The sequence below is a fragment of the Chionomys nivalis genome, chromosome 1 (assembly GCF_950005125.1).
Source record: "Chionomys nivalis chromosome 1, mChiNiv1.1, whole genome shotgun sequence".
Classification (NCBI taxonomy): Eukaryota; Metazoa; Chordata; class Mammalia; order Rodentia; family Cricetidae; genus Chionomys; species Chionomys nivalis.
In genome coordinates, this window is record NC_080086.1 from 107,275,392 (window position 1) to 107,347,480 (window position 72,089).

The following is a 72,089-nucleotide window of genomic DNA, read 5'->3' on the forward strand; positions in this document are numbered from 1 at the left end:
CCTGTGTTCCATGTTGTCTCCGTGGGTTTATCCAGGCTCGATAGTAAAAAGAGGTGAGAGGCCCTGAGGCTGGGCAAGGGACCCTAGGGAGCCCCCTTCCACTCACATCCCCCCCTGATATCCCAGCATGCTTAGAAGATCTGAAAGCCACTGTGCATCTGAAGAGGATGGAGAGTCCCATAATCCAGCTGTGACATTCAACCCCACAGCTGCAGGCAAGGAATGTAGCATCTAACAGCTCCAGGGCAATATGTGTGAAGATATTATATGTGACACACATTTAAGAGCGTGAAGTACAGCATGTAACAGACACATGAAAAAGTTAATAAATCTTTTCCAAAAGACTACTATTGATCAAAAGATAGATAGGTTTGACCATACTGAAAGATAAATACATATTGGCAATAAACATTACAAGCAGAATTAGCATATCAGCAGACTATAAAAAAAAAAAATCCAGGCCGGGCGGTGGTGGTGCACGCCTTTAATCCCAGCACTCGGGAGGCAGAGGCAGGCGAGTGAGTTCGAGGCTAGCCTGGTCTACAAGAGCTAGTTTCAGGACAGGCACCAAAGCTACAGAGAAACCCTGTCTCGAAAAACCAAAAAAAAAAAAAAAAAAATTCAGTAACTAAAGTAGCCTTATAATTTAGTAAGAAAATATATAAACCATAGAAAATTAGACAAATATATGACCTGTTAGGATGCAGAAGGAAAACGAACTAGAGGCTGTGGTACCCACCCTCAGTGTTGAAGATGGCTCAGCTGAGGCTGGCTGAGAGAGGGTTCATTTTCTTTTTTAATTTTAGGAGTTTTTTTAATTTTAGGAGTTTTTTTTTTAAAAAAAAAAAAATATTATCCAGTGCAAGAAAGGATACCAGATATATGCCTGCACACAGATGAGCTCTTCTGGTCCTATCTCTGCAAGAGTGTTCAGTACTCTGCTAGACATGAACTTGGGTACCTTCTGATGTTTAGTGCTTATGTCTGAATGTGACATTTACAAGTGGGCCCTCACCAGTTCAGTCTTCCTTGGGAGGTGATTGCACTAAACCAAAGAAGACAGAAGTATTAAAAAAGAAAACTGCCACAAAAACAGACTGACCAAAACTCTCAAGGGTGTGTGGCCACTTGTCAAAAGCATGCCACTGAAGACCCCAATCTGCCTGAGATCTTCTGAACCAGGTATTATTAGTGTGATAAGCCTAAATATAGGAATTTAAGACTTTTTCTTTTACTTTCTGTGTATGGGCGTTTTACCTTCAGAGATGCATGTGTGCCCTGCCAGTGTAGTGCCCAAAGAGAAGTGGGCATCAGACCCCTCGGCTGTAAGGTGGTCAGAACCAAACCCTAGCCCTCTGTGAGCACAGCTGTTTAGCCACTTCTCCAGTCCCAATATATAAACATTTTTAAGGCCTTAAAAAACTGAAAAGTAGAGAAATATTTTAAATTTCTCCTTCAGTCCACTGATCCTGTGGGGAATTTGACACGGAAATGACACTCTGCAGTCTAGCTAGGACTCCTGAGAGTTTGCTTGGCCGCTCCTTAGGCCCTAACAGAGATTCCATCCTGTGAATGACTTTGAAGTCCACAGAGGCCAGAACTAGCATCCTGTCCTTTGTCTGCTCGGCCGTCATAAGCTATGGCAGGCTTGTTAAGGACTGAAGTCTGCTGTACTTTTAACAAGACAGCCACTAAGCCTGAACGGGGGCAGTTGAGACATGTCTGAGGCATCTGTCTCTTCCCAACGCATCAAGAAGGAATCGGCAACAAGCTCCCCGTGACACCAAGCATGGGGAAACATGTCAAGGATGTTTACGCTGCCCACGTAGCAAATTTCCTTGGGGACAGTTATGACTTTGCACTGTCGTTTGCTTCAGAGTGATGAGGTATTACGAAGACAGCTTATATGTGTCCTTACATTGCTTAAATTTGAGAAAAATAAGTGATAGATCGCTGTCAGAAGCAATAACATCTGGTGATGTATGTGGCAAACCTCTGTGGGTGAGATATGGATTGTGAGGTGAACATATGATCTTCAGTTTTAATTGGACTAATGTGTGAGAATCAAAAGCATCCCCAGGTCGGCTTTCCAAAAGCCATCGATTTAAATTCTTAAACAAAAACCTCACGGCCCTTTCACTCCCTAAGGAAGAGAGAGCTGCTAAGGTTGGTTATATGTGTTATCTGGTAAATTCCTTTTTAAATGATATTTTATTAATTCTTTGAGCAACCTGTTCTTATCATATTTTCCTCCCTCCCCCAGATCACCCTACCCACCTGCCTTCATCTTCTCCCATTTTCTTTCTTTCTCTCTCTCTCTCTCTCTCACTGTCTCTCTCTCTCTGATTCTCTCTCACACACACACTCTAAATTTATCCAGTCAACCGGGGCACTCAACTCTCCTGGGTGTGGGGCCTGCTCCGGCACGCTGTACTACCCCAGGTGTCACACCATTAAAGAGAACTAACGCTATTCTACCCGCAGCTATCAAATGCCAGCAGCATGTCAGCTAGGAGGGGACTTCTTATCTGCCTCTCTTCTCCTGTGTTGGGCTCTTGCTTGGTTTGAGCTGGCACAAGTCTGGTGTGTGTCACAACTGTTGTGAGTTCCTGTGTACATCTGTCCTGTTGTGTCCAGAAAACACTGATTCTTTGAAGTCATCCGCCACTTCTGGCTCTCCAAACCTCTCTCCCCATTCTTCAGCGTAGATTCCTGTCAGGAGGACTATAACACAGAAACCATATTTAGGGCTGGGCACTCCACAGACTCTTCTTCCCTGAACATTGACCAGCTGTATGTCTCCATGTTAATTGTCGTTATTTGATGCATTCTAAAATATTCTGATTTAAAGCGATCTGGGGGAGCACATGAATGTGTGTAGTTCGTGCTTCATTTGAGTGCCTCCTGTGCGTGCTGAGAATAGAAAAATCTAAAACAATGTGATGAAAACCAGAAGTCTGAGCCTTGACGCTGTGTCCTGTACATGTTTTACTAAATAAGTTCAAGTTTATCCTGAAGAAAGAGGTTCTTGTTATCAGACTTCAGCAGCAGAGCCCAGAATATCTGGCTCAGTGTGACCATCTAAGTGGAAAAGACACTGTTTACTCATAATGTAGCTGAGCAAGCAGGAGACTGAGAGGTGAGACCTGAGTTCGAATCTGACACTCTTGGAAAAGCCGGGGTGACATGTACACGTGCAGCCCAGGGCTAGGAGATGGAGCAAAGCAGATGCTGGGAACTCACTGGCCACTTAGGAAGGCAGGCTTCCCATCCTGAGACTCTTCCCAGGCTAAAAGAGTAGAGAATGAGAGATCAGGACACTGGATGTCCTCTTCTAGTCTACACACACACACAACATACACACACTCTCTCTCATACACACATACACAACATACACTCTCTCACACACACACCACATACACACACACACCACATACATGCACACCACATACACACATCACACACACACCACACACTACACACACCACACACACTATACACACACCACACACTACACACACCACACACACCACATACACATACCACACACACACCACATACACACACCACACACACACACCACACACTACACACACCACACACACCACATACGCATACCACACACACACTCACACTTCAAATACCCAAAATGAGCTTTCACTTTTCAATCATCAGTTTTTTCTTTGGTTTAGATTTTATTTACTTTTGTTCTATATACAAATGTACATACATGAATGATTTGCCTGCCTATCTGTCTGTGTATCACATGATTCATGGTGTCTATGGAGACCCCAAGAGGTGTCGGAACCCCTGAAACTGAGATAGTTGGTTGTGAGCTGCCATGTGGGGCTGGGAATCAAACCTGGGTCTTCTGGAAGAGCAACAGGTGCTCTTAACTACTGAGGCATCTCTCTAGTCTATACAAAATTATTTTAATTAAAAAGTAGTGATTACCAAAGGCTAGTGAGAAGGTTTAGAGATGAAAGTCATTTGTCACCAAGCCTGGTGCCTCAAGTTCAATCCCCAGAACACACATGGTACAAGGGAGTAAATGACTCCCTCCAGTTGGAATCTAATACACACACACACACACACACACATACACACACACGTGCCCACCCACATATACACACACAAACACAAACCGTGACATGAGTGAACACAGACACACCAATAAATAAATGTAATTAAAATTTCTCAAATGAGTCTGGTAAAGTGAGCCTGAAATCCATACCTAGTCATTCAATTGAGGAAGCAGGTAGCTGTCTCTCAGTGGCATTGCCCTACAGAGGGTTATGATGTGTCGGCAATGGTCGACCTTTTGGGGACCTCTTCTGCTGGATACTCTGGATGACTTGGTTATCAGGGAATGTGTGACTCTGTTCTAAGCAAAGCATTGCTTCCTGAGTAAGTGGCTGGGGGTTCACAAGGATTCTGTCTGCGGATCCTGGTGTGACTCACATACAAGCACAGCTTCAAGAAGTAGAACAGAAAGACAGTCAGGTTATGTCTGGCTGCTGGGGAGATGTCCTAACGCCACAGTCCCCAGCCTGATCCTAAGTCAAATGCATTTTCCTGAGAGAAACTCTGAAGGAGAAAGGGCAATGTGTTATTTCAATTCAGGAAGCTTTTGATGGATACAGAAAAATGACATCTAACTGGGAAGTTTCTGAATCTCAGAAACTGGGAGAATGCACAGGGAGCCAGTGTGTAAAGCCAACAAAAATCTGTTAAACAGCACCAACCTCCTATGAAGAGGCGACTGAAGATTCTGCAGCCAGAACCCACCGACCCCGGCTTCCCTGGAGCTCTGAACAGAGCCTTTTACATCTGACAACAACAAGGCAACTGTCAGAGGAGTCTACACAGAGGCTTGAGTCTCCCTCGTGCTATTTTCCACAAGGTCAGATGTGTAAGCCTGCTGAGCACAAGTCACCAACCGCCGTGTTTTGTTAGGGCAGCAGGTGTGGGCTATCTTTCGGCAGGACCTCATTGTCCAGCCCCCTTTCCCCATCCACTGTGAAGAGAATCCAGTGTGGATGGTTCCAAACTCCATGGGTCAAATCAGATCCTGTTTTTCACATGAAATGTTTCTGAAGTTGGACAGGCCCCTCTCTATGGTGTGTGTGCCCCTCCAGTGCACACCTGTAGATTCTACCAGGAACATGCTAGGGAGACCTGGAACCCTAGATTTTCCAGTCACTGCACTGTGAGAAATGTTTTCTTTATTTAGACCACCCACTTGATTATATTTTTATCATCTTAATCCAAACTGCTCCAAGGCAGATCCTTGGAGGTCTAGAATTGTCAAGAAAAGCTAAAACTCCATTCAAAGTGTTACATATAAAAATGATTTACAAGATTATATACTTTGTAAAACTCCATTTTAACTATCAAGCATGTACCCAATGCACAGGTATGGACACATGAAAGCCCTTGGCTCTGTCCCTACCTCTGAATTTGTCATGCTTTTCTAATACATTAGCTGGGATCATTTTTCACTAATACAGTAGAGCTAGGTTACATATAAAATATTAAATAATGTCTAGCCTTTTTTCTATGACAAAAAAGTGACACTGGCTATTTTCAAAAGAATTTCTGAGATTTTTTGTAAGAGTAAAGTTAATAAGGATGAGGTTAAAAAAAAACTAACAATCAGGAGTCAGAGGCAGGAGGATTTCTGAGTTTAAAACCAACTTGATCTAAAAAGTGAGTTCAAAGACAGCTAGGGCTACTCAGAGAAACCCTGTATCAAAAAGAAAATAAAAATCAAGTGAGGAGCCAAGGGACTAAGGAATCTGACCCGGCCCGGAGTTACACAAACAGAGAAAGCACTGGTTGGAAAAGATGCCTTGCTTTAGTATCACAGCCCAGCTCCCTGTGTCACACCTAAGTTAGAACACTAAGGCCACAGAACAAGGAAAGAGTGCAGACTGTTGGGACAGGGAAGCATCAAAACACACACAAAGGCAAACCCACCAGAATAACATCAAGTCCGCTCTCAGAAACCCTAGAACCCAGGTGGCCAAAAAACCCTGTGCTTCAAGCCCTGATTTACTCAGATCATTAATTTCAGCAACACTACATCCACGAAGTCATGGAAGAGAATAAACAATTAAGTACTTTTTCACAATGAGCCTGAAATATGATGGACAGTGTGAAGAGTTGAGCGATACAGATCCAAGGCCTCCGGGAATTAGCATCGAGCATCCTTACAGAAACACAAGGCTGGGAAAGAACTTTGTTCTGGTGTGTCTGCGCTTGTTCCAGAGGCACTACCATGGACATGGGATGTTTCCGTTCATTTTCTGTTCGTATAAGAAAAATATCCAAGGCTGGCTAATCTGTAACAGAAAGAAATTAATTTATGATCCCAAGGAGGGACATGTCCCAGGCCCTGTTTCTCAGGGAGGCATCAAGACAGTGTGGGGATCATGATGCTGTGGGAAAGGGGGCAAGGATGCTTCTCAGGACTCTGTCACTTGCTACAAACCCTACTGCATAACATCTTTTTGAACCTTAACTATCCCCCAGTGCTCCATTTTACATGCAAATTTAGAGATTGTTCCCAACAGGTGAGTCCTACAAGGCACATTTGAATAACAGCATGGGGTGGTTAAAATGCAGTGATGTTCCCCCCCAAAAAAAATGTAGGTCGGGGGCCTTTAGGAATATCAATGTTGAAGTCTCTCAACCCTGGATAGACTGACAGCCATCTGCTCTGATACCCTCTCCAAGAACTCAGGGCCTGAAGTTCTGCTCACAGGAGCTTACTTGAGTCATTTGTCCATGGGCATCTCACAGAGCGGGGTCAAAACAGACCTTAACGTCCTATACTCACCTCACCACTCTGGGAAGAACACAAACTCCAGTGTAAAAACCAATGACAGAGGAGGAATAGGACGGAAGATGTCACAGACAGGCTTCATTGATTTATCACGAACAGGCAAACTGAGGTGCCATGGAATCAAAGCCCGAATCAGCGTGCAAAGTGTGTCTGTACCATCTGTCTCTCCTAGGGAGACCTAACAGAGCACCTCCAAGACAGGCTTGTGATTCCCAGAAGTGGTTCTGTTCAGCAAGGAAGGCCGTTTTGACATTCTGAGGACAGGACATGAAATCAAATCCCTCAGACTCACTCTGTTTGCGAGTGACTATGCCATTATGAGTTTTCAAAGGCGGTTCGCTCAAGCCTTTTATGTAACCCACTTCAGGGCACTCAGACGTTTCATGGAATGCTTTCCAGTCTGTCTGGCGCATCACTTAACCAAATGGAGGGCAGACTCAAGTCTTCTTGTGACAAAAGTACACCCCTCCCAAATAAAAACATTTTCCAAGACCCAAAAGCGCCTGTGACTGCATCTGGCCAGTTTTTACAAACTATGGAAAGTAGACTCCACTTTATCAGTTTGGTACCAGCAGAAGGATTCTTTATCAGTAAACCTGATATCAAAGCATCGCAAATAAAGAAGTCCTGAGGATTGAGTCCTTCAAATAATAGTTCTCATTAAAAATTTAAATGAAAATATTTGATCAAAATTACTCTCACCATCATGGCATTTAAAAGGATTCTAGGTCTGGGGAGATGGCTCCATTGGGTAAGTGCCTTTCACACAAGCGTAAAGACCTGAGTTCAGATTTTCAACACCCAGGAAGAAAATCCCAGACATTGTGGCAAATACCTGTAACCCTAGCCCTGGTGAACAAAGACCGGAGGGTCCCCGCAGCTCACTGGCCAGCTAGTCTTGTTGAACAATGAGCTCTGGCCTCAGTGAGAGCCTCTGACTCTAAAAAATAAGATGGGAAGCAATTAAGGAACTCTCCCTCTCTCTCTCTCTCTCTCTCTCTCTCTCTCTCTCTCTCTCTCTCTCTCTCGACAAACGAGGACAAATACTTAGTTCTATCCTCAGCAATCAACTTTCCTTCCATCAAACATAGCATTCAAAAGCCTTCCCGCCTGTAGCAGAAATCTGGAGGTCCTGGAACTCGGAAGAGTCCTTTCCTTCTTGCTTGCTCCGTGTAATGATTAAGCATGTACCTTGCTCTCAGTGGAGAAGCCAGTGGCTACTCCCGAAAGCAGGAAGAAAACAAACTGTCCCTTTAGGACTACCAGCCATCAAGGCTTCCAGCGCACACCCAGTGAGTGTGTGAATAGCCGACAAGAGAGATTACAGTAAAAGGGACATTGAGGGACAAAAGATGCCACACCATAAAAATGAATCAAGACCAAAGATATGGGGAGCCTGATTCAGGTCAGAGAAGCATCTGCCCCCGCCCCCGACAGCAAGTGATTTCATCCTGACCTCCAATAACCTGAGCAAGTTAGTGGCTGTATCCCTTTGTAGCTTTGTTGAACATAACTCTGCTAGCTTTGCAGAACAAACGAAGTCACAGGGACATGGAATATTGAAAATGTTCAAAAGACTCTCAGCCATACTTGAAATGTGGCAGACATGGGCATGTAAACGTCTCCGTATGGTTTCCAGATTCAGCCAGGAAATCCGAATTCAGATTCAGGCTCTTAGTTCCACTCTGGAAATCCAGGCTTGGGAACTTCCTGTAATGTGAAAGCCAGTACTTTACAGAGACAGATGAGGTTTGAGGTCTCAGGTGAACTCAAGGGTTAAGACAATTCTCAGCATCTCACAGGCTCATGTGTCCCCAGATGAGGATAGGCATCGTGCATGAATGAAGCATAAATAGTTGTCTTCCAATATCTGTGGATTATTTTTAAGATTCTACTGGAGAGAAGAAATACATAGTAGGTGATTCAGGATACTATCAATTACTAAAGAAAATAACTATACATTTTTATGTAGAAGGCCTTAGAGAAAGTCACTGAGATGTTCCTGGGCCAGGGAGCTGCATAGGGTGCACCGTGACCGCATAATGACTTAGTATGTTAACACATCTTCGCATCCTAATTTGGCAGCATACAAAGTGTGTCACACCGCTGTATCTAAAGGAAATCCCTCATCTTCCTCACTGACATATTATCGACACTCCTGATCTCTGGAGCTGTCTTCTCCAGATGCCAGCATCTGTGCTCCATCTTCAGCAGTGGTGTTTCCTCTGTCTGGGCAGGGTTTGCTGTTGCCTCTGTCACAACATTTGGTCGATTTGGATGGGGTATGTCATCCTTAATGAGTGACGGGTGCAGACTTCCAGATGTCTCTGAAGACTATCCAGGAAGCCCTTTTAACTTTACGTCTTACATGCCAGTGTACGTAAAACATTTTGTAAGATTAGAAAAAAACAAAAACAGAAACAAAAACCCAGCAGCAGTGGGTGAGAAATCATCTTAATTACATATTTATTTAATGTGATGTGTGTGTGTGTGTATGTGTGTGTGGTGTGTACAGGTCAGAGGATATCCTGCACAAATTCGTTCTTTCCTTCCATCCCATGTTGTCTGGGGACTGAACTCATCCTTAAGCTTGGTAACTCGTTCTTTGCCGCCCAACCATCTCCACAGCCCAAAGAGCCCACTTTTCACAGAAAGCCAAACAGCCTAGATTCACACCTTTCTTCCAACTACAAAGAGGAAAAGGAAGTGCCATCGCTCTGCTCAGGCAGCTTATAGCTTTCCCTCAGTCCAGATGTGGGTAGGAATTCCTCAGTTCGTATTGAGTTCTAAGATGGAGAATGTCCGGGCAAGTCACAGCACTGAGCTGTGAGTTCTGACCCCAGCGCCCTTCCCATTGCTTCAAATCCTTCCCTCTCTGACCCGTCAAGTGAGACCTTTGGGGACCATGGAGGTCATCTACATCTGTAAAGGGTGCTCCTGACCTGTAGGCAGATGTGGGGGACTCTGCTTTATTAGCTCTATGAGGTCGGGGGATGCTGAGCTCCCAGGAGGTGTGTGGTCCATATCAGGGAAACAGTCTGCGAAAGGAGGCAGATTTGCCTCGGGGGCCAAATGCTGAGAGAAGCAGCCATATCTACCTTCCTAGTCAAAGAGTCAAAGATCTGATTTGGGTCTTGGAAGTAAAACTACCCACTTCATGTGCCTAGAGGAAGGGAAGGGCATGGGATGTTCATGATCCAGATACCACAGACCCATCCTTAGAGGGCAGAAAAAACAGACTCATCTCAAATGTTAAAATGCACTTTTCTAGGGTTGAATGCAGCTCTCAGTCTGAGCAGAGACAACAGTGGACAATGGTCAAAGTCATGACTCCCAGCTGGCCAAAGTCCTGAAAATAAGCAAAAGCTGAGGGCTCCGCCCCAGGATGTATACGCCAGCTCCTCCAAGGCCCAAGAAATAGGGAACGGAAAGGAATACAGGAGTCAAAATATGAGGAGGAGTGCATTGGGACACTGAGCCTGGATGTGACGTGGTCATGTGACTGTGAGCACATGGGAGCTGTGACTGCCTAAGAGTAAGGAAGGGGTGTCAGTCAGGGTTGGAGAGGAATAGGAGAGAATGGGGGCGTGGGTGGGAGTGAGAGGAGGGGAAAGAGGCTTGGGGGAGGAGTTGAGCATGATCACTGTGCACTGTAACAAATACGTTTGTGTCAGGGGTAAAACAGGGAATCTGAGAAGCCAGCTTTTCCATAGACTTTCACAGGCCAGAGGAGAGAGGCAAATGCACAGCATGCAATAGGGTTTGTAGACTCTATCGGCAAAATACTGTAGATTTACAACTGAGGGCAACCAGAAAGAGCTCAGATATCCATTAACGAGGAATTAGAAAGGGAAATTTGAGCACATACATGTACTGTTCCCTGAGTCTGATAAGACTGGCAAGGTGATAATTCTATTGACAGGCACAGAGAGTTTCATGGACATAAAAGTAAAAGAAGTTACAGGGAAGCCTTTACTCACTGGCCCCATACACGGAGGTGGTCAGCAGGTTTTCTAGAGATGTGAGCTGGGCTAGTTTGTACCCTTCCCATGTCCTTATCATCTTACTTTTACAGAGAATGTGTACTACAATTTTAAGCCAAAGAAACAAACATAGGAAATAACATTTTTCTACCATATCCTTTGTAGAAATATCAAAAGTAGAATAAACTGGAGAAAGAAGTGACAGAGCCCTCCCATCCTCAATCACTGCTTTCTCCTCTGCGATTTATTTATCTACATATTTATTTACATGTTTTTAAATAAAAAGAAGCAAATGATAAGCCTCCTAGATAATGACTTCGGCGCTTCATCTTACAACTGATCATTAGCGATTTTTAATGTTTTTGCATATTCTCACGAAATGTACTTTTTAATGGCTACACATTGCAAAATATACATAATTCATTTAACCAACTACCTATTACTGAACAATTAGGAGGGGAGCTGTGTTTTAAAACAGCCATTAGAAGTTAATGACCTACACTTGTGTTCCTTCCAAAACGATATACACTCATAAAAGCACACAGGGCCCTGTGCACTCTGCATTCTGCACAATGCCCGGCATGATGAGAGCTCAGACAGAGCCTGGCGGCTCCAGCCAGCCAGGATCAACACAGCGCAGACATAATGGAACACGGGCTTTTAGAGCCGGGGAAAATGTAACACTTCCCCCCTCTCCTGCGCGTTTCAAAGTACATTTAGATCAGCCTAAAAGGTCTCTCAAATTGCTCTATTTACAAAGCTAAAAGATTCCATAGTTACAAACACACAGCACCAGCCTCGAGAGCCAAGGAGACTCGATAGCTGCCTTAGCTTGAGCAGGTTATACAACATCTTTTGCGCCTTGTTCTGTCATTTCTAAATGTGTGGGTGGGGGCCAGGGTGTCATCTTCAGGAAACACAACCCTGAGTCCACAGCGATACTCCCCTACCTTCCTGTTAGTACTTTCCCGACTACCAGTGCTGTTGTTTAAGTACTGTACCCACGATGGTGACCAGGCCCACGCCTGGCTGTTTCTGCAGACCTGTGAGGGTACCTCTGTGGTACTGTATCTGCTGGGTATAAGGCTGTTTGAACACACAACTCTATGAGAAAGGACAAGCCCAGGCGCAGCTGGGGCAGGAACCCACGGGCCAACCCTCTGCTTCTGTATTTCTAATACACAGAGGAGAAAGAGAAGCAGGGAGGCAACAGCCCCTGGAAGAGGAGAATGAGGCACCAGTTGCCCCCGTCTTCCAGGGCCTGCCATGGCGAGCACAACCAGAAGGATGAGGCTCTCACCTAGAGGTGAAGTTCCACAGCCACACCCTTTGGGGCCCCTGGGCCTGCTGGAGCTCACCTGTTGTGATATTCTGTGTATGCTCTTACAAATAAAGCTTACCTGAAGGTCGGAGGGTGGAACTAGCCACTAGCTAACCATACAGGTCTGGAGGTCTGTACAGACAGACAGGAAGTGATATGTCTGGGCAGAGAGAGGAGGTGATAAGATGGGGTGTACACAAGATCTCGGTCCTTTAGGTCTGGGGCCTTGGATAGGTAAGAAGTGACCGGGACTGCTTCTTTGCTTCTCTGATCTTTTAGCTTTTACCTACTCCAGTGTCTGACTCTGGGTTTTTATTGATAAGACTGATTAGACTCACGCTGTCTTAGGTGTGATCTGTGTTGCCCATGAGCTGGGCATACCCTGTAGCTCATACGTTCTCAGAGAGGGCTGGACTCCAGTTTCCCAGGCAGTTAAGGGGACAGACTGGCTTCACATGGCACTAGATGTGTCCGACCTGATGAGTAACAAATGCCTCCCTGCCCCCATACAAACCCTCAGACTTTAGGCTCAGTTACTTCCCAGAAGCTTTACTTTCTTTACTGCTGAACAAGTTCCTGGAACTCTGACTTCCATCTCCAGGAGCAACACAGGTCTAAGAGACCATAGTGGACAAACAGCTCCACACTGCAGGGACTCGGCTTCCTCTTCCCTCTGTTCTACCACAGAGGTAGATGTTCAGATGTTTTCATCTTGTAGGTATCCCAGGAAGCCTCCCCCCTTGGTTATCCCATTTAATAAAATGGGGGAAGCTACAAGATATGAAATGGTAAGCTTATACCACGTAAACCCCTAGACTCCTCTTTTGAATAATTATCTTAGCAATTTCCCATATTGTCACACCGTCTTCAGTTCATAAACACGTATTTCTCTTTCAAGACTAGAATCTTCACAGTGGTCCAGGAAGGACCTAAAACTAATAGAAGCTAAATTTTTATATACAGCGACATCATTTAATAGCTGTTATTTTGAACATCAATTCTCCAATTTACTACACAGAATGTTAAACAGCCCCTGTAATTTGCAATGTTTTGATTTATAAATATGTAAAAAATAATATTTTATTTCTTCTAAGAGGAAAAGGTTCTAAGATCCAGAGGCAATGGACGACCACAAGGAAACGGTCTTTTCCAGACACACAGGGGCACCGTGGTAGTGCCGTGGTTGAGCATAGCTACCTTGCAGACACTACACAGCAGATACACATACAAACTCACAAGACCTGCACAAACCGAAGCCACACAAAAGCCCAACATGGAGAGGGGAGGTGAGCAGGAAGTCCCACCCCTAGCTGAAGAATGTAATTGACAGCCTGCTGTGAGAGGGTGAGTCGTTTTCTTTAAGGGGAAACCCCTTGTAGGTTGACCATGCTCCAGTGGAAGGTCACACAGCCAAGAATTTAGGGACAGCATAAGTTGAATGTAATGAGGAAAAAAAAAGACTCAAAGTTGGATAGGGAATGGGTGAGAAAGGCATGAATCTGGAAGGGGTTGGGAGAAGGGAATATGATAAAATGCATTATATGTATTTGGAATTCTTAAAGAACTACTTTTAAAGTTGATTATGAGATACCACAGTGTCACTAAATGAGCTGCTCCATGCCTGTTATCACAGCATGCTGGAGGCCAAGGCAAGAGGACTGCAAGTATCAGGTCAGCCTGGGCAGTATAGTGAGACCACATTTCAAACAAAGTAAAATAACAAACTAAAATAAACTATCCCAATGTCTCTGGGTTACAAGTCTATCCAGAGGAATTCATTTTACATTCTTAAGAAAGTTGCATGTGACTTGCAATATTATAAAAAGAAGCCTACTGTAGAGACACCCTTTAGAAAATTATTCCATAAAACATGTGTGCAGCATAGATTAAGACACACAGTATGAGCCACCACATTGACCGGGTAAATCACCTGGTGATTCAGAACCATCCAGAAAGAAAACTAGAACTCTGGAACTCATGGGAGGGCTCAGTGGTTAAGAGCACTGACTGCTCTTCCAGAAGACCCAGGTTCAGTGCCTAGCACACATGAGCAGCTTACAACCATCTGTAACTCCAGTTCCAAGAAATACGATACCCTCCTCTGATCTCCATGGGCACCAGGCATGCATGTGTATACATATATACATGCATACAATATACACATGAAATAAAAAACTAAATCTAAAAACATTTTAAAAGCTAGAATCTCAAAAGATACCAAACATCTCTCTCCAACCTCTACAAATATGCATACACACACACACAAACAAATACATGCACACTATGCACCCATACACACAAACACATGCACACACACATATACACAAAAAACACATGCATGCACACAAACACAAACTAGGACCTCAGATATCATTATCAACCTATACACTTTGCTATAAACCTTTACCTGATAAGTTTATACTTAGATGACCACTGTTTTTCTTTAAGCAAATTATTTTACAAATATGTTATCTCATATTTCATCTGGTAACAGAATCATAGTCACACCATATGTTCAGTTTCTGCCCCAGCTGAAGCAGCAAACTGCCCATGTTTTAGATATGCATGTGTGCCCACAGACTGCGTTTTCATTACAGAGACCATTTTTTCAGTGTGTCATACATGCGATATAAAGAACAAATGTAATAAGAGGTACATTGGTGTTTTGTTTTCAAATGTTTATTCTGTCTTTCTCTAAATAATGAAAACATCAATTGAGTCACAGAGCTATAAGCCATAAACGATAGGCACAATCCACCACCCGTTCCCACAGCCACTCAGAGAATTTCAAGGTAGCATTCCCTCCAGGTTTTGGCTGTAGCACAACAGATGCTTCGTGGCGCACAGTTAAACAACCAGCACACTATTGTGGATGGAACTGTAGTGGCCTTCTTTTGGAAGGCATTAACCTGTCATATTTCATACAGCATGGCACTATTTGGATGATTCTATGATGTCCAGTGTCTTATAAGAGTGAATAACCTTCCATTTTCTAAGTTTGTTCAATGCAAAGGTGTGGCGGATGACAGCCCTCACTGACAAGGAAGAGAGCCCTCTACTGTGTGGTAGCTCTTTGAATGAGGTAGAACATTCTCTGCTGGGGCATCTACCTTTGAGTCACTTATGCTCCTGTAAGTGACCCCAGAGGCACTTGGTCCATCCAGCTAGACCCTGGTGGAGGAATCATCTCTTCAGCCAATCGGCAGTATCCTATCTGGGGGAGCAGACATCTGTTCACATCTCCTCAGAAAAAGACTCCTAAACTGAACTCCCTGGGAAGAGGCAAATATTCAAATAAACCATTTGATGGCAATTGGCAAAAGTGACATGGGATCCCATGCTGCTGGCTCTCGGTGAAGCTGCTTCTCGACTTGAGGTAATTTCCCTGGACAAAGTCCCTCCTGAAAGTGTGATCACTGAGTCAGTGGATAAAGGCAGAGAGCAGACTTCAGAAGGCCGGGCAGGAGCAGCATGACATGCACCGTGGGAAGAGGGTGATGTTGGAGGATTCCCCACCAGACAGCATTCGGTAAGGGGAGGATACTGGTAGGTACTGGGGGATACTGGGGGTACTGAGGAGATACTGGTGGGTACTGGGGGATACTGGGGGTACTGAGGAGATACTGGTGGGTACTGGAGGATACTGAGAGTTCTGGGGATACTGATGGGTACTGAGGGGATACTGAGAGTACTGGGGGACACTGGGAGTTCTGTGTGATACTGGGAGTATTGAGGGGATACTAGGGATACTGAGAGTACTTAGTGAATACTGGGAGACCTGGAGGATACTGGGGGTACTGAGGGGATACTGGGGGTACTGAGGGGGATACTGGGGGTACTAAGGGGATACTGTGGGTGTTAGCAGGATACTGGTGTGTGGCTGGGGAGATACTGGGTGTACTTAGGGGGATACTGGGAATACTGGAGGGATATGGGGTGCTAAGGGGATACTGTGGGTGCTAGGGAAAAAAACAAGGTAAGTAATCACCTTCCATTTCATCTCTGCTCCCTACAGCTTCCAAGGATTCATTCACATGAGTTTTCCCTGCTGGTCAAGCAGGGGCAATCAGCCTACCTTGTAGGATGTCAGTAGAGACAAACCAGAGATCAAAAAAACACTTAGGCGTCCTCCCAACACTACCAAGCCCAAAATGGTTTCAGGTATTAACACACAGATGGCCTGGGCCTATGGCACTTGTGAGAACATTTTAGTATGTTCCTGTATCTCTGTTGATTGTGGAACTACCTGAAGGGAAAGGTTTTATTTAGACTTACTGAAACGTGGGTGCTTTTTTTTTTATTTCTATTCTAAATCAAGATGACGTGGGTGTGTGGGTGGGTGGGTATAAAATAAAAATAAAATCCATTAAGAAAGGATACATACAAAAGTATTGTCATGTTTTTGCTTTGTCATGTTATTAAAAAGTGGGAAGTTAATTCAACTCAAAAACCTTTTCACACACTCTATTTTGTGCAGGACAGGAGCAAGGCGCACCAAGTGATCACAACAGCGCTCAGCCACTCTTGACCTCAGACAATCACGATGGTGTGAGAGGAATATGAGAAAGACCTAAGAAAAGGGCTCTGATGTGTGCAAAGGTATTATTAACACTTGGAAATAGCGTCAAACTGAACAGAACAGAGATATTCGAAAGAGAGAGCAAACCAAACCAATGCTCAGATGAGTAATAGTTCTGACCAGTCACAGAAGATCTTGGTTTCTGAAGTCTGTCTGCCTCCTCTTTCCCTGGGTGGACAGTCGTCAACACAGTCGTAGACACAAATCACACTGTGGCAGAAATCTCTGGTGACCATGCAGGACTAAAATGTGTGAGGGTGGCTTTTGTTTAGAGTAAAAGGGTCTGCACTGTTGGGACAGACTAAGTACAGCATGCAGCACAATCAGAGGACCAGGCAAATGCCCAAGGAACCCTTCCAGCAAGCCGTGGACACTGGAGTTAGAAAAGGAAGAGCTCGTGAGAGACATCAGAATGTAATGGCTGAATGCTTATGACACTCTTTGGAGAAATAATGGGTACATGTAAGGTTTATAGTATCATTTCATGATATAATGGAAAGACCAAAGGAGCCAGTACAGTGGGAGTCAATAATTTGGGAACTGTGAAAAATCAGCTGTGTTTTCAGTGTTAACTGAACACTATTGAGAGTTTAAAAGTGTGAAAAATGTAAATTAAAGAAGTGAAAGAGGGAACCAGCAGAAGTTCTTAGTGCCCCGCTTCAGCGTGTCTAGAAGCTTAAGAAGGAACATTGTCGTGATTGCGACTCTCAGAAATCCAATCAGTAGCCTTCACGCTAAAGAAGACACCCTTGCTCCCTTCCAGAATGTTCACTAATGTATATGTCAGGGGAAGGTTCTAGAATGTAGCAGTAGAAAGGTAAAAGGGTGGTTGGGGCTCACTCAGCTGTGTGCTCAATTCTGAGTGTAGGGTGGGGTGCCAAAGGACCTCTTAGTCTGGATGTGGATGAGCACCACACATTCCAGATGAGAAAGGAGTATAACCTAAAAGCCGTGAACATGTTTCCAAAAAGATATTCATAAACAAAAGCATGCTTTGCTGTGCTGCCTTTTGCTCATAAAAGATAAATATGTCGTTCTAATACAATAGTCATGCAGTCAAGGTGGACGGCCGAAGAGAATTCTTGGCAAGTCAGCTGCCACTCCACAGGGAACAGAGGAGCTTTGACATGAAGAGACATGGGTAAAAACACAGGTGTAACTTAGAAGTTCATCTTTTCATTGCTTTCAGTTTTGGTGGAGCAATGTTTAATATTAGGTAAGAATGGATATTTTCTTATCTGTCCTTACTTTTTATAAGTTGTTTAGTTCTTTCAAGAGCTTAGTGGAGAAAGGAGTCATAATTAAAGTTTCCTGAGTGCAGCATGCAATGTAAGTGCTGCAGGAATCACACACACACACAAACACACACACACAAACACATATAGACACACAATGCACATGCACATAAGCAGTATGTGTTGACTAAATTAAATTTGTTGAGAATGGAAAATAAAAAATTCTTTCTACTAAAAGCTTGAGATTCTAACATTCATGGGTTAGGGGATTTAAGACACCATATTCTTGACGTTTTCCTTGTGAACTATGAATCCTGAGTGCTCTCACTGAACAGCTAACTGCATTTCAGGGAGTCTTGCCTCATTTATTGATAGTAGCACATGATAGACTCATCAAAATATCTCTCAGCTCCTGTGCTCTTAGCGGGTCTCTGCACACATCCACAGAGCGTGAGGTGGCACATATTCGAGAACAGATGGCTCAGACACAATTAATAAGGCGCCTTGAGTTATTTGCATATTCATTAGATAATATCAGTTATTCTTCAGCCTGAACAAAGAATTACACAAATGGCATTTGTGTTTCCTCCCATTAACACATTATTAAACGTAAAATGTCTGTGTTAGAAACTAGGCATAAAGTGATCCTTGGCTGCATGGCATACTGGCATTATTCGTGTAAGGTTTTAACATGGTAATAAAAGCATGCTGCCCTTCTGTAATTCATTCCCGCTTTTATCAGCATGCAGAAAGCAAGCCAGAGTTCTTTACATTCTCCTGGCTCCCTACTCTCTTTCTTCCCCTCTATACATGACTGCTAGGAAAGAGGTCACAGGAAGAAGATATTCTTATCTCCACTTTGTGAAAAATAACCAGAGAACTAAAGAAAGAACTGAATGACAATGTCTTCATATGAAAAAGAAGGAAGAGGAGGAGGAGGAGGAAGAGGAGGAGGAGAAGGAGGAGGAGGAGGAGAAGGAGGAGGAGGAGGAGGAGGAGGAGGAGGAGGAGGAGGAGGAGAAGAAGAAGAAGAAGAAGAAGAAGAAGAAGAAGAAGAAGAAGAAGAAGAAGAAGAAGAAGATGATGATGATGATGATTGTGCATTAGGATCCATTTTTAAACACTTTCTGATGACTAGTTTGTTGATAAAACCAGAAGACACAGATTTCATTATTTTTTAAGCAGACAGATAACATTACATGTTTTTATCACACATAACATGATATTTTGAGGCACATGTACATTGTCAAATAGGAAAAACTAGCTAATTTACATTGACTTTTAGCACAACTAAAATCAAATCAGAAGTTAAAATTCAAGCAGATCATACATTCCATGCACAATCTAACTTCTGAATCGTTCATACATGATCATTTTCGTATTATACCTCAGGTTATTCCTTCCCCATTTTACTAGTATAAAGATGACTGGGAAACTGCCAAAATTTGGAAATAAATAATCTATGCATTTATTTAAAATCAAAATAAAGTATAATAATAAAAGCTCAATGAAACAGCTGAAACACTGAAAACTGATATTTCATTGCAGGAAACAAAACAGCCAGGCTCAGAAGGACACGAATAGCATGTCTTCTGCAGTGTGTTGAAGTAGTACAGGTACCATGTGGGAAAGGGGGAGGTCTGATAGAGCACTGTCCTGAAGGAAGGAGTGTTCGTGTAAGACCTCCAACTCCCCTTGTTCGCTGTACTGTCTGTCATGTGTGTTCTATTGTGTGTAGTAGCCTTTTGTTTGCAGTGAATCTGAAATGCAGAGAGTTGGTTCCTCTCTGGAATTGAGTCACTGGGAAATCAATGAAGGAAGAGTTGAAAGCCTATATCTTAGGGACAGAGGAGCCCATGTGACACAGCACTGTCCCACAGCTGCTGGAGTTTTGTGTGTGCTCCTGGTATAGGTATTCTCGTTTGGAGGACATAGATGTTCCTTAAACGGCACCCACAGATATGGAGAAATCACACCGACACCTCTCATACCCGGTGCACGACCAAAGCCAAACCTGGGACCTGGATAGATGTTTCAGACATGACACGGACCCAAGTGGGAATAGCAAAATCTTCCATGCGTAAGGTTCACACTGACAGCAAAGTCTTCTGGTCTTGGTGCAAATGTTGATAGTGTATGCAGTAAATTCCCACTTTAGTTTTCTCTTCCTGGATTTTACATGCTGAAGACTGCTCCCCTACAGCGGCTGCTACTACCAAGCTCAGCCAAACCTGCCTCTTTGATCCAGCACTATACCATAAGTTTGGCTGCCTTGTTTATCTGTATAATAATAAAATTAACCCCACCTCCTTGTTGAGTTATATACAATATCCTTACCTCCCTGTCCAACTTCATATAACAAACATGCTAGGCTCCCCTGTGCCTGTGTCTGTCATTTCTTCATTTCCTCATTGTTCCTAGTTAGGGCTCTGAGACCCAAGCTGTGCAAGAGTGCCACAGAGTGGCACCAGAGCAAAGATCAGGAGAGTGAATGCCAAACTACAGGCAACTTGCATTGATCAGCAAGGTGAGTTCAATGGTTGCCAATTAGGGAGACAAATTGACCATCCCCCATCATCTGCTTGTTTACAGAAGACAACCATCAGGAGTGCTTGCAAGAGATACTTAAGGACCTTCTCCTTAGACTGCACAGTGTTTCTAACAGGTTTTAGAAATGTGTCTTCAGTGGCTCTTCAAATCTGCCTATGCTCGAGAAACAGGGAGATCAACCTCTCCCATCTCATCGTCACCTACCCTGTGATTAGTGCCAAAATCATTACTAAGAAGACTGCGATAAAACGCATACCTCTGCCAGGCATGGTGCTATGCCCACCTGTAATCCCAGCATGCAGGAGGCTGAGGCAAGAGGATCTCACGTTGGAGATCAATGTGGGCTACATATTCACTTCAGGGCTGGCGTTGACCCCATAAGGCAGATCCTGTTTCACCAAAGAAAACAAGTAAGATACTGTGCCTTCTCCTTGAGTATGAACTTTGAAAATATTTTTAAATTACTTGATACAAAAAAGCTTGAGTAGATTCAAAATCTCTCTAAGCATCACTGAGAAAATTCAAGATTGTGTTTGTCAATACAAATCAATTATAGGATTTGGATTGTTGTAAATATTTTCATGTCTTATTAGCTTGTGAAGATAAATATTTACATCAACATGACTGCCACAAGCTGGAGGAGATAATTAAGCATTTGTCAGGAGTCAAGGGTGGCCATTTAAAGCACAAAATCTCATATAAACACCCAAGCTCAAACTTCACACTAAATGTGTACAAAGTATTTTATTTGAACGATCTACAAACAAGCAAGTGAAATGTGGTGGTTTGATTGAGAATGGCTCCCATAGGTATGTCTATTTGAATGTTTGGTCCCTAGTTAGAGGAACTACTTGGGAAGGATTAGGAGATGTGGCCTTGTCAGATGAGGTGTATCACTGGGTTGGACTTTGGGGTTTCAAAGGCTCACACCATGCCCACTTAGTACTATCCACCTGGTGACTGAGGATAAGGATATGAGCTCTTAGCTACTAATTCAGGGCCTGCCTGCTGCCATGCTACCCACCATGATAGTCATGGACTCACCCTCTGAAACTGAAAGCCCTAAATAAGCTCTTACTTCTGTATGTTTCTCTGGTTATAGTATCTCTTCACAGCCATAGAAAAGTAATGAAGGCAAAAATCTAATGCTTAAAACACTGGGGTATTTTTCTATACTTAAATCTAAAGAATTTTTCTGCTTATTCTATCACTGGAAAGAAAAATAGTCTCAAACAGATGACAATGCAGCCAAAAGAATATTTCAGTGAATTAAAAATACTATATAATTTCTCTCAAGATAAATATGCTTTTTCAGCTGCATAGTTTAAATCCATTTTAGTAAATCATATCATGAAATATTCATTCCAATCAGAGCCCATCTTTCTCTTATTTATTTCATAAAGTGTTTATTAATTTTGACCCCCTACTAAAAATAAAATCTCATGCCGGGTCACAGGCCAATTGCACTTTTGGAGGTTTTAATCTTTCTTCTGCCATACACACACAAGAAGATTTTGAACACTGTGTCTCGTGGACTGTGAACTAAGTAATCAATTTGAAAAGTTAATCCTATTCATTATTTCTAAAATCTTATTAACATTGTCCCATACGAATGTACATATGAATGCATGAATATTAGGAAAATAATCATGTGTATGTGGGTCTTTCTTCTCACCATGGAAGCACATTCACACATTGTACAACCAAAAGCCAGGGCATGTTTTTGACAAGCTATCCAAGGCACAAGCTGGTAACCTTAAATCTAGACATTTTAAATAGCTCTGATTTTCAAATTCAGTGTTCAGTGCTTTGTGCTAAGATGTTCGCTTCAATTGGAAAGTGGTAATTATACTTTTATTCACAGAAAATACCCTTATTGGTATAGAGATCAAAATTGCTTTTACCAGATTACAGAGAAAACATAGCCAACTAATTGAAGTGATTAATATTAACTGCACAAAAGATATATTGCATTGGCTATATACTGAGAAAATTCGAGATTGTGTTTGTCAATACAAATCAATTATAGGATTTGGATTGCTGTAAATATTTTCATGTCTTATCAGCTTGATGGGTTTTTTCAATCTGAGATTATATAAAACCAACCCAAATTTCAGTGTTTTGAAAAAGCAATTCCTGGGTCTGGAAAGATAGCTCAGTAGTTATGAGCGCTTGCTCTTCTTCCAGGTGCAGTTCTCAGCACCTACACGGTGACTCATAACGAACTGTCTGTAACTCTAGTTAGTTGACAAAAAAAGTAGCCAGAACACTTGTCCCCTTGTCAACTTGACACAAAACACTTTTAAAGACAACCTTTCTTTTCCGGAGGGGCTCATCTCCAAGATCTCAGATTAGTAAATACCATAAATATAAAATGCATCGCAAACTGAAAAGCCCCACAGTCTTTACTAATTCAAACACTCTAAAAGTTCAATCTCTGTAAAACTCCAAGATCTATTTTAAAAGACAAAATTTCTTTTTAAAAATCAAAGTGTTTCAACTGTGAATTCCTACAAAATAAAAAAAAAGTCTAAATATTTTCTTACTTCAAGAGGGAAGAACCAGGGCACAGACACAATCTGAACAAAGCAAAACCACACTTGAACGGTGTACATAATTAAATGCCCAGCGTCTGGAATTCACTCACCAACTCCTGGGTTCCTCCAAGGGGCTTGGGTCACTTCTCCATCTCTGTCCTCTGCAACCCAGACAGCTCTGGCTGGCTCTACTCTATACCTGCTGCTTTTCTTGATAGTTATCCCAAGATTCTGGCATCTCCCAAATGCTGGGGACCTCTAATGCAACTGGGCTGCACTTTCACCAGTAGGCATTCTTCATGATGCCAAATTCAACTTCTCTGCACGACCCCTTCCATACTGGGCTTTCATCTGCTACTGAGGTTGCCCCTTCACCAACAGCCTCTTCTGGCCTCTCACGGTGCCAAGCCCCAGCTGCTCTCCAAGACTCCTTCATGCCTTCAAAACCAGAACCACCTAGGTGACTCTTCCACTATCAAGTTCAGCTACCAATAGGAAGGGTACATGGCCACTTCTGGAACACAGCTTCTGTGTCTTGATGCAAGGAAATATTTCCCAGAAGATGTCACTTCAATGATGCTGGTCTCTTTATAATCACAGATTATTCTTAACAAAAATTTACTTTAGGGGTTCTGGTCTCTCGTTAATTTTAATCACAGCCAATTCTTCAGAACTGACCAAACAACAGAGGTTCTTTAAACAAATGACCTTACTGAGTCTTGGCTTCCCTCTGAAACTTCACAAGCCAGGCCTCTTCAAGGCTTCTAAAGAGCAGCCCACTGAACTCTCAACACTCAATGGCTCTTCTAGCCAGAAATTCCAAAGTCCTTGCACAGTCCTCCCCGAAGCAACATGATCAGGTCTGTTCCAGCAATACTCCACTATCGAGAGTAAGACCAACACGTCCTAGTTAGGTTTCCATTGGTGTGACAAAACACCATGACCAAAGCAACTTCAGGAGGAAATGGTTTGTTGGCTTACACTTCCACCTCACCGTTTATCATCTGAGGAACTCAAAACAGGAGCTCAAACAGAGTAAGAACCTGAAGGCAGAAGCTGGTGCAGAGGCCATGGAGGGGTGCGGCTTACTGGCTTCCTCTCCATGGCTTGTTCAGTCTGATTTCTTATAAAACAGAGAACCACCAGCCCAGGGATGGCCCCACCCACAATGGATGGCACCTCCCACATCAGTCACTAATTAAGAAGATGTCCTACAGCCCAATCTTATGGAAACATTGTCTAAATTGTGCTTCCCTCCTCGCAGATGACTAGCTGGTGTCAAATTGATGTAAAATTAGCCAACACAGTGTTTATATATTGATATATTTGTAACAGTTTACACACATATTGGTCATCCATTTTTCGATTGATAGTGGTGGGGAAAATGCAACTATATTTAGAGGCCTTTGGATTTAAAAGAACTTTGTATTGGAGCTTGAGAGATGTGTCAGAAGCTAAGAACATATACTGCTCTTCCAGAGAATCCACAACCAGGGGATTCAGTGCCCTCTTCTGGCCTCCTTGAGCACCTGTGCACACAAGTACACATACCCCCCACACACTTACACATAATTGAAAATAAATCTTCATAACAAGAGCTTCGTACCAATTCTACTATATCAATGACGATTATCACTATAGTAACTATAGTAGCAGCTGCATTGTGAAGTTATTTAAATTTATAATGAAATATTTGAGAAGCTAATCTGAAATGTGCCATAGGGCAGTGCTCAATTGCTTTTCATGTTGTTGTAACCAAACATCCAACAAGATTCAACCTGAGAGATAAGTTGAGGGTGTGGCCATCATGACAGGGATGGCGTGGTGGGTGTGAAGTAGTCTGTAAAGACCACCTTCTGTCTCCAACGGGGCTCTTGTTTGCTGCTTCTCCAAGCACAGAGTGGACAGACAGCAAAGATACAAAGGGAGTCCTTGTTTGCCAGCTCAGGATTAATGACCTGTAAATGGGATGAAAACAGCCTCAGACAGAAGGCTTATCCAGGATTGAAAGGAAACAGGTTTGAATTCTCAGAAGAGGAAAACTGTCATAGCCCTGAGAACTGTTCATAGCTCACAAGCTCTTGGGAGGATTTGGGATTTCAGGGGGGTACCAGTTGAGAGCACTCAGGATGCAAACTCCCAGCCTTGGAATGACAAAAAGGGAGACGTTAATGCACAAGTTGGGAGTCGACAAGTTATGCCAATTAACCCAATAATGGAAGTCTTGAGAACCATATGGGCACATGAAACTGGCACACTGTACACCTCATATAGATTCAACCCTTATTTAACAATTACATGATTTCAGAGGATTAAAAAACAATAAAGCCATGGACACTGGAAGATGTGCAGACCTCCAAAGATTTACTGGAAATTAAAACATCATAATTGTTGAAGATCAAAATTCAACACATGAAGAAATAGTCAATTAATTCCAAAGACAGCAAAGAAGAAATGTGTACGAAAGCAAATGTTATCGTAGACCTCTGCTGGTCAGCAGGGAATGCTCGGCCTAGAAGCCAGAGGCTAAGAAACAGACACTGATCCAGCTAAAGAGATGTGGTAAGAATTCAGATGATGGGGGAAGAGGGAGCAAAGTGTGGGTGTAACCGCATGAATTTCTAATCTCCATGAGAGAGACACAACAAGGATAACCCAAAGCGAGTAGACTGAGATGAAAACCGGACGGGAATGTTACCCATACCTGTAATGCTAATTTAGTAAACAGTTAAATGGTTAGAATAGCACAGGCAATAACCAGGATGGTGGTGTCTTCCAGTCCTGGTTCTTCCCCACACCTGCCCACCTACACAGCTGAGACCATGCCCCATCAAAGCCTCTCTGCTGCTGCATGCGGGAGAGCTGAGGGCCCTCTTCTCTGGGTGCTGCACACCCACCCCAGGTGCTGTGGCCTAGGGCAACATCAGGATGCCATCCCCAACTCAGCTCCTCTGTAGTCAGTGCCTTCGGGCTTCTTATCCTCCTGAGCGCTAAGACTTATGGAGCATGAATGCTAAGCAAGACCCTCTCTTTGGAAACTCTGAAATGATTTCACTTAGAAAGCAATGTCTATGGAGGGTGATTGCACTTCAATTCAAGTGTTCACTCCCAACTGAAGCCACAGCGTGAAAAAAAATTGGAGCCTTTTCAATAAAATTGTCTAAAATTATTAACATCTGTTGCTTGCTCAAAAGAAGCAATAATGGATGTTTGTGAGAAAACCCACATATTCTTAGTCACCTGAACCAGATCACACCCACATTGACAGCAGTGTGGACACCTGTCATGGTGGGGTGAGAGGGACATTTGACCTCTGCTTCTCCTCCCATAATTAATCATGAGAAAACCCTTCTTGGTCCCAACAGTGGGCCACTACTCAGGCATAGGACCTTGCGTTCTGCTGATCAGCACATTGCAGTAGTCGTAAGAACAACCAAGTCATCACAGCAGGAGAAATGACCTTGGACCAGGCCTTAAAAACATAAAACTGCTAAGAGCAAGGGCAAACCCTGGAACAGAACATGAGCATTGAAACCACCATAAATGAATAAGACATGGGTTTCAGTTTCACTCTGGCTCCATGGTACCAACCACGTTAGAACGTGAAGAGTAATACAAACTGGGTGTGTGGAATCGATCCCTCTTACTGTGTATGTTCCTATACATTTTAAATTATTCTGACTAAAGATATGACCCAGGTGGGAGCATTTGCCTATCATCCCTAAGGACCTAGATTTAATCCCTAGTGTGTATAATTATGTGTTTTCTAAATATATATTTATGTGTACACAACCATATTTTAATATATTTATATATAATTCTAAACATTCATTAAGATACTTTTTTGGTTTTTTAAGACAGGGTTTCTCTGTGTTACAGTCCTGGCTGTTCTGGAACTTACTCTGTAGACCAGGCCTGCCTCGAACTCACAGAGATCCACCTGCCTCTGCTTCCTGAGTGCTGAGATTAAAGGCGTGCACCACCAGTGCCTGGCTCATTAAGATACTTTTTAATTCAGATTTCTCACAAAAGAAATTTTCAGGAGATGTATCTAGGACTAATTTCAGTATAAATGGTAGCAAATTAATGATAGTAATCTATTTCTTAGCACCATGAGGTAAATGTAAGTACAAGTAAGCCTCATCTCCAAAGGAAAACCTGAAGTCCTAAGATGCCTGGGAATTCAGCAAAATTTTGGATATCGTATATTACTTCTTTAGTGTGTGTGTGTTATTTCTTATCCCCACAAATATTAATTAAACCCTGAAAAACAAAGGGCTGGAGAGATGGCTCAGCATTGCCTGCTCTTCCAAGGTCCTGAGTTCAATTCCCAGCAACCACATGGTGGCTCACAACCATCTGCAATGAGGTCTGGTGCCCTCTTTTGGCCTGCAGGCATACACACAGACAGAATAGTGTATACATAATAAATAAATAAATATTTTTTAAAAAACCTGGAAAAACAAGATATTCACACATCCTTTCAACTTTGCCCCCTCTGTTCAAAACATAATTTAAATATTTCTCTAGGAAATGTAGTTTCTAGCATAAAAGCATAGCAGACAGAATCATGTGTCTCAAAGGTATTTTGATCATATATACGCATTTTTATATTCCTTTGAGAAATTAAATGATGTGTCAAACTTTAATTTGACAATAAATACTGTACTGTCTACTCTGCCAGATTTCTGCTCAGGAAGTAGCCAGATACTCAGGAAGCCTTTGACACCTACCCTGACTCCAGAGTTTGGGTCCCCAAACAGCTTTACTCAAAGCATGTGTCTGAATTGATTGTTCTGTCCTTTGGACAGTAAGGCGTCACACATGTTCCTGCCATTGTCTGAGCATTTCTTCCAAGCAAGAGGCTCTGTGTAAAGCAATGTAAAGATGCTCACAACTGTGTGTGGACCACCTGAATTAATATGTGTATATATACAAGCATGAATACTTACATATGCATGTAGGAGTCAGAGGTCAGCCTCAGAGGTTATTCCGCAGAATGCCATACACCTTGTTCAACTAAGTTTTAAGAGGCTGGAGCAATGGCTTAGTAGCTGAAAGCACTGGTTGCTGTAAGAAGGAGCCAGCAACCATGATAGATGGCTCACAAAACCCATAACTTCAGCCCCAGGAAGTCTGATGCCTTTTTCTGGTCTCCCAAGTACTTGTATACATATCACAAATATAGACACACACATACACACATACACATGCACACACACATACACATATGCACATACACATGCATGCACACATGCAACACATGTACACACATACACACACGCACACACACTTTTTAAAGTTTTACTTATTTTAAGCTCACACATCTTTGGGGACAAAAAAGGGTGGTTTTGTTTTGTTTTGTTTTGTTTAAGATTCTAAAAACCTAAAACAATAATTTCCACACAAGTGAATGGGGAAAATTCAATATTAAAAGTGGAGCCACCCCAGGGGGAAGCCACAGTCACTTACTAAGGGTGGGAATAAGCACATGATGCCTTATCAAACAAAAATGATCACGGGAGTCAGAATTTGAGGTTTCCAAGGTTTCTGTTGCAAAGAAGATGAGGAGGAGGGCCCTCTCTGTCTTCACTGCTAGCAGACAATGGTCCTTACTTGGACTAGGTTTTGTTGGCAGGAGTGGAGCAAGATGGAAAGGAGGGAGTTAGAAATAGGAATCACTGCCTCTGGCTCCTGGACACCGTTAAAACCTTCTTTGTATCTTGAATAATGAATCTGTAACAGGGCTTATGGCATTTGCGAATGGTCTTAGCAAATCCTGTCAAATTAATATCTATTCTCACCATGGAAGAAACATCGCAAAGAAAGTGACTTAAAGACATCAGAAAAAGAGCAGGAGAAACACACCCTTAATCATCTGAACGGAAATTCCAGGTTCTCATAGCGATAGAAAAGCGACAAATATTTCCAATGATTGAGCAGAAAGATGTGTCGAGCTAATATAAAACTATAGAAACTGATATAAAGCCACTCGAAAGGGTTTTAAGTGGTAAGCAAACACTAAATATTTCATCATGGAGCATTAGAACGGCACAAAGACATCCAGTGCTTTTGTGTGTTTGGACCAATGTCGGGGCTGGCTCTCTGTGACTTGATATAGCTCTTCACCTTGTTCTTGAACCGTGCCAAGGAAGGCCGGCTTCCTTTGGGTGGCTACGTGTCCACTGTAACACAAGCAGGTGTGTCACCTAGAATGGGTCCTACTGGTCCCTGTGGGGTGGAATCCCTGTGGGCATGTGAGAATCGGCCTCAGGGGCAGGTGCTTCCAGCCTCTGCCTCCTCGTGTGGAAGTGGATAGGATGCTGTGGTGACCGAGGGACCAGAGAAAAGGTGAAGCCAGCTGCATCCCTCTCTCACCTGTGGAGCTCACACTGCAGCCGTTGGACTAAACCTGTCCCAGGCTCCTTCAGCCATAGCTCAGGATCATTGGAGGCTTGAGGCCTCCCAGCCTCCGTTGTGTGGTGTGGGAGCTGAGCTGCTCTGGTAGGCCTGAAGAATTGCAGACTTTAGCTTACCTGTGCTGCTGGGGGAGCTACAGCTTCAAGGATTCTGAGGTCTGGCCTATTTTTCTAAATTGTGGTCCCAAATCACTTATTTCTTTATACACCTAAAATTATGAATGCTGTGTAAAACAAATGACAGGATACTTAATCTTAGAATTATATGAAATTAGAAAATTCAGCGTCAAATGGTCAAGGTCTTCGGAAGATGCCAACACTAGCTGAAGTTTTTAAACCCTTTAGGGGCTAGAGAGAGAGCTCAGTCACTAAAGTGCTTATTATGAAAGCAGGAGGTCCTAGACTCAGCCCCCAGAACCCACATCAAAAAGCTACATAATGTGGTTCCTACATGTAATCCCAGCTCGCTCAGAGACCATATGGGAGATAGAGGCAGAGACAAGAACCAAATCTATCTGGCTAGCTGTCTGAAATAATTGGTGAGGCCCAGGTCCCAGTAAGAGACCCTGTCTCAAAAACAAGGAGGGTGCCTCCACAAGAATGACCACTGCCCTACACATACATATTCATGTACATAAATATATATACACATATACAGATATACAGATACAAATACATAAGTACACATATACATAAACAATGATATGCATATTTAAAAATGTCCAGTGAAGCCCACTATTTTAGATACCTGATAAAAATAGTGACAAATAAACCAGATAGCTAATAAGTGACCTATTGTTAGTTAGGGTTTCTATCACAATAATAAAACACCAGGAACAAAAGCCACTTGAGGAGGAAAGCATATAGGATTTATTTCATCTTATACCTTGTGCTCCATCATCCATGACAGTCAGGACAGGAACCTGGAGGCAGGAGCTGATGCAGAAGCCATGGAGGGATGCTGCTTACTGGTTTGCTCCACATGGCTTGCCCACCCTGGGCTTCTTATAGAACCCAGGATCACCATCCCATGAGTGGAACTGTTCACAGTGGGCTGGGGATTCCCACATCGTCACCAATCAAAATGGTTTTAAAAACATATATTTACACATATATACATTTTATGGTATAAATACATGTGTATGTATATACATATCTCACAGGCCAATCTAGTAGGAGCACTTTCTCAACTGAAGTTCCCTCTTCCTAAATGACGATGACTATGCCAAGTTAACATAAAACATAGCAAGCAAACTTCAAATGGATAGGGAAAAGATTATTTCCATGTCCAGGAAGGTCATCATTTAATAAGATATCAACCTTTTAATTAGAATATGTATTATCCAGTTGAAGGATAAAGTCATTGCAGATTCTGATGAAGCTGAAAGACAGGGATGGACACTTGACCCAAGTTCATCGAATATGTGAATTTAATTGTATTGACAAAGTCTGATGGTCAAGAATTGAGTTTACAATGTTCATACTGGGTGTTTAAGGAAAAACACAAAGAATCCTATCTCACCCACTTTTTCTTATTCTTTTGACACATAGTTTCATGCTAAATAGAGTTTTGAGAAACTTCATTTTGTTAGAAAATCACAGAAGTATACAAAATTCATATGCCTAAATCAGTGGTTCTCAACCTTCCTAATACTGCAACCTTTTAATACAGTCCTTCATGTGGTGGTGAACCCCCAACAGTAAGCCTGTTTTATTGCTACTTAATAACTGTTATTTACTACTGTTATAAAACATAATATAAATATTTGATAGACAGGATAGCTGATATGTGACCCAGTGAAAAGGTCATCCTCCAAAGGAACTGTGACCCTCAGGTTGAGAACCACTGACCTAAATAATCATAGGGCCCCACGTTTCTGAATCCTTTAAGGGGCATGTTCTTTTAGCACAGGGAAAGCAAAGCTTGCTTTGACACAACAGCCCCTGCCGAAGGAATTTCAGCAGGACAATGCTTTGTCTCTTTGACTGACAGGTTTGGCCGGCCTGTGGCCGTCTGCTTGCACACATTTGCCTTGTTTACATTACAAGGAAGCGAGCAGCCGCACATGTTTCTGCGGAGACATCAATAGCGTCTGCATTTTCTGGCATGTCACCCTCAAAGGCATCTTCATGAAGATAGGCATGTAGCCACAGGAACCCGAGGGGCTGAGAGAAAAAAAAAATTGGAAGGGGGCCCTCATAGGGTTTTGTCGGGCGTCTGTTCTGCCTCAGTAGACTCGGATGCAATTGGGGAGATGCTGATTGTGGCATGGACCCTCCCTAAAGGTCTAGTCGATTTTACGTTGTGTCAGGACGCTGCAGAGCAAAGACCTTGGGGGAGAAACAGTCTGGAGGAATTGGTCATAAGTACCCTGGACACAAACCTTCGAAAAGGTCATATAAAAACCTATTGCTGTACAAGCTTCCTAAAACATATGCACATATGGACATTAAAAGTGTTTAAACTGAGTTATTCTATAGTGAGGTGACAAGGCCCCTTTGAACTCCAGAGCCTAACAAATAGCCTATTGCTGGAAATGGATTACCTTTTGGAATTATTGATTTTTGCTGGAGGGAGGCCCCACACACCACCCAAATATTACAGGCTGTTGCCAATACTGCTGGACATCCCCAAGAACTTGAAGCAAGGCTTCATTGCTGGAGACAATGCATGCCTGAGTGTTAGAACAGATAAGAATCAAGTTGGCAGCGACTTGGAAGTCCCATCATTTCTGGCTAGCTTTTGTAGTGCTGAAAGGTGCTTATGCACCCTTCTAGAGTAAAATCATAAATAATAATAATAACAATAATGGTGATGATGATAATGATGATGATGATGATGATAAGTTTTACCCAGCTGTGAATTTTGCAAGCTACAATAATTACCATCCTGGCAAGATGTGCCCACTGGCACAACAATGCCATGGACATCATGGAAGTAACCAATGATTCTATGGTTGGATTTAAGGCCTGACCCAAAAATGGAATCCATACCTGGCTCCATCATCAAGGCCAAGAACTGTGGCTAGTTGGGCCTTACACTGCAGAGGAGAATCTACTGCTACTATTCTGCTAAGTAGACCTAGTATTAAATTTTTTCCAAATGACTTATCCATATATCCATAGTTTACAATCTATCTCAGATCACATCAGAGAAGTTTCTTTTTGCAGTAAGTGTAAGTTAACACTGAGACCCACAACTAACTGGTCAAGGTGCAGAAAATAAAAGACTGCAGAATTCTCAACCTTAAATAAGATGGCCATATTATGCCCCTTCCCATGATGTTCAGAGATCATTGTGGAAGAGGAGCCAGAAAGAGTATAAGAACCAGAGGTGGTGGGTGACTGCAGGGAAATGGCAGGGAAGCTACACATACAAATGCACGGTGGTTGTAATAACATGCACAAGGCATAGACAAGATCGAGTCAGACAGTATTGTAGCATTGAGTGGGGCAATATTCAGGAAATCTCACCCCTTAGCTAAGGATCTGTGGGCAACTGAGAGCTGCTGAGAGGGGATTTGGGCTGTTTAAGGGTATGGCTCCTGTTCAGTCAACCAGAGCTGGAGTAGGGATGCATATGGCAAAATACAACGTAGGAAAGTCCCAAAGAATTAATAAAAAAAAAAAATACTTTAAGTCAGAGAAATTCCAAATAACTTAATGATGCACAGCACAATGCCTTAAAAATACAAGAACAAGAGAAGCCCCAGAACAGTAGGTGTCAAGGAGAAGTCAAGGTCAGAGGTGAATGGCAGGAGACTAAGGGAGCATCGTGGACAATAAGTCAAACAAATGTTGGCTCCTTGAAAAAGACAAACAACATTTTTAAAATTCCTACACAAACTAGCTATAAGGAAGAGAGAGAAGACCCCAACTCATAAATTTAGAGGTGAAAGGGGATGTGACAATGTCATCTGATGAAATTCAGAAGGTTGTTTGGGAAGACTTTGCAAGTTTGTATTCCAAAGAGATTGGGAAGCCTAAAAGAAATAAACCAAGTCTAGATGCAAGGGACTTACCAAAACTAAAACAATGGCCATAAAAGTAATTTATGTTTGAAGCAGTTGTAAAAAGACTCCCCAGAAAGAAAGACAGGGACCAGACATGTTCACTACCAAACCTTTTAGGAATAGCCAGCACCAAACCTCCTCCACTGATGTCCTGTCAGGTATTTGACCATCATAGTGATGAGTGCAATATCCACAATGGTCTTAACCCTGAGCAAAGGACCCTGATCCGGGTCCTTTGAACCTGAATGTTTGCTGACAAGTTCCAAGTGCAAGTTTTCTCAGGTAAGTAGCTTTGTGCAGCGGCTTTCAAAGCAGGGGAGCTAGTGGATATCAAGGAGGAAATATTTTTTAAGCAGTGATGACAGATCTCGCAATAAAAGCATAACTGAGAAATTCATTACCAGGTCTCCCGCAGGCAGTGCTGAAGCTGGAATGGTCATCTAAGCGACTTATAAGAACATCTCACTTCACTCTGATTGAATCAGATTTGGAAAAAAAAATCAATTTCCCAGCATGAATCCCAGCTTCTTTTCAGCTATCTAGTTAAAATATTTATCTCAAAGTAACAAGGTATCAAATAATTTTACATCGCTGATTATAGAAATGCCCCTAATCTTGATGGACTCAGAAGTAATTCAGGCGCGGTGTGCTAGGATGTATATTGCAGATAAAACCCATCTATTTATTTCAGATGGCACAGATATTGGCTACAGCAGTATTTTCAGAGCTCCGAAGATGAGGTATCTGCAATGCTGTGTGCAGAATGCGAATGACTTCACCGCTGCTGAAGCCCCAGGCTTCATTTTGCATCAGGGAAATATCCATTGTTTGCGTGCTGAGCTGACCTGTGCTTGGTGTCTTGTGGGTTTTGTTTGTTTGTTTTTGTTTTTTCTGTGTGAGAGAGATTATAGTAAAACTGGATATAGAATTCTTCCATTACTGTCATCAGCTTAATTCAATTTGGTTCTATATAAGAAGCAAGCCAACAAAATACAACAAAATGAACACTAAAATAAAGATTATTTCAAGGCTGAGTATGATTTTCTATACTAAAAGATGAAGTACTCATAATTCTACATTGAGTGGCTAGGGATACTGAACAAGGTGTGCTGGAATGATGTAGTGTATACCTAAGGAAGATAAGAACAAATGTAAGCCCAGGCTTCAGCTTTGGGAAGGGACAGGATATAATGTAAGAGCTTTCCTCACAGCCCCTGCTCGTCATCTCTCCTCCATAGGCCTTGGGTGGTGCTTCCAATACAAGCTAGAGTTGGCCTGCTTGGATCTCTGAACCCATGGAGCATCCCTAGGAAGTATTCTTACACTCAGTGGCTGGTCAGAATCACAACGGTGCTTACAACCAACCATTAAACTCAAACGCAGTGCTCCAAAGACAGCCTCTTCTGAACCAGTCCCCAAAACTGTGACTAGTCATGCCTGCAGAAGAGGGCATGTGCGGGGAGGGACCTAGGGAGATGACACAGGGGACAGACAGGTGGAGGGGGCCACATGTGGAGGGGGCAGGTGGAGAAGGCATTTGGAGGGGGCATGTAGAGGGGAGAGATAGAGGGCGCATGCTGAGGGGCACGTGGAGGGGCGTGTGGAGACAGGGTGTGGAAAAGGATTTATTTTCTCTGAAAATGTCACAAGAACACGACCACGGGAAGGCACGTGAGGAGCTTAAATAACTTTGGAAAGGAAGTTCTACCGCACGTTGGCTAGGCCCTGGGAAGGCAGATGCAGTAGGATGTATCAAGGATAGCAAGGATGTAACGAGGATGGGGAGCAGATGGCGCACGCAGGAGAGTAAGCTAGACCTCTTGACTAGAGGGGCTGCCTGAGGAGATGCCACAGAGAAAGAGAAACAGAAAGTTCAAAGGCAGCTCCTGAGAGTCTCCCAAGAGAATCTCCGACCGACCAGAACAAGAGAGGGAACCCGCTAGGGAGACACAGGGAGAAGGTGGCCCTGAGCACGAGTCACGGGCACAGTTCTAACACTGCCTGCCCTGTGATGCCTGAGGAGAACGCTGAAGACTTCAGTCAAAGGCAGCCAGGAAGATTCCCTCCACACAGGATCCTCACCTGACACAGAGCACAGAAGAGTGGGGGTGGGGGTGGATTCAAGGCAGCAAAGCTGAGGTCATTAATACAAGTAATTTCTCAGGTTTATGCTAAAATAGAATAGATCCAGACACGCATATCCCAGAACACAGCCAGGCACATGTCATACCGTCTACAGAGAGCAAAAGAAAAGGGAAAAAAAATCACAGCAACTGGTAGAGAAAGAAACAAAATGTTCTAATTCCTGCTATTTTCAGCAGCCCTTTTCTCTAGCTCTGTTCTCTAGGGAACAGTGGGTTTGCACAGAGAACTGGGGAAGCAACAGAGACAGTTCCCTGACCTACAAATTCCCACCAGCCTCACTTGGGGAGCAATGACTGCCCCTTGGGTTTGGTACATGTGGGTGGATGAAAGCCATGCGAGGGCACCTGGGGCTGAAGAGTGTGTCTGGGCAGAATGCTTGATAAACAAGAGTGGATGAAGGAGAGGGGGCACACATACGAACACAGTTGGGGGTATAAGATGGTTTATGCTCAATCTAAATAACAGCCGATGGCTTTCAAACCAACAAGTATTTGGTCTCTCACTTTTCACTCTACAGAGCACAGGTCTGGGAGCCTGACTCCTCAGATTTACCCCAGCTAAACACCACAAGAGAAAAGAAAAGAGAGGGGGGTGTGGAAATTATAAAACCTGCAAAGTACAAATCACTTACATGCAACTACTTAAACCTTTAGAATGCTCCTCAGAGGTAAAAAAGAGAGACAAATTAAAGAATTCTATTGTCTCCAACTCAAGAGTTCAGAAGTTCCTGCTCTGTGAGATGACAACGTGCGACTTTTCCTGAGGCGTTCGGCAAACAGTCGTCTCTTCTTTCTGTGAAGCAACAGCCTGCACTGCACATGGTGTAATTAAAATAGCTGACTTGCTCAAACATAGCCCCATTGTACCGGCTAAGTCCTGTGCTGAAGAATATCATCCCAAAAGGTGGCAGCAAAATGAGCCAGGAAGACAGAGGGGTCACCAGCAGGCTGACATTTGGTTTCAAGAAAAATAAACAGCCATGAAACTCTGAGGGAAGAAAAAAAAAAACCAACTATAAAATGTTCTCGAGATAGATGTGTGTGTCTTGGTATCAATCACTCTGCAAAGTGTGTGTCAAGCTCTTCTCTGAAGAGCTGACTTGTATTTAAAAAAAAAAAAAGTAAGTCAGCCATTATCAAGAAAAGTGGCATGTCAAAAAATAACATGCACAGAATTCAAGACAGAGGGCACCCCACAGGTTACCGCCAAAGCGTGTGGCAGAGGAAACAGAGACATCTGAGATGGGCACAAATGCCTGTGCCCTGGTGCCCAGGCTCTGCTGAGGCAAAAGCCACCACTAAGGACTCAGATATGTGTATAGGAGAATTACGTAGGTATGATGAGGTGTGTAGGGGTAGGGGTGGGAGTGGGCATTTGATCACCACTTCCTGTGTCAGTGGCCAGGGTCCAGCTCACAAAAACTTGGCACTCAGAGCTAACCATTGCTCAGCTGCTCAAGCAAGCCTACTGCAACAAAACACTTGGGCCCTGAGGGTGTGGGAGATGGGAGGACCCCCTGAGTCTCACTGACCAGACAGCCTAGCTGGAGTAGGGACCTCCAGGTTCAGAGAGAAACCCTCTATGGAAAAAAATAATAAAGCGGAGCATGACGGAGGAAGTCACCCAACAATGACATCAGGCCTTCACATGCGTGGGCACACACATCTATGCCCGCGCATCTGCTTGCACAGGGAAACACACACATAAGAGTTCATAATACCTCCCACCTATCTCTGGACTTGTTGATCGTGGAATGGGGAGTATGGCTCAAGTGCTCTGGCCTGGAGAACAGTAAGAGCTACTGCTCCTGTTCAGTGTTCTGTTTATCCCTCTGGTCATGTTCCAACCATCTGACTACAAGGTACCATGACTCTTAATGCACCTTCCGGTTGCACAGCTCCGTGAATGGTGGTCCTGATGACTCTCATCTGGGAGCCAGCACACGAGCTGTGCAGATCTGTGCATGGAAAACGAACTCCAGATTTCCCTTGGAAAGAGGACATTCGTGTTTTGCCTGTTTGGTTTTTTTCAGATAGTTTGTTCAGGATATCGTGCCTTTCTGTGTAAATAGAAACAAATCACAAAACCTACAAAGCAGAAACAGCTCAGCAAATGTCAGACTTGGTCGTGGGAGAGAAGGGGTGGAGAGATGGCTCTGAAATAAACCCTTGGGCTTCTGCAGAGGCTAATTACAGGCGTTGACATCTGCTGTCTCGGGTCAGCCTCTCTTGCAATTTTAGGCTCATTTTACAGCGGCTACCACAACTTTAAAAAGTCGACAGTCTGGTCTGGAGCCAGATAATGGCATGACAGACTGACATTGAAGTCTCAGATGTTCTTATGAAAGTATCCATATTTTCAGCCAGTTATGGTTCCACACGGCATTCCGTTTCTTTTCAGGAATAAAAGTGTGCCTCACACTTTGACCCTGCTCAAATCCTTATGCAGTAACTGATGTTGGCTCCTTCTAAACAATTCATAATTTGTAGCCATGAAACCAGTGAGGACTCCAGAAATGTGTGGAAGGAGTCCTGGACGTCATATTGAGGTCCATACCTCACCCCTACCCCTGCAGATTCCCAGTCATTACTAAATAATTCCATTAACAGCTCATGGATTCCTACAATAATGTATAAATTCTATGTTAAGATTTAAAGTGATGATATACCCACCATTGCAATATTATCCTATTTTACGCTCATTGATATATTCAGCCTGACTTTGCTGTGCACTGTCATAAACCCTCTTTGTTCCTCTTAGCATCCTTTCATTTCAACGTGAAGAACAATTTTAACAATTCTTCCTTCTAATTTTTTATTAATTTTTTAATTAAAAATTTCCGCCTCCTCCCCGCCTCTCTTTTCCCTCCCCCTCTCCCCACTCCCCACGTCCCACTCCCCTCCCCCTCCCTCTCCAGTCCAAAGAGCAGTCAGGGTTCCCTGCCCTGTGGTCAGTCTAAGGCCTTCCCCCCTCCATCCAGGTCTAGGAAGGTGAGCATCCAAACAGACTAGGCTCCCACAAAGCCAGTTCATGCAGTAGGATCAAAACTCAGTGCCATTGTCCTTGGCTTCTCAGCAGCCCTCATTTTTTTTATCTCACTTTGTAGCCCAGATTGGCCAGGAACTCACAGTGTAGCCAAACCTGATCCAAACTCAAGGCATTCCTCCTGCCTGGATTAGAGTTCTCGGAATATAGGTATAAGTCACTGTACCCAGCTCAGAAACAGATCTTGCGTTGAATTGTTTCAAGATTGATTTGCCTAGGAAAGTAGAGAAAGCATCTTTCCATATTGAAGGGGATCTTCACTGTGCTCAGTGTTGTATGTTGGTAGATTTCTGCTTTCTGTATTTTTATCAGCCATTCTATCCTTACCTGCAATTTTTCTTCTGGGGAACAAAATCTATTGAGAGATGAGGGAGGGCTCTGGTCTGTAAGCAGAGACTGCACTTACATTTCCCAGGGACTCAGACCCAAATAATCACAAAGAAATTATATAAATTACAACACTGTTTGTCCAACAGCTCAGGCTTATTTTTAGCTAGCTCTTGCATCTAAAATTAACCCATTTCTATTCATCTGTGTATTAGCATGAGGCTATGGCTTACTGGTAAGGTTCTGGTATCTTTCTCCTTCAGCAGCTACATGGCATCTTACTGACTCCACCTTCTTTCCTCCTCTATCTCTACTTGGTTTTCTCATCTTGCTATATTCTGCCATAGGCCAAAACAACTTCTTTATTAACCAATAGTAATAAAACATATTCATAGCATACATAGGGGAATACCTTATCATTGGTCCATGAGGCAAGTGGTGTACTGACCCCTTTACACTGTGTCACAGGCTCTTGCGCTATCCTGACTGCTCTGACTAAACAGTCTCAAGGGGCCTATCACATACTCTAGTCTACTGTGCTATGACACTGAGCTATTCAATTCGTTATTGAATACCTCGACCCCAAGTTCTATTTGACTTTTCTTCAAATATTTGCTGGAATTCTAACTCCATTTGTACACTTTCAGCTGGGCTCTTTAAGAGCTCTCATTATGGCTGCTTTGTGTTATAGAATATTATTTTATTATAATGTGTGGCTTTTGTTTATGCTGCACTTGTTTAACTCAGTGAAGCTGTGATTCTTTGCCTGTCTAAAACACCTGATGGTCTAATAAAGAGATGAATGGCCAATAGCAAAGCAGGAGCAACCATAGGCAGGGCTGGCAGGCAGGGAGGATAAATAGAAGGAGAAATCTGTAAAGAAGGAAGGAGCCAAAGAACAAGGAGAGGAGGACCAAAGGTGCCAGCCACCCAGCCAGTCACAAAGTAAGAAGGAAAGTAAGATTTACAGAAGTCAGAAAAGATAAAAAGCCCAAAGAGAAAAGCAGATAGATTAATTACTTAAGAAAAGCTGGCTAGAAATAAGCCAAGCAAAGGCCAGGCATTTATAAGCAATAATAAGCCTCTGTGTGCATTTATTTGGGAGCTGGATGGTGCCCCCCCAAGAAAACTCAGAGAGTAAAGAATAAAAAGAGTAAAAAAAAAAAAACCAACAATTTTGAATACTTTGTCATAGAATCAATGTTACATCTTTTCATGTATTTACATATTTACATGATTTATATATTAATTAAGGTGTTATGGTTTCATGAGAATCATTTCCTAGACTCTTCTCCTACTTGTTTGAATCATATTTCTGTGTCTTCCTTTTCCTTGACTGGGTAATGCCAAGTATACATGAGAAAATCCTCCATCTCCCCCAATTTTTATAGACTGACCTCACCAAACTATCACTAATACAATCAACCTGTGGGCCTCTCAGTCCTTCGTGCCAGCCCAAGTAGCCCTCCTCGCCCTTCCTGCCCAGAGGCATCTAGAGTGTGTCACATTTTGTCAGTGTGAGCCAGACAAGACAAAAGCCAGTCCACAGTGTAGAACTCAGAGTAGTGGGAACGTTGTCTTCGTCATCTACTCCCCTTTTCCGTGGAAAGGTGGGTGGTGTGGGAGGTCCTTCTGTCTATGTGTTGCTTTTATTGGTTAATGAGTAAAGAAACTGGCTTGGCCTATAGCAAGGTAGAAGGAAACAAGAGTCAGAGAGATGCCATGCAGCCCCGCTGGAGACAGACAGATGCCAAAACTTTAGCTGGTAAGCCACCGCCACGTGGCGATGCACAGATTGATAGAAATGGGTTAAATTAATTTGTAAGAGTTAGCCAATAAGAAGCTAGAGCTAACAGGCTAAGCAGTGATTTTGTTGATACCGTTTCTATGTGATTATATCAGGGTACGTGGCCTCCCTCCTTCCAATAGGTGGGTACTGTGGTTTCTCGGCTAATGTACTGGGTAAAGCCAGGTGCTGTGGGAAAGGACAATTGTTGGTCCAATCCACCTTCTCAGAACTGAGGGCCTTGAAGAGTTGTTAATGGACCAGGGCCCATCCCTATTCCTATTTTAGAATAGGCAAGATAAAACCCCTTCACACCCCTACAGAAGGTGGAACACTGGATGCACTATCCTTCCCAGAGAGGGGTGAGCCTATGCATTTGGCACTGAGCCAGGGTCCTTGCTATTGTTACTGTGGGGTTCCAGTCACTGCATGTACCCTCTGCAGCCACTGGGGAGCTAGAATATTCTGGGCCTCACTGCTGCTCTGACACAGGTGAAACAGAAACCAGTTCCTGGGGGAGTCCCCAAAAATTTAGTGTGTGGTCACTCTTTACCTTTAGGAAAGAACCTGAGAGTGGAGATTCACTCTAACTTAGATAGAACTGTACTGGGGGCGGGGAGAAGGGGTGAGGTCCAGCATAAGGGAATGCCCGGAGCTTTCCTGCTGGTTTTGAAAGTGGCTTTTCTTTGTATTCCCAAGATGGTGCGGGGGAGGAGGAGCACTCAAGTATTTCTTATGAAAGAAGCTCAGAGTTGAAGGGAAGAGGGAGCTCTGGACCTTTCCACTATCTCCTTAATGTCAGTCATCAATAATTAACATTTTCTCCCTCTCTATTTGGTTTTCTCTTTCCCAGATCTGAAGAGACTCTGGAATCACATGGAGTGGGGGAAGAGTGGAAGCATAAGGGAAAGATTTTTTTAAAGTTTCTCTTTAATCAAGCAGACCCTGAATTGAGACAGTCAGTTATCAGTGTAGCACGATGCTCCATGGTCTTTCTCTGTGCTGTCCCCAGTAAAAAAATATTATAGAGGAGAAGGAAGCCCCTCCTTGCCCTGTGTGTGTCTAAAGCTTGACAAGCAGCAGACATGCAACTCTGTGGGTCTGAGGGGGTGTTTCCTTCGTGGTTAAACGTTCTGCTCTTCTCCTGTCCTGCAGCCATATTGATCTGAACATGGGAAAATATGACCAGTAGCAAGAGGTGAGGGCTAAGCAGAGAACTGTGCTGAACCCATGTAGTGGGAACTGTGCTGAACCCATGTAGTGGGATCTCAGATGCCCAGGCAGGAATCTGAACTCTATTCTATAGAGCAGAGGCAAGCAAAACAAAGGGCTACAGAATAATTTTTTTTTTTCGAGACAGGGTTTCTCTGTGGTTTTGGAGCCTGTCCTGGAACTAGCTCTTGTAGACGAGGCTGGTCTCGAACTCACAGAGATCCGCCTGCCTCTGCCTCCCAAGTGCTGGGCAGAATAAATATTTTAAATGTTGTGGGCTGTATCTGCTCTCTGTTGCATTTTCCTCTTTTCATTTATGTTTTACAATCTGAGAAGAGCTAAGGATTGTCCAAGCAGCTGGCCAGACCCATCTTTGGGCTTAGACTGATACAGGCAATGTATGGTCAAAGTATTCTCTAATGAAAAGAAAGCCAATCTGATTTTAAATATGGCATCAGTCGTGACTGAAGCTCTATATCCAACGGCTGTGAGAGAAATCCACTGAGAGGAGACACTGTGACCTTCTGAACTCAGTAGCTGAGGACAAATTGATATCTTGTGTTGAGAGCCATGGCCCCTATGCATCCTAAGAAGCAAGAATTTGTAAGGAAACACTAGTTTCTCGCCCCGATGGTTCCTTTAGCCACTTATTACAGATACTTAAAATCTTACTGCCTGAGTAACTTGCTGTGGTAATTATTTCTAGAAAGTCCTCCACCAAAAGTTTTCTTTGAAATCAAAAGTCATACACATTGTTCTCCTTTTGCCCCAGGACATCCTTAAAATGGAGATCCGCTGTCTCAAAATTTTTTTGGAACCGGAATATTCTGAAATAAATAATGATCCTAACAGTTTTATGTCATACCATCTGTCTAAGTCTTAGACACTAAGAGAAAACTCTGCAAGGAGCTACTGGCTACAAAATGCAGCGGCTTGCAGAGCCTCTGTATGCCCTGCAGCAGAATACTGCTTCACAAAATGGAATAATATAACACATTTTCATTCTCCTTAAATAACCAAAAAGATGGAATTATCATCTAGCTGCTTGTTGACTGGGGTTTGTATATCAAGCCTTATAAAACACAACTAAAAAATAATATTATGTGTAATTATTTTATCTCACAGGAAAGTTTTTCCATTAATAATATTTAGTCTTGTGGCTACTTATGACCTTAGAAAGTTATCTGATTCATTTAGGGTATGAATTTTACACCAAACAGCCATTATGTAGAGGTAGAGTTGATGGGTGCCCAAGACACTGAAAAGGTGACTCAGAGGTCAAGAGTGCTCACTGCTCTCATAGAGGACCGCAGTTCAGTTCCCAGAACCCTAAGGGTGACTCACAACTGCTCATACCTCCAGTTCCAAGGGAACCAATGCCATCTTCTGGCCCCCTTGGATACTGTATGCCTGTGGTGCACATAAATTCACATGGGCACACTCACAATACATAAAGAAAAAGTAAATTTAAAAAACCAATGACAAAAAAACCAAAACAAAAAACAAAGAAACAACAAAAAAAGAATAAAGCAGGTGTCATATAAAGTGCAAAAAACAACAATAAATGTGTATCTAAGCAATTTTAATTAAATGCATGGGCCCCAATAATAAGACATGCAAATAGGAAGGGGAGGAATGAAGGAAAGAAAAGGAGGATGAATGGGAGAAGGGAGGAAATGAGAAAGGTTAGTGGGAGGATACAGTCAGAGCACGTGTGTATGTATATGTATGTGACATATATACATATATATACATATATAATCAAAACACATTGTATAACAATTATGAAATAGTGATAAAACAATTTAAACACATATAAAAACATCTGTTTATTTGATTTGCAGTGAGTTTGCCTATAATCCTGGAATAAACAAGTGGAAGAGACCAGCAGCTGATAAATGAGAAACAAAGGAGCTGTCTTCTAGTGACCTGGCTCGTTTTCTGTTTTACAATAGTTTTTTAGATTTACATATTATCTATATTTTGCTTCATGTCGTTCCTTTTTCTTACACTTTGTCTCATTTGAAAGAGGGTTTCCTTGTAACCCAGGCTCTCCTAAAAATCTGTATGTAGCTGAGGCTAACCTTGAACTTCTGACCCTTCAGTCTACAGCTCCTAGATGCTGGGATTACAGACCTCTGCTACCATGGCTGATTTTATATTTTTACAGAGGGTGAGGTGGACTCTCATCTTGGAGTGAACTATGAAATAAGATAAGAGAGATGGAATTTTTCCAAGAGGAACCAAGAAAAACACCTTTACGTGTGTATAAAGAGAATTGATTTCACAGCTCATTTGAGGTGCTTGCTAATTATTTTAACTGTTAAGTTTAGTTGGGCCAAGATGACTAAAATAATTCCTTTCTTAGTGAAATCTGCTTGGAATCACAAATGCCTTTAAGCCCCCTTTTAGTTGAGCCAAAGCCAAGAAGATCTTGGTTCCAAAGCATTTTTACTGCTGTGTGAAACATTGTATCACTCGTGGGATGAGGAAACATTGTATCACTCGTGGGATGAGGAAACATTGTATCACTCGTAGGATGAGGAAACATTGTATCACTCATGGGAAGCAGAAACATTGTATCACTCATGGGATGACCTGGGGGACCTATTTTCCTCCCTTACACACCTCCTCTGGCTTCCTGTCATAGTTGCTTTTGTTAACTTGTTTCTTTTGCTTTGCTTTTCCCGAGATTGCCCTTATTCCCTTTATTCCCCCCACCCACCCACCCCTTCTGCTGCTTACAGGCTATAGACTACTTCTGGATCAGCAGATTTGTTGGCTGCTCCGAAGCAAGGAACAGGGTAGTTGCACCCTCCCAGGCCAGTTGCCTGCTGCAACTGCGGGTTCTCCCTCCAGTTTAGTTCTTCAACAACCTCTACCAGCTCTGTCATCTTTGAGGAAGCTCCCTGGGACTTGACTTTCAGGATCTTGTCAGGCTGGTTGGAAACTGGGAGGAAGGCGCCTGGTTTGTGTTGAAACTCAGAACCAGCTGCAGGTGGCCAAGGACTTGAGACATTCATTTATTCTTGGAAATCCCATGGCCCAGGACCAACTTGTTCAAGCTATGTTTGAAGTCTGGGGGCGGGGAGGGTTGTTTAAAGTCACACTGTGTTTAATTATCGTTGTGTCATTTATTAACTGATAAAATGCATATAAAAAATTAAGAAATATCAAGAATAATGCCTGATTCTCCCTCTCTCCAAACAAAACGGCCCTTTTCAAAGCTGCTTATGGGTCACAAGTCAATTTAACCCCAAGGCACGTGCTCCTGTGATATTAACCAGTAAATCACCTAATCTTAACAACTGATTCCCAAGTGCCCGCACAGCTGACACTGGCTCCTGAAGCAGCCCTTCTCAAGACGAGAGTTCATGGAAGTGTGTGGGAAGGTCTACAGTAGTTGCCCAATGGAAGCAGTTCCTTATGGAAGAGGAAAACCTGAGGGAGTGTTGTGGAATAGAATAGTTGTTTAACTAGGTAAAGATGTGTTACATTTGTTTATATTGTAAAAATGTATTGCATTTGTTTGTGTTACAAAGTATGTAACTGTGTAAAGGTGTGTTGCGTTGGTTTCTGCTGCATTTGTTTAACTATGTAAAAGTGTGTTACATTTGTTTCACCTTGCCTGCCTAAGGCATCTGATTAGTCTAATAAAAAGTTGAACAGCCAATAGCTAGGCAATATAAAGTTAGGTCAGGCTGGCGGGCAATAGAATAAGTAGGAGGAGGAATCTAGGCTCAAGAGAGAAGAATAAGGGAGAAAGAGAGGGAGATGCCCAGGGCATCCAGACAGACATGGAGGAAGCAGGAAAGTAGGACATACAGAATAAAGGCCTCAGCAGAATGTAGATGAAGAGAAACATGTTAATATAAGTTATAGGAGCTAGTGGGACAAGCGTAAACTAAGACCGAGCATTCATAACTGATAATTAGTCTCTGTGCCATGATTTGGGGGCTGGCAGTCCAAGAAAGCCTGCTACAAGAGAGGACCACAGTCAAGATACAGAACAAAGAACTTGGAAGCCTTAGAAACTTCAAGCCTTAGTCTGTCCAGGGAGGTGTGAGCCAGGAAATGTCCACCAATCCATCCATCACACAGTGAGATGAAGTGGAATGGCCTTTCAAAGGGTCAGAGTGAATCACTAGAGCTTTGGTAACTTTACGGCAGAAAACCAATCCCTCCTCACTAACTCCACTGGCCAAGATGCAGGAAAATAATGCTTCTTCTGCTTCCAGAAGTAAAAGCATCTCCAGACATACAGGAAACAGGTTCCAGAACCCCTGGGGGTAAGAGGGGGCTGCCCTGTGCTGGAATCTGAATCTGAGCAACTGCAAGAGACAAGGGGAGGGAGGGGAAGGGAGAAAAGGTAGAAGGGAGAGAGGGGGTAGGGGAAGAAAGGGGGAGAGAGAGGAAAGATGGAGGGAAGGAAGGAGGGAGAAAGGGGGAGAGAGGGAGGGAAGAAGATAGAGAGATTGAAATTCAGAGAAGAGAGCAGAGATTTAAAATCATGCCTAGTTAATTTTTTAAATGTCTCCCAGAGATAAACAAAGATTCCCCGAAATACCTTTGTCATTTGTTGCATGCAATTATGTTCAATTTAGCAGAGTTTCCTGTAACAGATTGGCGGGGCTAATAACTTTTGATCCTTTTACATATCCATAAAACATCAATACAAACAACATCTCAAGGTAGCTGAATGAGGTGAGCATGACCTACTCATCTATTGGTGGGCAGTAAATCACCCTAAACTTCACAGGTTGTGAAAATACATGGTTGCTGCCCATAGCTTCGATAGCTCAGAAGTCTGGATAAGCTTGGCTGGACCTCTGGTTGGTGCACTCTTTCTGAAGATGGCCCACTAGGAAAGCTTTGTTTGCCAGCCTCTACACCTCAAGGGCCATTGGACTCAGTTTCTCCACTCTGGAGCAGAGGCATTCACCATTCATAAATGCACATTGTCCAACATGAGGGATTGTTTATAAAGCCCAAAGACAGCATCTTCCAGCAAGAAGAGATCAACCTCTTTTGTGACCTCATTAGGAAGTGACATTCTACCCATGCTATATTCAATGGGTCATCAATAGTGGTCTCCAGGAAGAGTTGACATGGCTTATGAGTGTCCAGAGGTGGATATGAGGTCATCCAAATGGCTTCCTGCCACTCTGTATTCCACTCCTGCATTAGACAAGCATGTGACTGAGAGATAAAGCTGGAAAGCCAATTCAGAAGCATTTTAGCTCCTCCAGGAGCCCAATGCCCCCTACTCAGCTCCACTTATCATCATGACAGTGGCTGGCCTTGGAAAGCATCAACTCTCACCCAGCTGGGAAGGCCATGCTGACCTAACCTCTGGCTGCTCTGGATAGCCTCCTGCTATGAGAATCAATCCATCCAGCTTTTGGCAGTTCCTCTCGTGTGCTATGCATTTGTGCATGTGCACGCACGCACACACACACACACACACACACACACACACACAAACTCTGTCCCTTAGGGGCCTGGCAAATCCTACTCCTTATCATCCAGTCCTGGAAGGCCTGCTGAACTTCCAGAATCTGGGTTTCGTGTGTTTTAACATAATGCAGTTTCGGCTGACTGTCCTAAATGCTGGCCACTGCTGCTGCTGCTACATAGTTTTGTTGGATGGAGGAAAAAGAGATTTTAGGAGTATGGGTCAGCGACCGTTATCAGGCTCTTGAGTGAGAAGATGAGAGAGGTGCTTGGTGTGAACGATGGATCTTCATCTGGGCTCTTCACCTCATATCTTGGTTTCTTTTGCTTTGCTTGTGATAAAACATCACAACCGAGGCAACTTATAGAAGGAAGGGTTTATCTGGGCTTGAGCTTCTTCAAGGGTTAGAGTCCTCCAGAAGGGAGGGCAGACATGGTGGCTTGGAGAAGCAGAGAAAGACATCAAGGAACAGTGAAGATCCTTAAACTCTCAAGGTCACCTCCAGTGACATCTTCTCCAGCAAAGCCATGCCTGCTAAACCTGTCTAAACAATGCCATCACGATCTGTCCAACCTGGCATGGCATTTTAATTTGCTCTGCTGGAATGTGTGCCTCTGGGTGCTCTCTGCAGCCTTAACTAAACTCACCAGCCTAGACACCACCTGGTGGTTTTGGCCTTTTGCAAAATAAAAAAGAAAAGCATGTGCTTCCCCACTCCAACCATCCAAGAGTTACTTTGAACTCTAACTAGTACCAAGAGCCAGGAGGTGGCTTTTCTCCTTCTCTGACATCCTGATGCATTTCTCAGAACCTAAAGTTTTATTTCTTTTCTCCCTGGTTGTTATCTTAAATGTTATCTATGACCTACAGGGTGCCCACTGGCTCTCGAGCCTTTTGTTAGGCCTGTTTTTCTCTCCCATGACAGACAGTTGCTTTCTGGATTTAATGAGAGGCTGGTGGGCCATGCACAGCTGGCCTCCTCTCGCTGTGCCCTGTCAGTTTGGAGCTGTCTGCTCACATTTTGGATTTACAGCTGTGAATTCCAGGAGCCCTTCAGCTCCTTCCTAATTGCATTGTGTCCATTTAATGGCAGACACAATGAAAAGCTCAGGATTTGAATGCTTGGCTGGGATTTGAACGCTGTGTTACTTTGTTTCATGTTTAATGAAACTCTCACAGTGTGGCTGTCACAGAATAGCTTCCCTAAACACAGATCCTTATGAACTAGAGTGAGAAGTAGCTACAAACCTCATTCTGCCCATTTCTACCCTCCAGCCCACTGGCCCCATGTCCGCTTGCTTCTACTTCAACCATTAATACAATGCAAATTGGATGTATCATAGTAATAACTTTCATTGCTAGGGAATCTCCTATGATTAATGCTTCTTTGATCATTTTTTCCAACTCTATTCTGAGCTGTATCTCTTATATTTGATTTAGGCTTATATAATTCATCTATTTGCACAGCTTTAGTGTCTGTCCCACTCAACAGTACACACCAGTGTCATCCATCGTCCACTTAAGTTTGGCACTGAATTGTTTTATTGAGATAGAGAGAGCTTGCTTGATTTTTTTCCCTAAATGTGTATCTAAATATTTTATAATTTTAAGCCACCATACATTTGTTTATTTTGATTTTATTTTGTGGTTTGAGCACAGTTTGGCTTTGTGCCTTGATTTCCCATCTAGGGCTTTATTCACTCTTAGCAGTCGGGTGGCCAATTCTTGGAGGTCTGTGCACACAGTGACAGCAGCATGACACGAGGCTGGACCTTTCTTTACATACACTACTTCTACTTCCTGATTACAGCACTGGGTGGAAATCTCCGGGCAGCTTTCTATCTTTGTTCCGATAGGTGTCATCTCTGCACTCACCGCTCACCTGGCACACGATAAGTATCAGTTCAAACAGTACAGCAGATCCTCAGAAAATTACAAGCAAAGGTAAACCTGCCTGTGCTCATTTTTACTAATTTAAATATTTTTTAGAATTTCAAGCATGAGTTCCTAGTTTATACTCCCTCTTTTCCTCCCTCCAACTCCTTCCCTGTCCCTAATTGTCTCTCCAATTTATGGCCTCTTCTGTCTTCTTTGATAATTATTATTGTTAAATATGTGTGTGTATTTCAGATAGATAGATAGATAGATAGATAGATGATAGATAGATAGATAGATAGATAGATAGATAGATAGATAGATAGATAGATAGAAAACCTACTAAGTCCATTTAGTGATTCTCCTATGTACATGTGTTTAGAGCTGACCACTTGAGATTGAATAAGCTATTTGAGAAGGCTTTCATAGAGAAAATGGATTCTCCCTCTCTCGACAGTCAGTGGCCTGTAGCTCTTCATCTCTGGGTGGGATCTAAATTTCCCCCATCCACATTGGCATGTAAAATGATGTTGTCATTGTGCAGATCTTGTTTAGGGAATCATATTATTGGAATTCCATAGGAAAAGTCTGATATATATTGATATGTGTGTGTGTGTGTGTGTAACAATATCACTATCTAACAGAAGGCATATTGATCCTCCAGCTTTTCGTCTTCCACTTCCTCTTCCATGCTGTTCCCTGAGCCTTAGGTATGTGGGCTGCATTATAGATGTTTCCTTTGGGGCTGAACACCTCATGGTCATTTATTCTTTTTATTTTGACCAGTTGTGGATCTCTGTAAATAGCCTCTTCCAGGTGCAAAATTAAGCCGTTTTTTTGTGCAAGTTGAGAGATATACTTACCTGTAGATATAATGATAAGTATTTAGAATACAGTTGGAAATTTTATCGGCTTAGGAAAAATGACAGCAGTAAGTTCTTCTCTAAGGTCTATGACCCGCCATCCACTGGTATGTAGGTCTATAGTATCAGGCATAAACTCCCTCCCGTTGGATGAGACTTGAGTCAAATTAGACAGCCGTTGGTTACCCATAAGACAAAAGTGCCACTATTGTACCAACTAAGGATATCTTGTCAGGCCAGTCATCGTTGTGGTTCATGGGCTGGGTAGGACGATCGATTGCTTTTGTGCCTTGGCAGCTTGCACATCTCCATCAAATACTGAAAGCCAGTCCTCTGGGAGGAGACTTCTAGGTCAGTTCGGTCAGTTCCTCCAAGTCCTATTCCCAAAGTACATGGTGTCTTTCCAACAATAGGAAAGTTTGGGGAAACAACCAAGGATAGTGACAATACCCTTACTACGGGGGGGTGGGGTGGGGTGTGACTTGGACCCACCATTATCTGCAACTCTAAGGGAGGTTTCCCATGCTTGGCATTGCAGGTTTTGTTAGTCTAAAGCTCCTGAGGGGAGTATTACCTCACTGTGTGGCAACTCCAATCAACATATATGTGTGTATATACATATATATTACGTAATCAACATGTATACATTTTATTATGTATGTTTTAAAGTAAGATTATAGAATAACATTTCCCTATGGCTTTTTCAAACATCCTTACTACCTAACCAACATGAGAGCAATCGGCCCCCACACGTTTCCTGAGTCTAAGTGATGCTGTTATCCTTTTCAGCCTGTCCCAAGGGTGAAGAGGTATTCTGATGTTGTAGGAACGGCGGGGCTGCGTTCCCAGCACCCAGCCGCCCGCATGGTTACCTTTATACCCAAAATAATTATACGGAAACTGTATTCTTTTAAACACTGCTTGGCCCATTAGTTTTAACCTCTTATTGGCTAGCTCTTACATATTGATCTAACCCATTTCTAATATTCTGTGTAGCACCACGAGCTGGCTTACCAGGAAAGATCTTAGCCTGCGTCTGTCTGGAGTGGGAGAATCATGGCGACTGCCTGACTTGGCTTTCTTTCTCCCAGAATTCTGTTCTGTTTACTCCACCTACCTAATTTCTGCCCTATCAGGTCAAGCAGTTTTCTTTATTAATTAACCAATGAAAGCAACAGATAGATAAAGAAGTCACTCACACATCATTCTGGGCCAGTGTGAAGTGTGTGATCAGCTCCATGTGAGGGGGATCTTGGCTACCAGGGGTTCAGACTGTAATGTGGACATGAAGGTGGGGTAAATGTCTGAGTTGCTTCTTGGAGGGGAACCTACAAGGACCATCTACCCTGAACTCTACAGAGCCAGAGAAAACATCCAGCACGGTTGACTGTTAGATCTGTTAGAGCCACAGCGAGGCTCAGTCACTGACACACCAGCTGGTTGTCAGGACGGGGTAGAAGACATACTTGGGCTTAGGACGAGAGCTGCTTCTCCTGTTTGTCAAACAGTCTGACACTTGTCCTTTAATGTCTTTCTGCTAACTTCTTACAAGACAAGCATTCTGATAGACATCTTTGGATCTGAAGCCACACTCTTCCCACAGTCTTTAAATCTTTAGGACTCCAGACTACTTGTTGCGAGCTGACTCTGCCTCTTCTCATGTGAGCCACGGCAAGGGGACAGCAGGGAAGCTGGTTTCCTGGTGTCTTTAAACCATGTGCTCTGTGCGGTTATTGGGGTAAGGACTGATTTGGCAATGTCTAGTGAAGGTTTGTGTCTGTAAAGGGCGTAATAACCAGACTAGCTTAATATGAAATAGCAAATTTTAATAGCTTACAACACCAGGGATCCAGCGATGAGCAGGAAATACAACAAAGAGAGAGAGTGGCGGGGCTCACTCCCGCCAGATTTATACATAAACATTAGCCTGAGGCAAACATGCCCCCAAATGGGCTGGGCTATCCCTACATGTGTCGTCAGCTAGGGAGTGTTACTGACACCTAGTGGGGTGGAAGCCAGAGATGGTGATAGAGGCTGCCCCACGTTGTGTGGTACATTTCCCCACACGGGCCAATACCCTGCAGCTGAGAAACTCTGCAAAGGGTGACTGAGCTCCACAGTGCTGCGGCAGAGGATTTTTTTTTTGGGGGGGGGGGTTCAAGACAGGGTTTAGCTGTAGTTTTAGAGCCTGTCCCGGAACTAGCTCTAGATTACTAATGTGTCTCTGTGCAGTAAGTCTCTCCTAAAAGATGAATTGTCATTTCCAAAACATCTTGAGTTCATGCTTTTAATAAACCAAACCCCAAATACATGTGATAGAACAGTGTAAGCAATTTGATCATTCCTGGTCTGTGAGGAAGAGCAGGGACAAGGGCTCTTGGTGGTGTTCTAGTGTCCTGGGTCAATCCTATGACACAGTAGAGCTGCCATCAACACTCATTGATCTCACACATGAAGTTGACGCTAATTTAGCTACTCGTTAAGTAAGTTGTGTTCTGCCCAGAATACACACTTTCCCCGCTTGACAGAGTGAATGCCAGTGTGTAGTGCTCTCTGCTCGACCTTCCAATGGGATAGCCCGTGTCTTTGTCTATGAGTAGAGGGGTCCCTAGTTCCCACCCAAGTGCTGAGACTCACTTCTTTGCACTCTGCTTCCCCATTCCCCCTGAGTCATGTGGTTCTCATTAGTTTCTTTTAATGGTTATCACCACTGTTCCTGCTTTGGCTGCCTAAGTCTTTACTGTGTCTGGTTTTTTTTTTCCCCTTCTCTCCCTGCATCTCTCTACAGGCTCTGAGTTTCTATTGTGTTCTTATTTCCATTGTCGAACAGGTTCCCCTTGAGCTAAGTGTTTCCTTAATTGGCACTTGCTGGTTCCTCCCACTCTGTAGCCCTTTGTATTGTGCTGACCCACCACATCTGAAGGGTCTCAGAAACTGCCCATCAAAAAGCCCTTTCTCTGCAACCATCACTCCTTGGCAGCTAACTTTTACCCTTAATTCAGAGCTATTGGAGTTTGCAATCCTCCCTGGGAAGAAAAAATATTACAGCGCAGGAACCCACATGTTACCTGAACCAGACCCACGCTGTCTCACCCCATTAGAAAAATAAATCACTTTGTGGGAAAAAGAGAAGAAAAATATTCCATACTAGAGCTCCCTCACCTCAGGGAAAGTGTTATTCTGTGTGGGAAGGTGTGTGGTGCTTTCAAACAGCAAGCCACAAAGTCAGCCATGACAATGGTTTGGTTAAGAGGCTGTGGTATCTTTTCCTGTTGATGCCCATGTCTGGGTCAGCTCTAAGGAGAGTGAGAGGAACCCACCTCCAGGTTAAATGGTGGAATTTGAAAATCGCACCTCTTCCCCTAGATGGGCAGTCCTCAACATGTGGGTCACCACCCCGAAAAAAAAGATAATTGGAAAACAGAAGTGCTTGCATTCCAATTCATAACAGTAGCAAAAATACAGTTATGAAATGGTGATAAAATAATTTTGTGGTCGGAGGCCACCACGACATGGACCTGTCTTAAAGGGTCACCACGTTAGGGAGGTTGAGAACCACTGCTCTGGATGAATCGTCATTGTTCTTTATTATCGCTCCTAAACATTGCTCTTTCGCTCTTTCTGCCATGGATGTCTCTGCTCTTTTATAGTGGACTCACTGAAGAGTGTGATTGAGAACAAACTGCACTTCCCCATAGGTCAAGAGGATATCTTCCTGTCTTTGTACTTTGCTTACCTGAAATTGAGCTTGGACAGAAAAAGGACAGCCAAGGGTATTTGGTGCCCTTATCTGGGGATGGTAAAAGGGAGTAAGACATCAAACCTGAGTCTAAACACAGAAACTTCTCCCACAATCCCTGAGCTGTTTTCCTGGAACACAGAATGCTCACTCAGACCCAGATCCTCAACTTCATAGTTTAGAGGAAACATTTCAATGTTTATTTTTTTCCACGTGGTCATAAGGTCAGCACCTCTCCTCCTGCATTTATCAAAACCCATCCCAAATGAGTCATTTCTAACAAGTGTTGCATTCAAGAGGTCATTAAGTCCTGAGACTGAAGCCCTCACTGTCTAGCGGTGTTCCTCGAAAAGACCCACTGGGAATGGGGATGGGGACGGTACCATCTCACGGGCTAAGGTCCTGTACCGAGCTGAATAAAAACGCTAGGGTGAGCAGAGGATCGGCATTCATCCTTTCTGTGGGCTAAGCACCAATGGAATCTAACCTGCTCCTGTTCCCACACCTCCACTGCAATGGCGGACTGCATCTTAAGATTGTGAGCAAAACAAACGCTTCCATTATTAAGTGTTTTTGCTGGAGCCTTTTATTCCAGCAAGGAAGAAAATAACTAACACAGGATATGCCAAGTTCTGGTTATGTCAAAAAGCAGTCTGGGGCAAAGCAGACACCCAGGGACTGTCTCTTTTCCCTCCTGTTGTATTAATCAGTGTTCTTTGCCTCGGGAGGCATTCGGGACCCTTCATGGGGCTCACAAGTCTTCCCAGCCATGGATCACAGGTCAAGCACAGGAGAGATCATCAAGCTGAACTCATGGATTTGGCTTCTTTATTGCTCATGCATCCCCATCAAATCATTTCTCTCCGACTTTGCATGCAGATCTTTGACCATAACAAGTGCTCGACCAAGAAAGCCACTAGGAATGGGCTTAACTCCTAAGGGGCTTTCAGTTGCGTTCCATCCTCTTAGAAGGGCGTAGTGCACATTCAGATCTCAACACCGTGCTAGCCCCGGTTACCATCATACGGGCAAACAGTCTACCGTTATGTCTGCCATCAGAGTGTTCTCACGGTGCAACTCCACTTTTGGCACAGGCCTGGGAGGTTCACACTATTTCCCAGTGAGACAACTAAGGATCCAGGCTGTTTCACCTTTAGAGGAAATGGATACTTCAACATATTGAGTGGCAAGAACGGGGGATTAGAGTTTTGTGTGTGGCGGGCCTCTGCTCCTGATTTGGTCATGACGTGCATTTATTTGTTTGAACCACTTCTCAGAGGCTGCCGTGGAAGGCACATTTGTTTTTAAACTCCAAATGAAAAACAAAATGTGAGGGCCCAAGGTATTTTTCATTCTGATGCTGAAATGGATATGCAGTTTAGAAAAAGACTGTTCGTGTGTATCGTTGATATCATGGAAGGATGTGTGTGTGGTAAGCAGTTCTCCAAACCTATAAGCCTAAAATAAGCTCCGCCCATATTTCCTCTTAAGTTCACAGAATCTCTGGAAGCCAAAAGTTGATGAATTCAATGTCCAGCCTGGGGCATCACTAGGGTACCGCCTACCCTATCAGTTCTCCTTTGAGCCCCTTGAGAGCAGAAAAAGTGATATCAGTGGTCCCAGGGTGGGATGAGGCTATCCCTAGCTACTTACAACTTCATCCTCAACCCATAAATCCATAATCCATTGTTCCACAAGTTCTACTTGACCTTAATAAATAAAAACCCAGAGCCAGATTTCAGACCAAATGATGACAGATCAGAGAGAGAAAGTAGTACGCCACAGCCAACTCTTTCCTTGCTAACTCCTCAGCTGAAACAGGGCTGAACCGTGTCACCTCCCACCATATATTCCTCTCTCTTTCCAGCCACATCACGTCCTGTCTGTCTGTACAGACCTCCAGACCTCTATGGTTAACTAGTGGCTATCTCAGCCCTCTGATCTTCAGGCAAGCTTTACTTGTTAGAGTACAAACAAGATATCACCACAATTCATTGCAAACATTTAGCCCTAGATCTTCAGCTTTTCCTCCTATTGAAGGCATTTTCTGTGCCCTCGTCTGCCTCCTTTCTCCTTACCCTCCCTGGGGTCTGTCCCTTCTAAGAGCCACTCAGAGGCAGATGCCACTGGGTCTGAGAGGAAGAACCTCAGTGTCACCAGGAGTGGAGGTAGCCTGAGACAATGACAACACAGGGGACGTCATGTCTAGTGTACAGCTGTTAGATTTAAACAAGGCAGCTTAGAGGCACGTTGCCAACTCTGAGCTCTGAGGGACCAACGCATTCATGACCCCAGACTGAAATCAATACAAAGCTCTGCCCCAGGGCCTTTTCCACATGCCCCTAACCGGTAACCTGGTGGTGTGTGATGCAGCCAAGTGGGGGAATGTCTGAAGAGCAGCAATCGGATTTCTCAGTGCATATCCCTAGGGAATAAAGGGCTTTGCGCAGGAGTTGGGCTTAAGAGCCAGTCTGCAGCTTCAGACAAGCGCAAACCTGCACACTGTGTGTGACCAGGTAAGCCCCCTCTGAGTCCCAGCCCAAGCCACCTTATCTGATGAAACCACATTGATGGTGACTTTCTCATGTGAATGGGGTTTGGGTTAGCATGGAGCGCACATCACAGTGCCCTCTCCATGTCCAGTGCTTGGACAATGCCAACCATCCTGCCACCTTTTCATTAGAGATCCCTTACTGTACAATTCAAACATGCCCACAGTCTTCCTTAATGGGATTTCTGTGTGTGACGACATGCACATATGAGGATCGGACACAGAAACGTCACTTGCTGTCACATGGAGAAAAACAGCTCCATGAAGAAAGCACTCATTGCCTTGTTGGAAAAAAAAAAAAAAGAAAAAGAAATACAGCTACTTTGGCCATTTGGTTTGGTTTATACTGGATTGATAAAATGCTTAGAAAACCAGGCATGTCCGATATTAGGTAAGCTGAGGCAGGAGGATTGCTACAAGTCTAAGGCCAGTCTAGGCTACGTTACAAGACTCTAACTCAAAAAAAAATCTATTTATAATGATTTTAAGAATTATTGTTATTGGTATGATTATGTATATTCATGGTGGGTCGGGGTGGGCAAACGACACAGTGTTGCATATGGGAGTAGGTGAACAACTCTGCGGCCCTGGTTCTCTCTCCCCACTTCACACGGGTTCAGGAAATCAAGCACAGGTCAGCAGGCTTGCATAGCAAGCACCTTCTGGCAGTGAGTCATCTCACTTCCCCTTGTAATCTGTTTTTAATAACAAGGGCAAATACCGCTGCCAAACTAGTAAAGCAGCCAGATCAGCCTTCGGCACAGAAAATGGCACTGTTTACAGCCTACGCTTGCACCTATGTGATGAGACAGGGTGGCCATGTCACGTTACATAGTTTTGCATTTGTTAGCAGTTTTATAATGATCAAATTCTGTTTTAATAGACAAAAGAGTTTTAAACCTCTTAGGCCCCTATTTCGTAAAACATTTCTTTCTACAGGGATCTCTGCAATAATAGGGGCTCAGGCCACAGTAAGGAATTTTACAATGACTAGTATCGACTCTGATACTTTTAGATCTGTGACACCTGGCCATGCCCACAGTGATTAAAATTATCATGTAGAGAATGGCAAATACTTATAATATAAATGAGTGATTGCATTAAGATGAGATTTTTTTGTCACAAGAAAAATGTTCGATCCCCATAACGTGATTTGAAATTGAAGAAAAAAGTGTTAGAGATGGATAACGCTAAAAGGAAAAGGATGGGGCTGGAATTCCAGCCCTGACGTCTGCACACTGCTGGACTCAAAGGTTGTGCATGCAGGTCTTAGCTTAGGCTCCTGATTTATCATCCCTGCTTGCATCTAGTTCATGCGCAGTACTGCCTAGGTGAGAATGTGCACAGGCTTAGCAGCATGAATGTGTCTGGCCTGGAGTCTCAGCTTTGGACAAGCGGCAATCTGGAACCTCGAGAGGTTCCACCAGGGCTGTCCAGGTCTGCTTGCCCATCTTCGATTCCTAGCCGTGATCTCACACTTCCCCTACAGAGCTGTGACAAAACTGGAAATCTGTCCTCAGTTTTTATTCATTTTGTTGGATCATAGAGGCATAGAGATTATCGTTAGAATTTTACAGTTAAGGAGAGTCAAGATGGAAAGATTGACTTAAAAAATAATGTTTCTGATCATGGCATTTGGGATCTCCTCATTCTCACAATTTATTCCATTCCATCCATCTTTTTGTACAAACGTCCTGAATCCTTGAGCACATGACTAGTGGACCACGTGTCCCTTGTGCTTCCGAATGCCCTGCTGCCTCTCAGACATGAATACCAACTCAGCAGAGCTTCCGTTAAATAAAACTTCCTGTGCTTTCTGCCCCATTCTTACTTGATTTCAACCTCAAGAACTGATGCTGCAAATGCCTGCTCCCTTCCGTTTCCACTCAGTTGAGAGGCTTGTGAGAAAATCCTCCTGATGTACGTCAACGAGGTGCAAGGCTTTGCATCCCGAAAACCAAGTCTCTGTGGCTCGCTTTTCCCTTCTCCTCTGGGCCAATGGTATGTGCTTCTGCAAATGGACCTACTGAGGTGGGGGCGGCGGGCATCTCAGACAGACACACGAAATGAATGACAGTTTCAAATGAAGCGGGCTTATGCAGCAGCCAGGCTTTATGGCATTCCTTCTCCCCCCCCCCCTTTCAAGTAATCTAATTTTCTAATCAGTCTTCTTTCCACTCCTTGTCCAGATTCATCCTGGAGACTCAATTTCCTGGTTCAGTGGGGAGCGTTTGTGCATGGCCGACTCCACAGTGACCCTGGACAAAGGACAGCCATAGCCGACCTGCAGGTGCCTATAATCTCTTCAGTGGAGACAAACCAAGGCAGCTGGAAAGTTGTCAAGCACAAACCAGCTCTGCCCATTGCAACCAGCTAAGTCTGGACATCTCCAGCTGACAGCAGGATGCAATTGTTCTGCAGGCAATGGGCATTTGTGCCAATGGCAGAGGTTTGTGTCCTAGGGGCTCTGCTGGGGCAGAAGTCTGAATGCAGGGGGCTCTAGTCAACACACATTGCTTCTGTCGCTCTCTCTTCCTGTTTTTCTCCTCTCTCTCTCTCTCTCTCTCTCTCTCTCTCTCTCTCTCTCTCCCTCCCTCCCTCTCTCCCTCCCTCCCTCCCTCCCTTTCTCATTCTCGCCCTAGCACTTGCTTTCCATAATTAATTTTTTCAGGGCTCAATTGCAAACTGTCTGTGGTAAACTCTTTGCACCATGCAGCGTTTTCTTTCCCTTGTTGGAGCGGGCTCCATGGAAAGTGTTTCCTTACCATTAATACAAACCTTTGTCTGTTGTACGGTGTCTAAGAATAAGAAGAAAAGAGTCCCCGGCAGGCAGAAAGTGGGGATTCTGGTTAATCCACAAGAAGTGAAGTAATTTTTGCATCTGCCAATTGCATAAAGTGAAATGTAGGTTTCAGACACACAAAATCCTGAACAATGGGGGGGGGGAAGCAAGGAGCATTTTTATGCCAGATAGCTTTTAATTCCATTTTTATGAGCTTTTCTCTACATTTAAACAGTCTTACTTTTTTGACTCAAAGACAACCTTTTCTTTCAGCATGGTTAGTAGTAAAGAAAGGGGACTGGGAATTGTGCATTCATGAAGTTTTAGCTAACTAAGCAGAACAGAGTACTCGCAGTTAGGGGGTCAAAAAGGGCTAAATGGGTGAACTACTGATGTGTGTGTAAAGGTGCTTTACACAGGAGAGATGAGAGTGGCATGGCAAGACTTAGGATGGGGCACACATTCTGAGTGTGTGTTGGCTGTGCAGGGTAACGACTGTCAGACGACATAGTGCCTAATAGACCATTGTTCACTTTGGTGATACTCTATATAGGTAGGTGATTGATAAGCACCGTCTCCCTCCTGTGTACAGTAGGAAGGTAGCTCCATGGCTGAGAGCACTGGCTGCTCTTTCAGAGGACCTGGGTTTGAGTCTTGCACCCACACAGCACCTTACATCTGTCTGGAACTCCAGTTCCATGGGGACCCACATCCTTCTCTGGGGGCACCAGGCATGCACAAGGCATACACTCACATTCACAGATATGAAAATATAAATAAAAATAAATCTTTTTATTATGTATTTATTTATTAAAGATTTCTGCCTCCTCCCCGCCACCGCCTCCCATTTCCCTCCCCCTCTCCCAATCAAGTTCCTTCCCTTCCCTCATCAGCCCAAAGAGCAGTCAGGGTTCCCTGCCCTGTGGGAGGTCCAAGGACCTCCGACCTCCTTCCAGGTCTAGTAAGGTGAGCATCCAAAGTGCCTACGCTCCCACAAAGCCAGTAGGTACAGTAGGATCAAAACCCAGTGCCATTGTTCTTGACTTCTCAGCAATCCTCATTGTCCGCTATGTTCAGCGAGTCCAGTTTTATCCCATGCTTTTTCAGACCCAGGCCAGCTGGCCTTGGTGAGTTCCCGATAGAACACCCCCATTGTCTCAGTGTGTGGGTGCACCCCTCGCAGTCCTGAGTTCCTTGCTCGTGCTCTCTCTCCTTCTGCTCCTGATTTGGACCTTGAGATTTCAGTCCGGTGCTCCAATGTGGGTCTCTGTCTCTGTCTCCTTTCATCGCCTGATGAAGGTTAATATCCAGGAGGATAACTATATGTTTTTCTTTGGGTTTACCTTCTTATTTAGCTTCTCTAGGATCATGAATTATAGGCTCAATGTCCTTTATTTGTGGCTAGAAACCAATTATGAGTGAGTACATCCCGTGTTCCTCTTTTTGGGTCTGGCTTACCTCACTCAGGATAGTGTTTTCTATTTCCGTCCATTTGCATGCAAAATTCAAGAAGTCATTGTTTTTTACTGCTGAGTAGTGCTCTAATATGTATATATTCCATACTTTCTTCATCCATTCTTCCATTGAAGGGCATCTAGGTTGTTTCCAGGTTCTGGCTATTACAGACAATGCTGCTATGAACATAGTTGAGCATATACTTTTGTTGTATGATAGGGCATCTCTTGGGTATATTCCCAAGAGTGGTATTGCTGGGTCCAGGGGTAGGTTGATCTCGAATTTCCTGAGAAACCGCCACACTGCTTTCCAAAGTGGTTGCACAAGTTTGCATTCCCACCAGCAATGGATGAGTGTACCCCTTATTCCACAACCTCTCCAGCAAAGGCTATCATTGGTGTTTTTGATTTTAGCCATTCTGACAGGTGTAAGATGGTATCTTAAAGTTGTCTTGATTTGCATTTCCCTGATTGCTAAGGAAGTTGAGCATGACCTTAAGTGTCTTTTGGCCAAAAAATAAATCTTTAAACAAAAAAAGACCCTAGAGTTTCTGTGCTTCTTTAAGATAATAATATTTATGCTGAAATAAGCTTGAATATGTGTACATATTTATCTATGCACCTACATATACATATAAATAACATAATATTTTCTTCAACTCCAGTATTCAAATAATGTAGCTGTTGATTCAATTAATGTTTGGAAATGATTAAGCACGTTAAAAATTGGTTGTTTTGACTAATTGGATATGAAATGTTTTATGGCATTTAAAATTTGAGAACATTTTCTGATTTAAGACCAAGAATTTAGCTATTCTCAGTAAACATCACATGTGTACTGTGAGGACATGCTCTCTACTTAGATCTGACGTGCTAGAAATATCGATTTAATCTAAGCAGCTGAGAACTTTGTTCACACCTTCCTCCATCATGTGTGTGTGTGTGCTGTATATGTATGTCTCTGTGTGTGCACAGTGCAGGTGTGTGTGTCTGTGTGTGTGCATAATGTGGGTATGTGTGACTGTGTGTTTATGAATAATTCATGTGTATGTGATGTAGTGGTGTGTATATGTCTGTATGTGTGTGCATAGTGCAGATATAAGTGTGTCTGTGTGTTTATGAATGATGCAAGTGTGTGTGTATGTGTATGCACAGTGCAGGGGTGTATGTCTGTATGTATATGCACAGTGCAGGGGTGTGTGTATATATGTGTGTGCACAGTACAGGGTGTGTGCACAGTGCTGGTGTGTGTGTATGTGCACACAGTGTAGGTGTGTGTGTGCACAGTGCAGGTGTGTGTGTGAATGAGTGTATTTGTACATGCATGTGGAGGACACAGGTCGATATTAGTCTCTTCCTTCCCTGTTCTCAGCCTTCCGTTCTGAGATAGTGCCTCCCTGAATCTAGAACTCACCAGTTTGTCCAAATGGGCTGGACAGCCAGTCCCAAGAGCACTCTTGTCTCTCCATGATCAGCACTGGAATCACAGCTCCACAATGCTGCATGCAGATTTCATGTGGGTGCTAGGGATCCAAACTCGGACCCGTAGCTTTTGCAGCAAGCGCTTCCCTAACTAAGCCATTTTCCAGCCCCTTAGTTATTTGTTTGTCAAGAGAATAATATTTATCTTTTAAATGAATTCAAATATGCATTTATAAGATCCATAAATTATACAATTTTTTCTTGAACTTGGGGTATTCAAGTAACAGCTATTAATTCAAGTGTTTTAATAAAGATTAATCATAGCAAAATGCCTTATTATATGAAATAGTTTATAAAATCACTTAAAACTTGGGAGGGCTTTTTATTTATGGTCCTGGCTTTAGTCCTAATTGGTAAACACCCAGTATGGAACTATGAGAATATAGAGTTTTGAGCCAGATATGTGGCTTATGCCTATAATCCAATATCTGGAGAATATTGGAGTTATATGATTGCCCAGGTTCACCCTGGACTGCAAAACAAAACCCACATCAGGACGAAAAGGGAAAGAAAGTGGGACTGTGAAACCTATAGTTAGATGTAGCATTGTACCCTCACCAACCAGATCAAAGCAGTCGACGTTGCCTCTGGTGTGGATACTTTCTAGCACATCTTTTCTAGTCTCACCTGCTGCTCCAGAAGCAGAAAGACCTTGATGCTTGACATTAGGATTCAACTAACTTTGTAACACTCAAACTGGAGATTTTGTCCGGGCCTCTGCTTAACACCTGATGCTTAATCACAGCTTTCAGTGTGGCATGAATGCCTGGCTCTGGGTCCACGGGCTATGTAGGAGTAGCTTGAGTACATGCTTTGGAGTTCTCTCCTTCCCCTTCTTTCCAAGGTCCTCTACTTCTTTTAGCCTGGCTTACCCTCTCCTGCTTGACCTGGGTCCTCTGAACAGAAAGCCAGCATATTCATGGAGTTTGAGCACCTTCTTGCCCTGTGGTCACCATAAACAAGCTGTGCTCTGACCTTCACATACACACCAACATATTTAACCTACTTCTTATGATTGTCTCTACCCGTTTTCATTTCTCTCCTTAGACGCCAGGAGACTCTGAAGAAGTCGGACATATGGAACAGAACAGAGCTAAATTAAACCAACCTATGCATTCTTAAAATATATAGTGGTTTAATTTAGCAGTTTCCATAATCTAGTGTCTCTCAAGAGCTATTGCTTTTTGTAAATTCAAAAAAAATCAGTCAATAAAGCACCCTACAGGATCCAGACACCTTGTATATCTCCTATCTTTACGTGGCTTATATTTTTATATTACTTTATTCTTTCTGTAAAGACCTCATTTTTTTAAACTACTTATTTTTATGACTGTTTATACCCATTTTCTTTTCTTTCTCTAGATGCCAGAAGACTCTGAAGAAGTCAGACATAGGAACAGAGCAGAGGTAACCGAGCCACGTGGCAAAATGTAGATGACTAGAACCAGCTTAATTTAAGTTACAAGAGCTAATGAGACAAGCCTAAGCTAATGTCCAAGCTTTCATAATGAATAATAAGTCTCATGTCATTATTTATGAGCTGGTGGTACTGACAAGAAAGTATTGCTACACATATACATGAATGTGAGAGATAGATAGATGATAGATAGATAGATAGATAGATAGATAGATAGATAGATAGATAGATGGATGATAGATAGATGTAATGAAAAGGCTAATGTGATTAAATTTAACTTTTTAAAATTTGACTTTCTTCTTTAATTGCATGAATGTGGAGGTAGGAGCTTTTAGAGGCTAGAGATATAGGAACTAGAGATATGGGTGGTTATAAGATGTCTGGTGTGGGCCGGGCGGTGGTGGCGCACACCTTTAATCCCAGCACTTGGGGAGCAGAGGCAAGTTGATCTCTGAGAGTTCAAGGCCAGCCTCGTCTACAATAGCTAGTTCCAGGACAGGCTCTAAAGCTACACAGAGAAGCCCTGTCTCAAAAAAACATAAAGAAAAAAAAAGATGTCTGGTGTGGGATCTAGGAATAGAACTCAGGTCCTCTGTGAGCGAAAGACCACTTAACCACTGTACCCCAAACTAACTCTCCCACCACTTTGTTTTACTCTTTATGAACCTTCAGTGCCTTTTCTTGTCCACGCCTGTGGTACTTTGAATGTAACTGGCTCCCATAAACTCATAGGGAGTGGCACTATTAGGAGGTGTGGCCTTGTTGGAGGAAGTGTATCACTGTAGAGATGGGCTTTGAGATCTCATATATGCTCAAGCCAAGCCCAGTGTCTCAGACCACTTCCTGTTGGCTGCAGGATCAAGATGTAGCTCCTTCTCCAATTCCAGGTCTACCTGCATGTCACCATGTCCTGCCATGATGATAATGGACTGAGCCTTTGAAAATGTGGACCACCTAATTGAATGTTTTCCTTGATAAGAGTTGCCGTGGTCACAATGTCTCTTCACAGCAATTGAAATCAAAAAACAACACCCTTCCCATCTACCTGTCACTGCTTTAAATGGACAAGGGCAGTAGGTGCTGTTCATTCTCTTGCAGACTAAATGCTAATGATGAAAACCACATTCAACAATTACAGAAGGTTTTTTGCCTCTCTTTGTTTCCAGTTGGTTCGACTACGTTCACTGTGAAATTATAATGGAAATTAAAGTGACTGCTCTTTTGTTTTATCTGAGTTAATGCTACTCAAAATTGACTTGCAGATATTCAGAAACAACGGAGCTTTGCACATCATGAATGGAAATATTGAATACACAGTAACCTAGCTATTATCTTCAGTGACTGAAGGCTACAGGCGTCTGTGCATCTTTGTGAAAAGGATTTTCTGATTCTGATTATTACGGAGAGGGGCTGATACCAAAGTGACAGACCTTAAGATGTGCAGGATTCCTGCCTGCCCCTTGTTCACAGAACGTGTCCAGCTGATGATCTGTACATGAGATGTGGTAGAGCACAGGGTTCAGAAACAGAAAGAACAGCTAATGGCGGTGCTGGCATGGCTGTTACATGAAGACAGCTAAGAATATTTAAAAGAATCCCCAAAACAACAAAGTCCTTCTCTGTCTACCTTCTCCACTCCACATATCTCTCTCCCTCTGTCTTTCTCCTCTCTCTCTCTCTCTCTCTCTCTCTCTCTCTCTCTCTCTCTCTCTTTCTCCTCCTTTACCTCTCTCTCTCTCTCCTCTCTCTCTCTCCCCCTCTCTCCTCTCTCTCTTTCTCCTCCTTTTCCTCTCTCTTTCTCCTCTCTCCTCTTCTCTCCTCTCCTCTCTCTCCTCTCCTCTCTCTCCTCTTTCTTTCCCTCTGTCTCTCTCCCTCTCTCTCTCCTCTCTCCTCTCCTCTCTCTCTCCCTCTGTCTCTATCCCTCTCTCTCTCCCCTCTCTCTCTTCTCTCTCTCCCTCTTTTTCTCCTCTCTCTCTCCTCTCTCTCCCTCTCTCTTTCTCTTCTCTCTCTCCTCTCTCTCCCTCTCTCTCTCACAAAAAAAAAAAAACCTGACTTTTTAGGGAACACATGGAAAGGAAAGCAGAGGAATGGCAAACACTATAGAAGGTCTCTGGACAACATATTTATTACATATATATGTGGCGCATTAGGTTGTGTTCAAAACAAAAACTCCTGCAGTGGAGTTCTACAGAATTTTTAGCACAAATCCACATGAAATTTCCTGGATCATAGACTTAAGAGTTAGATTGCCTTGTGAAGACTATAGCTTTTGTTTTCCTTCTCTTCTTAGACTCCAGGATATAAGCCTGAGACAGGAAAGTAACTCTGGGTGGTGAGCACAGATAGACCTGAGTGTATAGATCCTGAGGTCAAAGGGCCGCCTCTCACCCTTAAATGCAGCTTAAAGAACTGTCAGTTTTCTAAACACTTCACTGAGCAAATCACTTAGTGTTTTTCTAGAGTATTTTTCTAAGAATACACTTTTTTATGAACCCAGGAAAAGGCCTGCATCTGAGTACCAACAATTTTGTTACACAGTTTGAGGACATGGAGCCCCACATCCCTGTGTGAACATTGGTACCCAACACTATAGACATGGGCTTCAGAAGTGGGGGAAGGGACTTGTGAAATATTGGAACCCCCCACGCTGGTGGAGCTTAGTAATTATAGCACTAAAGGAGTCAGCAGAGCAGGCTCCCACATAACCAGACTTCCTTTGGCATTTGGACTTATTAATAGTCTGTACAGAAGACAAGGAAATCTTCTAATATAGATTTATCCATATTTCCCTATATTATATTATATAATAGACCTGGTTTTTCAGGGAGGAGAGCGCTTCTAAAATACCGCAGGACCTAGGAGGAGACATCACACACTGCCTGCTAATTCCTCAGTCTGAATCTCCTACGGGGTTGCAGTTCTACCTGCAAACACAGGTTTCTGTGGGTACAGCCTGGGCATCGAGGACTGCGGGATCTGATGAATCTATGGATGCTGCCTAGAGGAAACAGTGTCTTTCATTTCTACTTGTTCTGCCCTTTAACCCACACAAATGATGCTCTACTGTGAGAAAAGACCAAACTTTGAGTGAGTCTTTACCATCTGTGTCCTCAACCCATGCCTAGTAATGGTGCACATGTCACTATGTGGAGCTGGTCAGGATTTCTGGAGTTTCAAAGGAGCTCTTGTGCTTGAGAAGGCTTGGGGATCTGGCATCAGCGTGTAGTGCACTGGAAACTTGCAAGGCCTTCTGCTTCTGCCCAGGAATGACATCATTGATGTTTGGTTCCCATGACTGCTGCTGGTGGTCTTCTGGAAGGATGGGGGAGGGGATTCACCCTGCTGAGGCTGGATGGGGTTTCTTGGGATCTGAACTTCCCAGCCAATACTTATAACTTGTGATCTTGGCATTGAGTGGGGAGTTTTTGGTCAAGGTCATTTGGAGGCCTGCATCAAGCCTCTCTAGCTTCGAAGAAAAAGAATGAATTTTTATTTCTAGCCAACAATCCCTGAATATTACTGTTTCATCATTTTCCTTAATATCATTTAGTATTGGCTGGCAACAGCTGACCACACTATTTTCCGAGTGGAAATGAAGGATCCCTTGCCAGTTGTATGATCCTTACACCCCCAAACACACAACGCTCTAATTTAATACATTCTTACAACTCCGTGCAGCTACCCCAGCTGCTTTTCATAAATTAGCTCTACTCAGATACTAACGAAACTTCCTTTCCTTAATACGGAGCATGTGTGTGTGTTAAGTGAGCTCCAGAAAGCTCCTGAGGGGCGAACGTGTTCCCTATTTCCTGTGTGCAATGGAATTGAGCAGAGCAGTGGCCCAGATGCCAGTGGGCACCATCATTCACTCCAATGACCAATGTGCAAGTCAGCGTTCAACAATGGCGCCTACAGAACACAGCTGCCTTGCTTTAGAACTGCGAAGCTGGCCCTTCTGGATTGTTTCCCATGGAATGACCCTAGGCAATGTGTGGGTTCATCTAGCAGATCACTTGGGTCTTAAAATGTTTAACTTTCTGAAGGTGAAAAAGTGTCTTTGTGAGGCTTGTTGGGGTCCCGATGCTCACTCCTAGCTGCGGGGGAGGCTCCAAATCTGCTGACACACTTCTGTGTGCTCAAGTCCAGAAACTCTCGGCCTCCATTCCACGCCTAGCTCTGCTGGTACTTCCCATAAACTTACCTACTGACTTGACTCAGCAAGTGTTTATCAATACTAAGCACCTGATGCTTTGTATACTTTGGGGAAATTAGAAGTATAGAAACCAAAAGCTGCTTGAATTCCAGGAAGACTCTGTAATTTCTGCCAGCTGATTTGACTAGAGTCTTTGAACAGTGTAAGAATTGCTTTCTGAGCTCTTGGCACAGAGACTTTGATCGATTTCCCAGTGCTGGCAATATACCGGATTTTTCTAGCCCTTAGTTTTCTTGTCTACAAAATGTACATTATGTGAGGACAATTGGGCTGGGTTGTGACAGATACTAAATGCCTCTTGAACAAACTATTTCCATTGATTTATTCAGCAAATTTTCTTTGGGTGCCTACCTCTTACCTGACTGTGGTCTAAGCACCTGAAATGTTTCAGTGAAGCAATTGTGTCCTGTTCTTCACTTTCAACTGTAACATGAGGTGTAACAATGAGGGCCAGCTTGTTGGGGTTTCTGTCCTGCCCAGTTCCCACAACCAGTAAGCCCCAAAGAAAACCACACAGAGAGTCTACATTAAATATAAACTGATTGGTCCATCACCTCAGGCTTCGTATTAGCTCTTATAACGTCTATTAACCCATTACTCTTATCTATGTTAGCCACATGGCTCAGTACCTTTTTCAGCGAGGCAGGTCACATCCTGCTTCTTCGGTAATCTGGGCAGGACTGAGAGGAATGGTCTTCCTCCTTCCCAGAATGTTCCTGTTCTCCTTGCCTCACCTCTACTTCCTGTCTGGTTGACCTGCCTCTACTTCCTCCCTGGCCAATCAGCATTTTATCTAAAACATGATCTATAGAATACAGACAATTCTCCCACCACACTACTCTGTAGTGTGAGTGCAGGGCCCCTTTTTCCATCCCATCCGGCTAGCTTAACCCCAAAAATAATAACACAGAAAAATGTATTAATTAAATTACTGCCTGGTCCATTATCTCTAGCCTCTTATTGGCTAACTCTCACATCTTGATTTAACCCATTTCTAATAATCTATATCACCACTTGACTGTGGCTTACCAGCATGAGTCTAGCCAGTGTCCATATCAGGCAGGAGAACCATGGCATCTGCCACACTGCCTTCTTCCCAGCATTCTGTTCTGTCTACTCCACCTAAGATCTGCCCTATCAAAAGGCCAAGGCAGTTTCTTTATTCAACCAATGAAAGCAACACATAGTCAGAAGGACTTCCTACACCAGTCAACCAGACGGGATTTGGAATTGCAGAATGCGTACTTCTGAACAGGTCAGCAAGGATATTACCAAAGTTTCAATTGAAAAGGAAAGACCTACCCTGAATGTGAAAGGCACAGTCCTATAGACTGGTGTCCCAGACAGAATATAAAAAGGAAACCAGCTGAACATGAACGTTCATCTCTCTCTGTTTTCTGACTGTGGACACAGTGTGAGCAGAGGCCCTCACACTCCGACCATCATGCCTTTCCTCAGTGAAGTATGATATCCTTATCCTAGCTTAACTTGCCTTTTTCAAATACTGTGTCAAAGCAATGAAAAAGTAAATGGCACACTCCCCATGTGTGGGGGTACAGGAAGGTGGGGAGGAAAAAAATATATACACTGATTTCTGAGAAGACATGGCCAATGATGGGGGATAAAGGAAAATATGATAAAACATATGAAAGGAGACATTTGGGGGTCAACCTACTGTGATATCATTGTGTGCATGTGTGGTGTGCACACTTGTTTGTATAGGTGGTGCATGTGTGTGTGGAGACTAGAGTCAGCACTTTATGTCTTTTTCAATCTCTTGCTACCTACTTTTTGAGAAAAGGCCACTCACTGATCCTGGAGTTTACAGATTAGGCTAGGGACTTGCCAGTGGACCCCAGAGACCCTCCTGACTCAGTGCTGTGCCTACAGATGCATACAACCTTTGTCAGTTTTTCCATGGGTGCTATAGATCTGAACACAGGTCCTCACACTTACACAGCAAGATTATTACTCACTGAGCCATCTCCTCAGCTCTCAACTGTGAGGGAAAATGGAAAGAATTGGTTGGGCCTCATAAAAGGTTGATGGATTTGAATGTTGACCATGAGACAGAGGAGGATCAATGGAAACAATGGTCTTAAGGTGGAGCAAAGGGGTGTGGTTCAGTGTGACAGAGGCATGGAAGATAATCTTCTAAGAAAGGGCAAGGAATAAGAAAGTGCATATCACTAAGTAATGTAGATAATGGCCATTGTATGCATGCTCTCTCAGCTTTAAGGCCAGTTGTCATGTGGCAATAGCGTTAAATGGCAGCTCACTCTTGGAGAATAGACATCCCAGGCTCATTCTGATGGCTGTTTGGAGAATAGACATCCCAGAGAATATCAGTTCTCCAGAAGAATGCATCCAGTAAGTGTGTGTGTGTGCATGTGTGTGTGTGTTCCTTCCTCTGGCTATATGTAATATATAAATAATATAGGAATTATAAAATGATATAATTATACAATTATATAATTAAATAACTTACAATTATAGGAATTATAATTCCATGGTCCTCTGAAGTCTAAAATGTTGACAAAGCTACTAGTGTCTTGGTCCAAGAAGTTCAGAGCCACTGTACCAGAAGGACTGATATGTAGCCTCAGACTGAAGCTGAAGCCTAGAAGTTGCTGGTATGAATTCTACTCTAAAAGGGTAAAGAATCTCAAGACTGATGTCTATGACTGCCCATTTGCCTAGGGATAGGTCTGCCCACAGTAGGCTAGACTCTCTCATATGGATCATCAATCAAGACAATCTCTCACTGATATGGCTGCAAGCCAATCTGATCAAAGCAATCCTTCAACTGAGGTTCCTTCTTCCCAGGTAACTCCATGTTGTGTCAAAATGACAATAAAAGCTAATCAGGATACCTATATTCTCATAAGCAACCCCCTATACACTGATTGCATCACCAAGATAGATTTTGGTGGCCTGGGTCTGTTATCAATACTTCACCTACAATTCAACCTTACTTCTCAGTCTCTCATTGACTGGGAGGTGAGGCATAGCTGGATTTTCTAGCTATTTGGTAACCTCCCCATTTTTCCTCCTTTGGGAATTCCTGCCTTGGTGTGCAATGCCCCACCACCTGTGATGAGCAGATGACCTTTGCCCTCATCCTCAGATCAGGTGGCAATGATGAGGGAGCAGTCTGTTTGGAAGAAAGATTGTGGGCTCTTCGGAGCTTCTCCCTGCAAACTGAGAGTAGTGTCTTGGCCATCCTTGATAAATGACAACATGTGAACTGAGTTAACCTTTAGGAGACAGAGATATGTGACCTTTGGTTTAGGCACTGTCTCTGTTATGGGAAACTAGTGCCACCAAAGGGGAGGCATGGGACTCCAGTATACACTGTCTGGAGGTACCAGGAGACAGTGAACAAATACAATGGTTTAATTAATAAGCTCTGATAATGGAGGTTGTAAAGTAAGGCAGTCTGTATCTGAGTTTTACCTTGAGATAGTGTAAAGAACTTTCTGTTATCTTCTAAGTTCTCAGTCTAAGAACCAATTATTTTAATTTATCAACCTTCTAGTATTGCTAGCAGTCCCTTTTCTGACTAATTGAAAAAGACATCTGTTTTCTTGTAATTAGTGACTTTCACTGTAATCTACTCTGAAACATATTTCATGATAGCTGCCTAGTTACCCATTGACATTAAAACCAACTCACCTCCTATGTTGACTGACCCATGGGGTCCGGGCAAGATTGTAAAAATTCCTTTGTTCAGAGTTAATGCTTGGTGCCCCTACTACAAAAAGTGTTGATATAGATATAAATAATTTGCATTGGTATGGATTTTAAGGTCAATTTTGTTATATGTATATGTATATCTGATATTGATTAAGGTATTGTGATTGTGTAGTTCATTTAAAAATGTATAATAGAAAATATATGTTGTTGATGGGTAATCATCAATAATAGTAAAGCTTGTAGTCATGTTAGTTAGATTTTCTAGATATATAGAGATATATTTCAATTAGATAGACATTCTTCATATCTTTCAAAGACTACAGAACATGGCATTTAATGTTTTAATAACTTAGAACTTTTCATGACAATAAGACACTGGCAGCACCAATCTACTTCAAGAAGAAGATGGGCATTGAAGAGGCTCCTTATGGAGTTGGTTAGGCATTTGGGCAAGAAACTGCTCTTGCCTGGACTGATGCATAAACTGGACACAAAGAACCCGCAGAGAGAGGACTGCTGAACTTGCCTAAAGGTGAGATGATTCTTTAGGGTTCCTGGTTTAT